The sequence below is a fragment of the Indicator indicator genome, chromosome 14, assembly GCF_027791375.1.
Source record: "Indicator indicator isolate 239-I01 chromosome 14, UM_Iind_1.1, whole genome shotgun sequence".
In the NCBI taxonomy this organism is placed as follows: Eukaryota; Metazoa; Chordata; class Aves; order Piciformes; family Indicatoridae; genus Indicator; species Indicator indicator.
The window spans coordinates 9,253,937-9,324,474 of NC_072023.1; the positions used below are offsets into that span (position 1 = coordinate 9,253,937).

The 70,538-nt window shown below is 41.2% G+C and overlaps 2 protein-coding genes across 2 annotated transcripts; both read right to left on the minus strand.

Moving 5' to 3' along the window:
- Positions 1 to 19,955: 19,955 nt before the first annotated feature.
- CSF2RB (colony stimulating factor 2 receptor subunit beta) lies at positions 19,956 to 32,948 on the minus strand. Its single transcript, XM_054386827.1, has 13 exons — positions 32,885 to 32,948; positions 31,399 to 31,528; positions 27,528 to 27,715; positions 27,058 to 27,206; positions 25,598 to 25,769; positions 25,369 to 25,501; positions 25,105 to 25,265; positions 24,083 to 24,228; positions 23,805 to 23,979; positions 22,717 to 22,807; positions 22,371 to 22,440; positions 21,437 to 21,540; positions 19,956 to 21,153 (listed from the first exon to the last, which is right to left on the minus strand). The coding sequence occupies exons 1-13, from the start codon at positions 32,946 to 32,948 to the stop codon at positions 19,956 to 19,958; spliced, it is 2,781 nt and encodes a 926-aa protein (XP_054242802.1).
- A 4,183-nt stretch (positions 32,949 to 37,131) lies between these two features.
- On the minus strand, positions 37,132 to 46,830 carry NCF4 (neutrophil cytosolic factor 4). The gene is made up of 10 exons (XM_054386906.1): positions 46,799 to 46,830; positions 44,941 to 45,025; positions 43,539 to 43,692; positions 43,137 to 43,207; positions 42,219 to 42,346; positions 41,218 to 41,275; positions 39,140 to 39,238; positions 38,281 to 38,411; positions 38,122 to 38,187; positions 37,132 to 37,342 (listed from the first exon to the last, which is right to left on the minus strand). The coding sequence occupies exons 1-10, from the start codon at positions 46,828 to 46,830 to the stop codon at positions 37,132 to 37,134; spliced, it is 1,035 nt and encodes a 344-aa protein (XP_054242881.1).
- Between the last annotated feature and the right edge of the window lie 23,708 nt (positions 46,831 to 70,538).

Genomic DNA, 70,538 nt, shown 5'->3' on the forward strand with positions numbered 1-70,538 from the left:
CCCCTTTCTAATGTTAAAAATGGGGATGCTTTCACCTTCCTCTCTAATAGAAGTCAGTGAGCTCATGTGAAGCATTTGGAAATGCTAGAAGATTCAGTTCTGCTGAATACAATCTTACTGGTGGTTACCATGACTGTGTTACAAGAGTCACCACAAAATCCTGTGTGCATGTAATGGGAACTTCTGGGCACAGATTTTTCATGAAGCATGAACCTTCTACTCTTCTCCTTGTTTGTTTTTTCAGTTACCAAGGCCCACCCTGATCTCTGCCATGCTGCTTCTTGTTACCATGGAGACCACAGCTTGTAGGTAGAGGAAGAGTTGTTCCCTTGCAGCTATCTCTGCATTTCAGCCTTCATCCCACTCTTATACCTAGACTTCAGCAGGACCTGCCTGCTTGTACAAATCACTGTGGCACCACATCAGGGATCATGGACCAGGTGAGGGGGAGGTAGTTGTGGAAGAGGCTTTGCCTCTTGGATCTTTTATTATTTTACTTTTTTTAACTCTCCTATTTTGGAGGCTTGGCCAGACACAGAAGGCATATGAGACCATTTTTTATCACATCTCGTGGCTGATGAGAGTGGCATACCAATTCCTACACCTGCCTAAGGACATTAATTTTCTGCCTGGGAAAAACAGCTCCATGGCTGCATATCAGGAGTATCAGGCTCTGCTAAACATAACATCTTTTGTGGGATTTTTTTTTTCATTCATTCTGAAAGATCAATTTTAATCAGTTTTAGCTTTTTGATCATCATAGGTCTTTTGTAATATGTTGTCTGTTGTTATTCACAGAGCTGGCATAGCAAAGAGCCATCATTCTGTGGCTTTTGTTATCCAGGATATGGTCAAATGGCCTTAAACTCCTTCTTGGCATCACAATGTAGGAGTCTCAGTGTGGTACTTTGACATTGGACCTTCCAGCTCAGAAGTAAAATGAACAACAAGATCATACACAGTTACAAACTAGGAGGTAGGAACAGTTGGCAGGCTTTAGTGTCACATTGTCCAGGAGGAACTGGGAAAATGGAAGTTATCAATGAATGGAGTCTGGGAAAGAAGCACATTGCATCATTACACAGAAATTCAGCTTCTTTGGAAGAAAGGAGAAATTTTTACATTGTCAGACTGGAAAGTTCTTGCCACTTGAATGTAGTAATCATAAGAACCAGGCATGTTGTTGGTTTAGGTAGGAGGTGGGAATTAACAGCAGTTTATGTAGCAGCAAAGAGTCCTGCACTTTGATCATGTGCATGTGTTTGGCTCTTCTTTAAAACGAATGCAAAGCAATACAGAATCTAAGAAACAGATTGTGCCAGACCTTGCACTTGGCTCTAGCTTCATGAGGTTGGCAGTGGCCCACCTCTCACGCCTGTCAAGGTCCCTCTGGATGGCAGCCCTTCTCTCCAGCATGTTGACTGTACCACACAACTAAGTGCTGTCAGCAAACTTGTTGAGAGTGCACTCAGTCCCACTGTCCATATTGTGAACAAAAATGTCAACCAGTACTGACCCCTCCAGAACATCACTTGCCACTTGTCTCCACCTAGACATCAAGCCATTGACTGTCACTCTTTGAATGCATTCATCAAGCCAATTCCTTATCTGCCACCTATCAAATCCATGTCTTTACAATTTAGAGACCAGAATATGGTGGGGGACAGTGACAAAAACTTTGCACAAGTCCAGGTAGACATCATCAGTTGCTCTTCCCTTGTCCATCAATGTTGTTACCCTGTCATAGAAGGCCACCAGGTTTGTCAGGTACAGTTTGCCCTTGGTGAAGGCATGTCACCTCCTACCAATCACCTCTTCATTTTTCATGTGCCTCAGCAGAGTTTCCAGGAGGATCTCTCCCATGATTTTGCAGGGTACAGGGATGAGACCAACTGACCTGTAATTCCCAGGGTCTGTTTTTTTCCCTTTTTGAAACTGAGTGTCCTGTTTCCCCTTTTCCAGTCGGTGGGAACTTCACCAGGTTGCTGTTACTCTTCACCAGATTGCCATGACTGTGCTGTGTCATAAGCTAATTGGACAAATGCAAGCATACATCTCTACATGATCTAGATCCCATTTGTCCTGCTGCTAGTGCCAGCAGGCTCTCAATGACCAGATGCACCACCATGGGCACTGCATTCAACTGTAACCCCTGATGGGTTTCACATAGGCTAAGCCTGTGGGGTCCTGCTGAGATGAAGAACACAGACTATCAGCAGGACATGACTGAGGGTTACACTGACATTCCCTCTGAAGGAAAGATAGGAGCTGCCTCCTCTTGCAGGAGGCACTTTGCAAAGGCTGAAAGCTTGTGATTGATGGATCAATCACATCAGCAGGACTAGGAAAGCAAAGCAGGGGTTAGTCTGTGCCAGAACTGAGGAAGAAACTCTGTGCCCAGCCTGTTTCTCTTCCTCTGCATAGCCAGCATTGCACAGGCATTTCGTTTATCACCTTCTCCCCGTTTTTTCTGGCCTTACACCAAACTATTGTACAGCACATGACAGGTCTGACATCTCTAGGTGCTCCAAAGTAAAAAAAAAATACTTTTTCATTGAGGTTTTTTCCCATTTTGGCTTGCGTCCGCTCCACTACCTGTGAAAACCTGCAGCTCAGTATTTCTCAGAGGCATAGGCTGGCCATGTCCTAGGCAGCCTGTTCCCTATCAACTGTTAATGTGAAATCCTGCAGGATTTCATGCTTTTTTTTAAACCTAAGAGGATCATCAGTTACAGGACCAACCATGCAGGCAGGCAAGGGAGAGCTCCATCTTGATCTGGGAAGGTGCAGAATACATTTGTGTGAGAATAATCTAATCTAAAGATTAGTAGGGCCACTGTTCCCTTCCTTCCCCTCCCTGGGCCTGACACAGCCTTTGTTTCTCTTCCAAGAGGATGCAAGATGTTCCAATTTCCCCTGCACCTGACATGGCACAAAGTGACTCTGTGCTGGCCAACGGTAGTTCAGGTAAACAAGATGGCAGAGGAGCTGTCCCTCCGTTCACTTCCTCCCTACATCATTCCCTCCCTCCCTTCATGGCTATAGCTCTGTGAGTGATCTGTGCTAACAGAAAATATCAATTTGCCAGTGCAGGTGAACCCACCAGTGATGAAGAGGTATTGGAGAAAGCTGTTTCATGTATCCTTTGCAGCAGGTTGAAGGGTAGTTCTATGGCATAGCAGGGGGCTGTGTGGGTGGGATATTAGCAGGATATTAGCAGTTTCTAGGAGATACATAGAGGGATGGATTTGGGCTTCACACTCCAGGACAGTGACACATTCCACAGACAGCCTTTCCCATGTCTTTTTTAAATTTGTTTTTCCATCCCCCTTAAATTTGTAAGGTTTCTATAGCCAGGCAGAGTCTCAACACAGCAAGGCAAAATAATGTGGTACCAGAACCAACATCATCACCCCTTTCTAATTCTCCACCTTTGGACCAGTCTTAGCTGTCCCATGCAATTACAATGCCTACAGAAGCCACTGAGGGAGACTCAAGGACAGACCCAGGTCCCAGGGGTTGGCCAGAGCTCACAAACCTGTGCTCCTAGGACTTTGCTGCACTTCAGGAACATGGACTGACAGTGGTTCCTTGATGTTTGTGTTTGCAGGAACAGCGAGCTCTGTGCAAGGCAGCAGTGCCCACAGGACAGAAAGGACTCACTGACAGTACTGAAATGTTAAAAACCTCCTCGAGCCCTACATTGCTTAATGATTACAATGAGCTTGGGTTTAACCTGAGATCAAATATCTTCCAAGGTGAGGGGACACAAATTCCTATTCCTGACCTCGAAACTGGTTCCATCTACACATTGCCTGGGCTCAGGGCAGCCATACTGCTTTGGGCAGAGATCTGGCTGTAGGTAACCCACACTGTTCCCTCTTCTATCCACAGTCACTGCTTTTCCAGACTCTGGTGCTTGAGGAAGCGAAAGCTAGAACCTCCCTTTTTATGTATTCTGTTCCTTTGGTTTTCAGTCTTTTTTTTTTTCTTCTTTTTTTTCCCAAGGTGTGAAAAGTGAAGGTGTATCATGCCCCCTGTCCTCCATGGTCAGAGCTGTCCAAATAGACATTATTTGCAATTCAGTGTCATCAGTTATCTCCAGTCCCAAGTCACCTCCACTCTTCAAGATTTTTGGAGATATGTCTTACCCCAAATCTGTTTCCAAGGTCCCCAGGGATCCCTCCATCTAAAAAAATACTGGAAACTCAGTATTCATCCCATTATTGTTACCATCATACCCAAGAAACTCTGAAATAATCATCTTTGATTCCAGCATGAGACTGGATCCTTTTCCTTGTACAGTACATTTCCATGACAAGACCTTGCTGGGTATTGAAGACTGCATTGTCCTGGGCTTGTGCAGGCACACAGAAAGGAAGGACATTATTCCCCAAGGAGCTCAGAATCATTATTATCAAAGAAAGGATACAATAAAAGGGAAAGTGAAGAGTACAGGGTGAGAGATTAAAATAAAGCCCCCTCAAATGGCTAGAAGTCAAGATGGGATAAAAAGAGAAAGCACAGCTGGGAACTATTTGTTAAGCATTGTGGTTGAAAAGGAGTTCAGGAAGGCCTGGAGTGGTAAGGTGGTGCTTTTTGTGGAGCTCTGCTGCTGAATAGGGAGTTACATGAATGAGGGACTTCAACAGGAGGCAAGTGGGTACTTGATTAAAGGGGCACTGGGATACAAATAAAGATGATAACTTGCAGCAGCTTCTATGTATACCTCATACTTGAGGATGAAAAGCAGGTAAGTTGGCAAGCACAAGGTCCCTCCTGGGTGATGGTGAAGCTATTATTCAGCTCTTAGCCACACACCTGATGTATTGCAGTCAACATATGCCTTTTCTTGAGCTCTTGAAGCTGCTGGTGTTGGTCCTCTGCTCAATTCCAGGACTGCAGCAAGGTGATTTCTACATCCAGTTGCTTATTTGCTGTTGCTTGCAGGTGGCCCACTGCAGAGCCGAAGCTTGGTGAAAGATTCCTACACACCTGATATAATTCAGAAGGCAACCAGAGATCCCAAGGACTGGCATGGAAGGAGGACTGATGAGCTAGGTATGGTTTCTGCCAGGAAAATTACTTTGCAGAATTCCTGAGATGAGTATTGCTTCTGCCAAAGACAATGGATGGGTTTGGGCAAAGGTATGAGGAAGTAGTACTTGGCATTTTCTCAAGAGAGGAGCTCTGCAGGTAGAAAAATCCTGGAGGGATGACAGCAATGGAAGGGAGATTGTAACTGAGCTGTGATTTGCCCTCTTTACAGGAAAATGGCATACGAAAAATGCTGCAGCTCTTAATGTGCAGAAAGCACTGAAGGACAAATATGGGAAGAAAACAGACAAGCCTTAGAAGAGAAAGGTTGAGAATTGGAGTGCCTTCAGCAAGGAATCTTTTTTCTCAGCTGTCTAATAAACCTCCATAGAGAGCACAAAGCTATTGCTTGCTAGTTGTCAACAGCAGATTTGTTGCTGGTGCTCTCTCTACCTTTCTGTTGGGGTGTCTCTGGGGAGAGCAATGCAAGATAAACCTGAATGCAAATACCAAAAAAATCCCTTTGTTGGTCACTGGTGAGGTGGTCCTGATTAGTGTGTGAGGAGGGAACCCTTGCAGAGGGATGTGGTGGTGAGAGGAGACGGTGTAGAAATTTATCATCTCAGCACATATGGTGCAGTAGAACCTGCAAGTGTTGTGAGAGGGAGATACCAGGTGGGGGGGGTGGAGGAGGTGTGAGTGAATGTGTGAGTATGTGAGTGTGTGTGAGTGCAAACTCGTAACTCTTCAACAGCTGCCAAAGCAGTCCAGAGAGTACAGAGGATGCCCTGGGAGTGAACCAGGTTTGCCCAAGAACTTGAGCGCTGCTTACTTCTCCCTGTTCTGAAGACTAAAACTTCCACAAAGAGAAGCTTCAGAGCTGTATGTACATAGCAGCTAGACGCACCCACCAAGGAACCAGCCCCTCTTTGGTGCTTCCAAGGTGAATTTCAGGCCCTGAATTTCAGGCACTTGCCAGAAGAACACCAAACAACAACCTGGGCACAACATTGTATGATGGGCACCAGATGCCTATGTGGAGGCTGTCCTCTGAGACCACCACAGGTCCTAATCCACAAAACATGGAGCTGAACAGAAACGTTCTTCTATCCCCTACCATTCTGTGATTCTGTAACATTATTTGGCATACTGGGAGCAGGCAGTTCAGGGCACAGCTAGCTAATACACAGAACATAATATGTGGGCTGAATCGAGACATAGATTTACAGATCTGTTTCTAATAGCCATTAAAAACAGACATTAGAGTTAGACATTAGGGCAGGCAGACTGCAGGACTATGCTACAGCTTGGAGCTAATGCCCTTTGTTACCCAGGAATGGTTTGTGAAGAGACTGGACCAGAAGGGAAACAGACTGAGAGATCTTCTTGGTGCACCACTATGCTCTGTCACAAACTGTGTGGTTTGCTTCCTGCAGTGGAGTAAAGTCACTTTCTATGCTCTGGGATCTCCAAGTAGTATGTCAGACACAGACAAGAACAGGGTTAAAATAAGTTCTCACTGCAGCTGCAATCTCTCTTCTACCCATTTCTCTGCTCTCAGCAGTTCATTCTTTCTTGCCTGTTTTGTGCTGGTGCAAACACTTCCCTGCCCTCCCTCTAAACTGATTCAACTTGATAAACCAGCAAAGAAAAATCAATACAGAAGCAAAAAGTGAACTTAACAGGTTAAATCAAATTTTCTAAGCAAAGGACCTTGTTGCAGGCAAGGCAATGAGTGATGGGGGGATGCAGATGTTGGGGGGAAAGAGTGGAAATGGGGTGGAGGGAGAAAGGATCCCTTACTGCTTTTTTTTACTCAGTGAACAATTAGTTGGCCTTTGCTAGATTTTATCCCTGAACTGAGCGTTTGCAACACCAGTAGTCGGTATTTAAGTGGTTTTACAAAGTCTGATCATTGGGTGGCAGCTCTGAGCCAACGCTTTTATTGATAGGGCAGACCCTGGGGGGAGGAGAGGGAAGAGACTTCCCTGTTTTAGCTAAACCAGTCACCAAAACAGCTATTTAAGAACTCTTTCAGCCATCTATAAACAGCTAATGCACTTGAAATATGCTATAGTGAAAAGACTGTTTGCATCCAAGCTTCTGCATCACCCTCCTCATACCTTCTAGGGTTTTTTGCAGCAATGGTTACTTCCCATTTTAGGCTTATGCATTCCTGCAGCTGAGGCACAGATCATTTTGCAGGTTACCAGTTTAATAAAGATTTCATGTTCTCCAGTCAGTCTTTTTTTTCAATTATTCTTTATCATTTCAGCCAAATTACCAATTTAACCCTCTGACTTCTGCATATCTCATGGTCTCCTGAATGATTCCAACCTTTAGTATCTCCACTGCAAAGTTTGGATGGCTTAGTAAAGAAATAGTAACAACTGTAAGAACAGGAGATAGCCTCTGCAAGAACTCTGATCAGAGTCTTCAGCCTGCTATAAGCTGTAAAGCTTTCAGTGAAATAAAAGCTAAATTCAGAGGTGCATCTATCCTGAATTAAGGCCAGTATTCCTGAAAGAATAGGGTACTTAGTGCTGATCCTGCCTATAAATGGATAAAAGAGAAATCCAGGGCTGCTTGAAGTGGCTCACAAGCTCAAAACAAAGAGGGAGAAAGTGAATTGACTTCACTGGATTTCACTCTTGGGCATTGGAGTTGAAATACAATTGTGTCTTAAGTTCAAAGGTATTTAAAATATTTATCCATCAAGAGAGAATGGTGTTTTGAGGTTTAGGAATTATCTGTGATGTTCCCCCTTGATAGTGTTAGAGCAAAGGAGCCGTGGAACAAGAAAGTAAAAACCAAACCAAACCAGAACAGAACAAAAAAAACCCAGGCTCTGTGTCCCTCAGGGTTCTCTTTGGATTTTGTTTGCCACTGGCTCTTTTCTGAAGATATGAAACACTGAGAGGACAGTGTGAGACTGCAGACAGAACCCAGGTCTTTGTGACAGCCTGAAGCTGCCAAGGGCAGTGACCTAGTATCAGAAGTGGAATCACTGGAGTTGTACACAGTAAGAGAGGTTAAGAGCAACATTTCCTTGCAGATGGACAACAGACTCAATCAGCTCTGGGCAAACCAGGAAAATGGGCTACATTTCCAAGAAACTCTCAGGTTTTATTGCTGATTTTAGTAAATGAGCCTACCAGTGTTTATACAGAGTTGCCATTTTATCCCTTTCTTTAAAACCCTTAAATTCATTGCTCTTCAGCAGGAAAACTGATTTTCCAAGCTCATTATGTGCCCAAGGAAAATTGTTTTCCTTTCCTACAGCCTGAGAAGTTTGAACTGAAATTGATTACCTATTTTTAGAAAGGAGCCCTAGCTAAATCTGAATTCTTCACCTGCCAGTCACACCTATCAAGGGAATGTGAGGTAAGCCTAGCTAAATGCAGGTGCATGGGCATTATGGTCCATCCCTTTTACCAAGCACATTAATGTAACTAAGAAAGGGGCAAGGCTGCTTGATATCTTTCCCCACACTGGACTAGAAGCTGGAGATGAGAGGTAACATTTGTGGAAAGAAAATAATGGTGTCATTTTTCAAATGTATGTCTTGGTTATCAAAGACCTCTCCAACTCCAGCAGGTTCTTCTGAATCTCAAAGCTGGCTACCTTCTTTTTCACAGCTTTCTTTAGTGTCCTGAAGATCTGATTGTCTCAATATTCTGTGCATTGTCTCCCCTGCCCCTGATGGATCCCCTATCAAATGCAGGCTATCAGATCATTTTAATGGATTTCAAAAACTTACCTACTTGGTGTGATGCATTGACCTTTCCTGGCAGCCAGGGTGCCCACCAAGCCACTCTATCACTCAGCTGCTCAGCTGGACAGGAGGAGAAAAAGAAGATCATAGAAGCATAGAATCATTTATGTTGGGAAGGACCTTCAAGACCATTGGGCCCAACTGTTAACCTCGCAAAGCTAAGTCCACTACTAAACCAGGTCCCTAAGCACCTACACATCTTTTCAATACTTCTAGGGATGGTGATTCAGCCACTTCCCTGGGCAGCCTGTTTCAATGCTTGACAACCCTTTAAGTGAAGAAATTTGTCCTAATATCCAATCTAAACATCCCCTGGCAACACTTGAGGTTCTTTCCTTTTGTGTAATTGCTTGTCAGGGAGAAGAGACTGACACCCACCTCACTACAACTTCTTTTTGGGTAATTGTAGACATCACCTGGCACACGTCATTCAGCAGAGGGGTTCTACCTCACCCAGTGCTCCAGGGGCCACTGCATAAACCCACAAGAGCTCCAGTGGCTTCTTGAGAAACCACATAGTGACACACTGCCACAAACACCTCTACTCTGCCCTGGCAAGGCCTCATCTGGAGTACTGTGTCCAGTTCTAGGCTCCCCAGTTCAAGAAGGAAAGGGAACTGCTTGAGAGGATACAGCAAAGGGCTACAGAGATGATTAGGGGACTAGAATGTTGCTCTTATAAAGAAAAGCTGAGAGGCTTGGGGCTTTTTAGCTTCAAGGAGAGAAGACTGAGGGAAGATCTTATCACTGCTTATGAATACTTAAAGGGTGGGTGTCAGGAGGATGGGGTTGGTCTGTTTTCAGTGGTGCCCAGTAACAGGACAAGAGGCAATGGGCACAAACTGAACACAGGACGTTCCATCTAAACATGAGGAGGAACTTCCTTCCATTGAGGGCAGAAGAGCACTGGAACAGGTTGCCCAAAGAGGTGATGGAGTCTCCATCTCTGGAGCCATTCAAAGTCCAGCTGGATACCATTCTGTGCAACCTGTTGTAGGTGAACCTGGTCTGGCAGAGGTTTTGGACTTGATGACCTCCAGAGGTCCCTTCCAACCCCTATCACTCTGTGATTCTCCCTAGCCTGGACATCACGCAGGTGTCTGCAAGCTGAATACCATCCTGGCTGCAAGCCCAGTCCACTGCCTTTTGCCTAGCTCCATCTCTTAGGTTCAGCATTCAAGCCCCTCTAGAGCCCTCACAAAACACCAGCCAGTCACTTACTTTTCACAGCAGTTGTTAAAGCTCAGTCACATTCACAAACTGATGAGCCTCTAAACACTCCATCCACGTGCAAGTTGTAAGAGATCTGTAGTCCTTGTATCACTGTGGGAGTCTGCATTGGGATGTTCTCTGAAAAGAATAAGACAGAGAAGTGAGCATCTGGGTGATGACATCTGCTGGGAATATCCCCAATGTTTTTCAGCTCATATTACATGGATTTCACAAATAAAATTTGGCCCTTCATGGGAAAGCAAGGAAGGTAAGAGGTGTCCAACAGCAGCTGCTGCTCTTAGAGCAGACTGGATTGTCCTTATGTTGCCATTTATCAGAATTTTACTGTGACTTTTAGGACTGAGAAAGCCTCTGTTTTTTACTCTAGTTGTTTATAAATCAAAATGATCATGCAAGAAAAGTCTGGTCTGCAATCTGTGAAGAAAAGCTGAAATTGTTCTGTAACAGGTAAAGTTATTTTTTGAGAAATATTCTAATTAAAAATGTAAGTCCAAAGCATTAAGCTTGGTGTTTTTAAGCCTCATTGGACTTCAAGCCTTTGAAGCAAAAGGCCCTCATAACAATAGCTAAAACCTCAAAAACGTCATCCCCTTTCTGTTCCTCACCCCCAGACAGAAATTGCAGCAAATTCTGATACAATGAACTATGATCAATGACTTCAGATTGCACCTCTGTCTCTCTTCCTGAACTGTAGAGGCCTGATGCTCCATGAAATTCCAGCATAGCTAGAAAGCTGGTGAAGCAAATGTAAAGAAACACAGAAAGTCTAAAAGAGAAGCCTGTTGTCTCCTATGAATGATCTTTTAGCATTCACAGTGGGAGGAAATGAGAGTACCAAGACCAACTGGGCAATGCTGAACAATGGCTTATATAGCTGAGCACTCACATCAGCATCAATGATGTCCTAGGATCAGCATAATTCTCAGTCCTGATCCATACAAAGTACATCCTGCTGTTCCATTGAGTCATGAACCTGTCCAAAAAGAAACACTTCCCTGCTTCTCTTGCCACTCCTACTCAAAAAAACGTTTTTCTGCTGAACTGAGACATCCAGCCCTCCTATTTCTGTCCTTGTGTTTTAGGAAGAGAGGGCTCCTTGCCAATTCCTTCCCCACAGTAACAACACATTTGCCTTACCCAAATGCTGAGTGGTCTTCAAGGCAGGTGGTTCACAGCAAGTGGTTATTTGACTTTCTCATCTATCACTCACATAGACTTGGTGCAAATGCAACTGCCAGTGGGACTCCCACCACTCTACCCCTTCAAATGAGCCTTTCAGTTGTGCTGTTGCAGTCTTTAGCACCAGAGGCATGTTTGATTTGTTCTCTCTGACCTTCCTGTTTATCGCATAGGTCCAGCATCTAGATTCCTGATCTGATGTCATACAATTATGAGGAAGAGCAAAGGGAGCTCTTTTCACCATTATATTTTGATTAAATAATTTCCAAGAAATTGCAACTCATTATTCCACAAATAAGATTTAATTACCTCTTAAAAGAGGCTGAACTTCACTGCTTGTTCTCTTTTTACTGTTGATCTGCACTCAAATACGTCCCTCAAATCATCATTCTCCTTGTGTACAAGGTTCTCTGAAAGAAAAATCCATTGTCATAAAGTTTAACTATCATTAAATAAAACATCAGCTTTGTCTTAAAGACACCTTGCTGCTGGTAAGCCTGACCTGTATAAAACTGTCCCCTTCCCAACAGTAGCACTAGAAGAGTGGATTCTGCTTAACCCAAACCCACACTGTTACAGGATTAAAACTGAAGCTATACTCTGATTACTAGTTTAATTTCAGTGATAGTATCCTTCTGCATCAGTAGAAGTGAGGCACATGCACTCAAATGGAGCCACTGTAATTTAAGATCTATTTAGATCTTCTTTTTAATCTTGGGGGGGGGAAAGGAGGAGAGTAGTGGCATCTAAAGAAGTGAGAGGTGGTGGTGTTTCTTGCTGCTTTCTCTAGCCTAGACTTCAGTCTCTGTAAAAATACTACTATAATTTTGGGAAATAGAATTATTCATTGAAAGTGCCAGGGCTCAAGCAACTTTGGATTGCATCCTCTGCAGCATACAGAGTCTCTTATGAAACAGTGGCAGCTGGAAGTGCATTAGAAAAAAAAATAAAATAAAATAAATGAAAGAAAAGCAGAGTAAGCCACAGACAAGAAGAAGAGAAAGCTACTTGGTAATAATTTTCAGGGTATGTGGTAAAAGTGAACATTGCACACATGGAAATGAAAGTGTATGGAAATGGGTTCAAGAATGGAGGCTTTTTGTTTTCTCAGTCCCTGAAGGGCACACATGCACTCTCCTCTTCTTGCTTCTTTCACAGCTAAAAGAGATGTAAGCTTATCCCTTCAGTTTCTTCCTAACAGGCAGAGGAGTTTTCCCACTTACATGCAGAGACCACAGTGGAGAAAAATCTGGATTGGCAGTGAATATCCATGCACTATGTCTCTTGAATATTCAGTCATTTGTAAGTAATTGCTATTTCTTCTCTTCATGCTTGTTAAGCACACTCACACTGTGTGTGATTCCAAGCAATACTTTGTTACTCCTCTCACTTAATTTACTCCAATTAGGTTTTGGCATCCCTGGACACAAAGGATCTACCTATTGGATGGAGTGCTTCTGCAATAGAGCAATGCTTGGTGAATGTAATATTAAAGCTCCCTTGTGTGGAACTGAGGTGTTCCTGTTCAGCAAAGCTGCTACAGTAACTTGGGCTGGGTTGTGACCAGATCAGTGGCAGGGAATTAATCATGCTAGTCTGATTGCAGAGTCTGACACCTCGGTAGTTTGCACAGAAATCACTGTGCCAAGACATACCTGTGCTACAAAGGGCTGAAGAGCTTTGGCTTGGGAAAGTTGAAAGGCAGCTTCCTCTATATGATCAGGCTCTGAAGTGGTGCATTTCTTTTTAAAGGCCTCTCCCAAAGGGAGTTAACTGGCATGTTAATTCCTGATGCCTTAAAGTGAAAAGCAGTAACAAACTGTAGAAATCACTCAGAGAAAGGGTCAAGAAAACGCTTCTGATACAAAGACCAGGTAGGAAAGATGAGTTTAAATCCTTGGGTTTGTCCTGCTCTGTTTGCTGAGCTCTGGTGAAAGCAGCTCTCATGGGTAGATACAAAAAGCAGTGAGCAAGTTGCCATGAATTCAAGGGTAATCTCTTCAGCACTACTGGGATGGGCTCTTTGACCAGGAAGACTTTAATTAATCCTTTCAGAAAGCAAGAACTGTGAACTGACAAATTCCATTTACCAAAAGGATATTTGTTAGTCAATTAAAATCTTTTATCCCTAAGTGATACATGACTTGACTGAATGGGTGGGAAGCGAATCAAGCTTCTCAGCTCCAAGTCAGGACATGAGGATGAAGCCAAATCATGCTTTAGACATTGTGTGGGTCTTGTCATATCTGTATAAGCCATACATAGGCTCTCTTGAACTCATTGGAAGCTCAGGCATGCGACACCACAGATCAATACCATAGTAGCCAGGCATCTCTGGGTGTGCTGAGTGTACCTCATCTGCTGAATCTGGTCTTTACTTCCACGAGGAGGTCATCTCCCTAAAACTGGTCCTGAGTGACATGAATTCCAGCCAACATCATGCCATGAGTTATTCGACAGGTACCATGTGCAGCAAAGGCTGGCAAGGCTCTTAAGCAGGATGGGCTCCCTTCAAGAGCAGGAAAAAAAAGGAAAATATCTCCTTCTTTTCTAAGCAAATAAAGATCACAACCAAGTAAGTAAGAACATGGACAAATATTTTACTGGAAAAGATGCATGCAGCTGAAAAGATGGCACATACCATGAGGAATCTAGATATTGTCTTATTAATTATTAAGGAAGACCCAATAGTTATGGCCCATACACACATAACCAACAAATAAACAGCAGGTGAGAGGTCCTGAAAGCACAGCTTAACCAGGAGACTAAAAATGTTCCACAGAGCAGCATTCTTCAATGCCCCTGGTTTTATACACTGTGACAGAGAACAGAGGCTCAGTGGATGATTGATTAAACTGTGTGAGGAAAAGGAGATTATATTTATTAGTATCTGGTAAATTTTTGAGGCAGATTAAGTTTATATAAAATGGGTTCCACCTAATCCAAACAGAATCAGTGCTGTTGACATTTAAGATTAAAAACACTGAGAGGCAATTTTAGAAATGAAAACCAAGGAAAGCAGACCAGATCTGGAAAGTAAATTATTAAGACTGATATATCTGTGTGGTCTTAAATCACAGAAGGCCTATAACACAGAAAGAATGAATAGAATAGAGAAGGTGAGTAAAAACAAAACCAAAACCAAACCACCACCACCAAGAGACACCCAGGAAAGGCAGAGCATATAAAACTATGCAACCAAATCAAGACAAATGCCCAAATATTTCTATACAACTAATTCCATTTAAAAATATGGTTTCAGTGACAGAACCATTTGTCAAATGCCTTTAAAAACAACAAAAAGTAATAGGCATTATGGAAGCTTGGTGAGAAGAAGATATTTGGCAGAACACTAATACATAAATTGTATACAAGGAGAGTAGTTTGCATTTATTAGTGCTAAAGAAAGTCTAGTGTTGAACACAGCATTGTGGCAATGAGTGTGTTGCACTAAGGAATTTCCATGGCTGCAGAATTTCCTTCCATGCTAAAAGGACCAATATGTTGTCCATCGCCTCAGCAATAGGAGGTGAGCAAAATGCTAGAGATGACCAGAGATGCAGAAGGACCAACATCCTGGCAGCCACTTGGAAGGACTTAAAAGGGCCAAACCAGGCATGAAGTCATTGTGCTACTCATTGCCCAAGTACAGAACATGACATGCGGGGTTTATTTATGTGGAAATTTCAGCTCTGTAGTGAGAGGAGAGGGAGCATGTAGGGAGTGAGGAAAAGAGGCAGAGAAATCATTAATCAGACTTGTATGGGAATTAGATTGTGTGCACAAATGTGTGTGAATGAGCAAGAAACTACAGAGGGAATGGTAGGATGGGTTAGGTTTGTTTTCCACTACCCTGCAAAGATGCAGGATTCTCAGAAATTTTCCAGCTATTATTCCTTGAGGTCTTGGAGAGCTTTCTGCTACTGCTTCCTTTTCTAACAAACCATTCCGCCTCATTTTCCTTCCTTACATAAAAGACAAGCCCCAGGCTAGCAAAAACAGAACAACAGACTAGTTCAGTATAGATCTTAATTAGAACTATTGAGGGCACAATATATTTACTACCCTAATCTTATGCAAATTCAGGTAATGTATTTCTGGCTGAGGAAGATTATGATAAGGGAATTATGAACTGATTACTTCAGAGCAATGAAGAGGAAAATGCCTGCTGTTAGAACACAGGCAGAATCTTTGATGTCTGAGCATACAGTAAGGAAAGGATTGCAATGATTTCATAGCTGTATATTCAGTGTAAAAGGAGAGTTGTAAAATGTGATTTACAGTATTAACTGAGATGCCTACCTCTCCTTTTTTGACTGTCTAGGAAACGTTGGTGACTCATCACTGAGATGTGCAGGCCGAGGGGCTGGAAATACTTACTAGGAAGCCCTACAGAGAGGCTGGCACCTAAGCAACACACAGCTACTCACTCACTTCCCCCTACTCAGTGAGATGGAGGACAGAATAAAAAACAAACAACAAAACAAACAAAAAACCAACCAACCAACCAACCAACCAAACAAACAAAAAAAAGGCAAAAAAACCCCCAAAAAACCCAACAAGGCAGAACTCATGAGTTGAGATAAAGACCGTTTAATAGGGCAGAAAAGGAAGAGAATAATTACAATAAAAAACACAACCACCATTTCTCAAATGCCAATGATAATAAAAATTAATTAGAATCTAGAAAACAAGTGACACACAATGCAATTGCTCAACACTCACCAAGTAATTCCTGAGCAGCTGCCCCCAGCGATCCTTTGTCCCAGTTCATATACTAGGCATCATATTGTACGGTATGGAATATTCCTTTGGGTGAACTGTCCTGGCTGTATCTCCTTCCAACTTCTTGTGTCCCTCCAGCCTTGGCAGAGCATGAGAAGCTGAAGAGTCTTTGACTTAGTATAAACACTGCTTAGCAACAGCTAAGATCATCACTGTGTTATCAACATTGTTCTCGTACTAAAACCTACCGCAACACTATACCACCTACTAGGAACATAAAATAACTCTATCCCAGTCAAAACTAGAACAGTATCCACCCTTTACTCAGTACCATTTACATCATGACCAGGTCCCACACTTCTCAATAAATCCCAACTAGCAACAGGTCCCCAGAGTAGAAACTTATTCTGCCCTAAAGCAATTATTAAAGTTGCAAAAAGAAATCATTGTTCAGCTTCCCTAGCCTGCCAATGGCTGGTTAATCAGCAAATTCCTGGCTCCTAAAGTGATCTTCAGATTATAATATCTGCCCTGTGGGGCCACATCAAATGTTCTACAAATTCTAGCTCCAAGAGAGACCTCTGTAAATGCCCAGAGCAGTGCAGAAGGACAGGAGGGACTCTTGGAGTACTGATCACTGTGTAAGTGGGCTTCAGCCAAAAGCCACTGAGCTAAATAAAATTTCTTCTACTCACTATTCCTGGTTATTAAAATCACAGCAATTCAAATCCCAGCAGGATTATGCACATCTAAGATGTGAATCCAGATACAAAATCTGCATATAAATTTGAATATCTCCTTTTAGTACATGCCTAGAGCATGATCACACTGCCTGGAAATTGTTTGCATTACTCATAAAAGGCTAAAGAAGAGACTAAAAAAAAAAACCTCTGTTGATTAGGAAAGGACTCCATTAAAAATCCCTTAAAGTCTTCAGGAATATTCTCTGTCAGAGGCTGCAGCTACCTGCCTTTTGCTGTCAAGAACATCAAACCAAATGTGCACACCTTTCAGGTTTAAAATGGCCTTAAAATTCTGAAAAAAAAAACCAAAACAACAACAATACTTTTTACTATTAATTCTGAATCAGCACTGTGCCATTAAGCCAGCAGTATGAATCAGCTGGCACAAACACAAAACTCCTTCTCATTATCTCTGTTCAATAATATAGCAGAAAACATCCTGGTTTACAGGCGACACAAATGAACCTACACAATTTTTTGAGGTCTGACCATATCAGCTAATATGGATGTTATTGTAACCACAATGCTCATTAAGGCACAAAAGACTTAGAAGAAGAGATAATATTAGTACAAATTTTATTAGTAAAAAATTTATTGGCACAATTTTTAAGTTATTTTTATTTTATTTTTAATTTAATTTAAATCTATTTTATTTTACTTTATTTTTGTTCTATTTTTTTATTTTATTTTATTTTTAATGCAAGCCCACCTTCAGGTCTAAAACCAAAGCCTTTTTCTGATCACAGAGCGGCAGCTCTGGACAAATGCTCTTACTTTGCACCATTTTCTTCATAGCTGAACTGGGGAAAAAAATGGCTCCTTTCCTCAACACAGTTTATTACTCACAAAAAAAAAAAAAAAGCTATGACTAAATCACACAGTAAAGATTAATTATATTATAAATATATAAACAGCCTATGAGCTTAGAAAAAAAACACACAGTATTTTAACACTTAGAAAAGGAAAAACTCCAGCAGATACAAGCTTTTGCACATTCACAACACTTATTGCCTGCCATTTTCTCTTGCCTACCCCACTCCCTTCTTCTCACTGCACATTACAAGTCCTTGGGTTTTCTTTCAGTAATGGCTCTTCTTCCCTGTGGTTCTCTACAGCCTACTTGTGTATCCCAGTAATGTTTCCTTCTTATCCTTAGACTACACTGTGATACACTGAACCTTAACATTAAGAAAGGTTTATAGAATCATAGAATGGTCCAGGCAGGAAGGGAACCTCCAAAGGTCATCCAGTCCAACCTCCCCACATTCAGCAGGGACATCCCCAACTAGATCAGGCTGCCCGGGGTCTCATCGAGCCTTACCTTGAATATCTCCAGGGAAGGGACCTCAACCACCTCCCTGGGCAACCTGTTCCAGTATTCCACCGCCCTCATAGTGAAGAACTTTTTTCTGATATCCAATCTAAATCTGCCCTTCTCTAGTTTGAAGCCATTGCCTCTCGTCCTGTCCCTGCAGGCATTTGCAAACAGTCTCTCCCCATCCTTCCTGCAGGCTCCCTTCAGGTACTGGAAGGTTGCTATCAGGTCTCCCCGGAGCCTCCTCTGATCCAGGCTGAACAACCCCAGATCCTGGAGTCCAATATTTTTTTCTCATTTTGTATTTTACCTTTCTATTTCTGTTCCTGGGTTGGGTTTGTTTTTTTTTTCACCTTAGACACTACCTGATTTACGGCATTAGCAGAAAAGTAGAGATCTGAAAGCTCTTTGGTAACTCTGTGTGTGTATTTTACACACACACAAAAAAAAGTTTAGTAAAATTGCTCTTAAGAATATAGTGTTTTCTTCTCACAGTTTCCAAGCTTGTCTTCTTCTGATAGTATTTCATGCACTTCAGTCTGCATTTCTTGCCATGAGTTTGCCTCAGGCCATTTGATATTCATAGATTAGATTCAAAGCATACCAGATTGGAAGGGACCTCAAGGATCACCTAGTCCAACCTTTCAGGGTAAGAATATAGTTTAAATGAGACAGCCCAGCACCCTGTCAAGCTGGGCCTTGAAACTGTCAAATGTATTATTGCAAGATGACCGTGATCTGTCACAGGATGGTGAAGAGGCTAAATGCTTCTTTGTGGATATTGACAAAAAGGTTGAAAACCAACAAACGGCATCCCACAGAGACACACAGGTGATTAGGGTACTTGAGCATCTCCCCTGTGAAGAGAGACTGAGATCCCTGGGGCTGTTTAAGCCTTGAGAAGAGAAGACTGAGAGGGGATCTGATCAACGTCTATAAGTATCTGAGGGGTGGGTGTCAAGTGGAGGGGGCCAGGCTCTTTTTGGTGGTTCACAGTGATAAGACAAAGAACAATGGGTTCAAACTTGAACATAGAAGATTTCACCTCAACATGAGGAGAAACTTCTTTCCAGTGAGGGTGACAGAGCACTGGAACAGGCTGCCCAGGGGGGTTGTGGAGTCTCCTTCTCTGGAGACTTTCAAAACTCACCTGGATGCATTCCTGTGCAGACTACCCCAAGTGATCCTGCTCTGGCAGGGGGGGTTGGACCTGTTGTGAATATTTTTACAATATTCATGGAGGAATATGTGATTTGTGCCAAGTAAAGAGTTAAGTTCAGGGAATTTCGTTTGGAAGATCGTTTTCAAGGGGCTCGATTTGACCTCTTATTACACAAACCATAGATAAAGGTGGCCTTGCCTGGCTCTGCCTTGGAATGTGTATGTCAGATAAGTATGTGGGAGTTCTGTGGCGTTCTGTGAGAAAGATGATTTTACTCTCTGATCCTTTTTTTTTCTCCTGAGCACTTCAGAACATTCTGGGGGCTCACTATCATGTCCTGCCTTCTATTTAACATAAGTCTATTTATGTAAACGAGATAGCCATATAAGAAGGAGAGAAAAACTATTGGTTTTGCTGTATTTTTGTCCCTTTTTCTCAGCCCAGCATGCTGTTTTCTTTGCTTGTGTCTTTATTCCCAATAAAATTTTGGAAAACATTTTTGTCTAGTTTGTTCACTACAGACCTGATGATCTCTTGAGGTCCCTTCCAACCTCTGATATACTGTGAGACTGTGATACTGTGATTGTCTTTCTTGTCAAATCTGTTACGGCCATTGAGAAGGATTTTGGACTACTTCAAATCTCTCAATACATTGGACTGGAAGCTGGAAAAGGGAATTGCCATTTATTTGTCTGAGGACTCCTAGTTTTGAGGGTTTATTTTGATCAGATAGTAGCAACCTCTTTCAGTTACCTGTAGCTTTGATATTCATTAATATTTGTCAATTTAACTAATTTCTGTGATCCTCAAAGATTGCTGCCAGGAAAAGTAATCATCTGATTTCAAGTTTTTGAAAAGCTGAATAGCCTGCATTTTTGATACATCTTTTTCCTTGCCAGTGATGGATTCATCATCAGATACAGGCTTCCCAGGTGTTGTCTTGCCTTCAGAAGGTTTCTTGTCTTGGTAGTCTTCCTGACTAACATCCATCCTTACACCAGATTTTAGGCTGCGGAAGCAATAGTCACCAACCTGGCGAAGGAAAACTGGCTCAGTGCTGTGGGGGTTTAAGACCACCAAGTCACCCTCTGACAAAGGTTGCTTTCTAGGCAGATTGTTTCCCTTCAGCAAGACAGGCAAGTAAGTCTTTGTGGGTTCTAAATGTCCATGGAGAGCTGAAGGGACAGTAAGATACTCTCCAAATGTATTCAGATGCAATTCAGAAGTGGTTAGTGCTCCACCTGAAGCTGGGACTGTGACACCAGTTTTCACAGGAGAAAACTCACAGGAAGAGTGGTCATTAGGGGGCTGGGGCTCCTCTGAGTCACAAGGTAACTCCCTGGCAGTGACAAGTGGTGGAGGGGGTGAGTCACTGGCAGATGGCAGTAGCAGGCTCTCTGTGGTGATGTACTCCAAGGGACATTCCTGAGAAGATGTAATACAGCTTAGAGTCTGTGGAGATTTCTGCTCTTCGGTTCTCATGATCATGACTTTCCCACAGGCTGGTGGGGCTGGTGAGGCTTCTTCCTCAATGTCTTGGTGCTGCATCATTTCCTTCTGATCTAAGAGCAGGAAGCATTGTGGAGGACCTACATCTGGCTGTTCTGGCTTCTTCTGTGGAGACTGGGGACAGTCTTGCTTTGGGAGGGTCACATACTGAATGGAAACAGATTTCTCACAGACTTCTGCTGGGTCCACTTCCGAGGTCTGATGTTCATCAGACTGGGAGGACATCACTGGGCTGTACAAGTATGGACCATTGAAAGCAAAGCAAGGGATTGCTGTCTGGGAAGCAACAAGTGCATCGGCACTGTGTTTCCTTGAAACAAGAATGGTATGACCAGCAATTTGACTTGAGCAGACAAGTGGGGCATGCTCTGGCTCATTTAAAGTGTGGTATGAGTTCTGTAGGTCCAGCGCAGTACGGGAAGCATCTGTCTGTTTGACCAGCCCTTCAGGGCACTCTCCCAAAGTATTCCTCTGCCTGAATGTAGGAAAGTTAAAAGTTGCCCATGAGAGATACTTTTTGTGGTAAACATTAAACATAAACCAAGCTTATTTGGAAACACACAAAGCTACACACAGGATTAGAAAAACTCTTTTTTGGAGAAGAAGGCTAACCCAGATAGGGAAAAATTTAATCCCTTCCTCAAAAGCCACTTGTCCAGGCATTTTAGTGACAGAATATTTCACCATACCCTGCTGTGACTTAGGGAGATCTTTGAGACTGTCACCCATGGTGTCACTGTAATGTGCTGTTCACTTACCTGTCCACTACTTGAAGGAAGCTAGCCTGTTCCATCTTCTCTGAAAGGTTGTATTTGTTGAAGTCCAACTGACTGCTTGATGACCAGTTTGCTAAATGCGCTTTCTGAAAATTAAAAACCACACATGACAAAAGATGTCTCACTGGCAGTAGAATCAAGAACTCCGCATCCCTTCTGGACAAGGAAAACAATCAGGAGAGCCTATAGCATCTGGCAATACGGATACAACTTCACTAATATGATTAGAAAGTGTGTTCTCCAGGAGATGGTTGCTTTAAATCCATATTGCCTTGCCACAGAACTAACTACAAGTTAGTTACCTGAGATATATCATGGTACCTCCTGTCTTGGCTACAGTGATCACAAAATGATTGAGTTTAACATTTTCAGAGAAATGAGAAAAAGTGACAGCAGAGTTGCTATCCTGGATTTCAAGAGAGCAAAACTGAAGCTATTCAGGGAGCTACTTAAGAGTGTCCCATGCTTTTGAGAGCCTAGGAGTCCCTGAGTGCAGGTCAGTTTTAAAGAACCACCTTTCAAAAGCACAGGAGAAGGCAATTCCAGTGTGTCATAAGTTAAGCAGGAGGGACAAGCAATCGGCTCAGGAGAGAACTCCTTGCAGAGCTCAACAAGAAAAAGAAATGTGTGATCTCTGGAAGCAAGGTCAGGCTTTGCAGGAAGGTTAAAGAGCTGTGGTTTGTATATGCATGGAGAAGACACAAAAGGCCAAAGCTAAGTTACAGTTGAAACTGGCCAGTGTTGTATCAGACATCAAGAAGGGCTTTTAAAAGTATGTTAATAGCAAGAGAAGGTCTAAAGAAAACATCATAACTGTTCACTGTGGACTAGGAGACCGGAAGAGCTCTCAAGATTGTTGGAAGTCATGAAGAAGAGTGAGAAATAATGAGCCCTTCAAAGTACAATTCCCTCTTACCCCCAGGTAGCTCTGGATCAGGATACTTTTGCTGGGATTTGGAATCTTTTCCTCCCACATTTTCTTTTTCCTGCAACAGCAACACAGAGTTCTCAAGATATGCTTCTCATGATGTACAACCAGGAAAGACCTCACCACACATACTGTGCTACTCAGCACAGCAAAGCACCACCAAGGCCCTGGCATGCCAGCTTCTACCCTCATGTATGTGCACAAGGCTGCCCATTGCACACCAAGGCTAATCTCCACATAGACCTCTCTTATGGGGGACAAAAAGTGCCACAGCCTTTATGCCACTTGTATGGCAAACATGCCACTAAATGTCCTAGTCATAATGCAAGCCTACCTGAGTAAGTACTTGGAGCTGCAATAAGCAGCTATTAGCAAAATGATGATGAGAGCAGGGAGCATCACTGGGAGAAGCAGTGGTGGCAGAACTGAAAAAGAGAAAAGAAAAAGAGGTTTCCACCTGCTGGGTGGCTGCTTTCCCTAACAGGTTTTTCACTCTTCATGTGGGCAGATGAGGGAAATGTTGGTGGCATGTCAAAGGATAGGATCATGAGGCTTTCAAATGTGACCTCAACAGCTTCCTGACCAAAGGAATTCATCATTTCCCTGATTCTTTTTTTTACTGACAGCAGAGTGAGCAATAGACACTAACACAACTGTGGTTAGATGCCTTGCTCCACCAGGAACAAAAGGAATGTCTTCAGGCATCTTAGTCTTACTCTATACTGTCCTGAAGACATGGGGTCTCAAAGAGTTTCTAATAAAGAGCTTCATCTGCTAATGGCCATAACGGATAATCAACAACACACTAATTGCTTCCTGAGTACACTCCTCAGAATTTGCTGTTTTGCCACTACAAACTTCCTCAGGACAAATGCTGTAAGATCATACTGCTTTGGGTACAAAACCATATGGTAGCAGACATTCTGCCTCTGTGTCCAGATCCAGCAAAACATGTAAAGGTTTTATCTCCAACAGACTCTACAGTGTGTTCTATGCAGCTCTACAGTCACTCTCCAAATGTTAAAGACTGATAGCTTCTATTTTGTCTTCTCACAATTTAGGGATCTTCAGCCACTGATAGCAGGATGAACCACTGAAACTGGGAAATGAAGATGATATTTTGTGTAGGACCTTTGTTTGATTCTCCACATGGAAAACTTTATAGTCAGTTGTACTCACCTTGTGAAGGGAAGTAGGAAAGAAGTTTAAAAGGTCATTCCTGCTCACCTTCGTGATTAGCATTGCTCCTGTATTGGAAAGGCAGCTGTACAGACAAGTGCAGCTACCTTGTTAAATAATGCTAGGTAGCTCGTGGCTGAACCTAACTTCAACCCCATCTGAGAGAATGTATTTCTCTCTAGAGGCATTTCAGCCATTAACAAGGCCACAAAACCTTACAGAGGTAGCCTACAGGATATGTACCATTCTCAGTCCTCCAGGTGAACTCCTCACTCCATTCACTCCAAGGCCCATCATAGGCTGGAGGTGTGTTCACCCTTGCACGCATTTTCCCCCTGTATTCTGTAGATGGTACCAGCATCTGCAGGGTGAAGATGAAGGGAGGTTCATCATTGCTGATATTTAACCTCTGGACAGTCTGGGGAGAAGAAAGAAGCACAAATGGCGGAGGTGAGAGGATATACCATTCCTATTTGCTCAGCAAAGAGAAATCCAGGACTCCTGCACTTTCTAGGGCTTACCTTTTCATATTGATTGTTTTTCCAGTACTCAACTTCATATCTCTGTTTTATGATGTTATAATTCAGAGTGTGTTTTATCCAGCTCAGTTCATACTCTTGGTTCTCCATCACTGTTACTGACACATTTGCAGGTGGCAGCACCTTAACTGGAACACATGGAAAGTCTCTGCTCATAAACATACTGGTCCAATACTCTCTTTCACCACTGTGAATAATTTCCAGACACCAAACCCAATGTCCTTTTATGCAATGGAAGAAATCTCAACTTTTTAACACTTCTTAATTCTCCTCATCTTAATTTTCCAGGCAAATGCAATAAACCAGTAGTCCATTAAATAACAGAAAGCCCATAGCCAATAATATTGACAGCACTCCCTGTGCTGCAGAACAGCAGCAAAGCTATATGTGAAACACCTGTGCTAGTCCACCACATCTTCAGAGATTTTCAGCTCTCCTGACATTTTCACCCACTGCAGGAGCTCTCCCAGCTTTAGTCTGTGAAAAGTAGCACCAGTACTTCTGGATACACAGAGACAGAGATGATTCACCTGGCACACCTCATTCAGCAGAGGAGTTCTACCTCATCCAGTGCTCCAGGGGCCAATGCACAAACCCACAAGAGCTCCAGTGGCTTCTTGAGAAATCACATAGTGACACACTGCCACAAACACCTCTCACCACAGCTCCCTGTCACCTGGCACACCCACGAAGATCAATCACAGAGAACTTTGTAGGGTGACATTCACTCACTGAGGAGCTCTGGGTCGCAATCTAAGTTTCTGCACATCAGTTTAACGCCACCTTCCTCAGAGTAACAAGTGCCACTGAGTATCTCCACATCTACAGTCCACCTCCCCAGACCTCTGACCTGACACAGCATGAAGTTCCTTTCTTCATCTGTTCCTGTCTCTTCCTCTTCCCACCCACTTTTTCTCTCCAACATTGTCCTCAGCCCCATTTGCCTAGCCAATCATCTGTCTGAGAAACAACCAGGAGAAGCAAGAAACAACACAGCAACTCACTGTTCTTGCAGGCTATAATCCTTTTCTCCTCTGTCTTGACTCGGACAGACACATGGTACTGGCTCTGACTGCTGGAGTTGTTAACAGGGATCTCACAACTCTGGATTACATATGGCACCTGGTGCAAAGTCTTCTCATGCACAGGTGAGCACTCCTCTTCTCTGAGGGGAACATAAAGAGGTTTTGCTGAGATCAGGGAGAATGGGACAGAGCAGAAACTCCATGGGAGAGGGACAGGTGTGCTGCCTTGGGCAAAGCTCATACACTGAAGCAGGAGTGGCCCTGAAGAACAAGCCAAAGAGGACTGAAGTGGTGATTGCTTTCTTCACTTCCCAGCTGCATGTTAATCGATCCACACCATTGAAGAGGCAGCGAAGGTTCCTGGGCTGAAGGCCACCTTCAGAGAAGATGAGAGCAAGCTAAGTGATAGGAAAGCTCTGTCTTCTTACCTAGTGCTTCCATCCCTGCACAGCCCTGGTTTGTCCCACGCTACCTTCAGGGGTCTCCCACGATGCCTCTGTGCTCCACTCGCTGAACTGCCCAGAGAAGCTGCTGGCCTGACCTGGTCTGGCTCTCACACGAGCAACATAGCTGCTCCCTGGCACAAGGTCCTCGTGGCTGAGATGGCAGTGTGTGGTGTTGGAGAGCAAGAGTGAGATGGCTTTCTGTTGTTGTGGAAAGGAGGGAGAGAGGAGAGGGAGGAAATTGGGGAGTTGGGGAATGGAGAAGAGGGGGTGGAGGGAAGACACATGAAGAGTGAGGGGAGGCGACTGACAGGCTGCATCTCCCAACAATCCCACACATAGTCGATGCACATGCTGCCATGCACATGCTTCAGTACAGCACAGGAAGGATGAGGCACAGGTCCTGTCAGACACATTATACAACAGCAGGTGAACCAGCTCTTGCAGCATGCAGAGCCCCAGTTGTCTTCAGCACCAGCTACACAAGTTCACAACACTGCTCAGTACAGAGTTTTGTGGGAACCTGGCAAGATCCTTCTCTAAAAAGCTAAAGACCAGGCTGACAAGTACAGAACAGAAACACATGCAGATCTTATCAATGCTTATAAATATCTAAAGGCTGTGTGTCAAGAGGATGGGGCTGGACTGGTTTCAATGGTGCTCAGTGATAGGACAATAGTGATAGGAGGAGGGAGTCAGAAACTTCTTGGTGATGCCCAATGACAGGACAAGGGGCAATGTGTGGAAGTTGAGGCATAGGAAGTTCCATGTAAACATGAGGAAAATTTTTTTCACTGTGAGAGTGACAGAACACTGGAACAGGCTGCCCAGGGAGGTTGTGGAGTCTCCCTGTCTGGAGATATTAAAAACCTGCCTAGATGTGTTCCTGTGTGATCTGGTATAGGTGATCCTATTCTGGCAGGGGGGTTGGGCTAGATGATCTTTCGAGGCCCCTTCCAGTCCCTAACATTCTGTGGTTCTTTGACAAGGGGTAACAGGAACAAACTAAAACAGAGGAAGTTCCACCTGAACATGAGGAAAAACTTTTTTACTTTGAGGCTGATGGAACACTGGAACAGGCTGCCCAGAGAGTGGAGTTGTAGAGTCTCCTTCTCCAGAGGCTTTCAAAACCCGCCTGGACATGTTCCTGTGAAGCCTGATCTAGATGAACTAAGCTGAGTGATTGGACTAGATCTCCAGAAGCCCCTTCCAGCCCCCACCATTCTTTGATTCTCTGATCTAGGGAAACAATTGGCACAGTGTTTTTTTTGTTTTTTTTTTCAGTGAAGAACAAATAGTATTTCACTGGGCAAGTCACTTGCAAGCAGAAAGAGATCCCCTTCCACCCAACCTGAAACAACATTTGTTGCATCTTCTTAGAATGCCTAAGAACGGAATGGCCATTCATGTGCACAACTTCAACCACAGGCTCTCAACCATCCAAAAGAGAGGGGCCCAAACCAGGACAGCTCAGCTCCTCTGCTCTTACCTCCCAGGACTCCCACTCCCGCTTGTAAGAGACTTCATAGTCGAGTGCATCGCCCAGCCCTTGGCTTCCATCAGATGTTTTCCATGTCAGCAAGAAGTCTCCTGATCTTGTTGAGCTGACTGAGAGGTTTTGAGGTGGGAGGGTCTGAACTGAAAGGTGAAGTTACATCCCATGAGATGGCACAGCAAGCACAGGGACATGAAAATGGGAAGCAAATGCCTAGGTAAGCTTCCCTATTTCCAGAGTACCTTATCACTGCCACACCAAGTAGCTCCTTCTTGAGTCCCCCTTCCAGGTCAAGCTGCTCCCAGAAACTTGCCCACTTCCCTCCCTGCTCCATCCTCTCAATGTGGAATGCTTTGGCAGTTTTCACAATGGAATTGGAAATCACTTCCTCACGGAATGGCAAATGCATTCTGAGAGCTCACCAGTGCTCAGTGGAAGACGAGAATTTTGCCTTTAGCCCTTACCGTTTTGGAAAGGCTTGACATTTAGTTCTGCTTGAAGCGTCTGGTTCGGTTTGAAGCTGTAAACATACTCTGTTGCTATTCCAAGAAAGCTTGTGCTGTTATGACAAATCCAGTGCACAAAGGATTCTGGAGCCTCCTGCAAGTCATTTTCTCGCTGGCGTTTGCAAAGCATCTTGTTGTATTCCTCCCTGTGTATAGAGAAACTGATCTATAAAGATCTGCAAAATTAAATGTCTGAAACCAGTTCCAACCCACTAGAGTCAGAGAATCAGAGAATGCAGTGGATGGGAAGGGACAATGTTACAGTTTGAAACTAAAATGTAGTTGTAAGCAGAATTTTCCTGAGGTTTTGGACAGTTTGAGAGGGGTGAACTCCTCAGAGTTTATATTATGATAATGATAAGTCCAGCTAATTCAATTGGCCTGAAGAATAATAACAATAGATAGGTCAAAATCATTCCATTGGAGGATGGAAAACCTTATATCTTGCAGCAGAGTTGGGTTGTACCTCTCTTGGCTCTAGGCTGCTTCACTTGTGGGATTCAGGCTGTGCTATCTTCTGTCTGACCTTGGGCCTTTTCTGTTTGGTTTCTGTAAGAGGTACAAGGGGAAGGGGGGAGGCCAAGCTTTCCTTGGGGCCCTTCGTCTCTAAGTGGGGCGGGGGGAGGCAAGGGGAACTATTGTTCTGCTGTGTATGTACATGTAAATTAATTTTGTACATGTTTATTGCATTTTATACTGTTGTATTTAGTTTCTTTTGTACACACTGTGCCATTTTTACTTCCAAATTCTGAGTGTGGTGGATTTGTTCTCTGGGGCAGATTTACTGAAAGATAAATGGTTGGGGGGATCTAATTCAACCCATAACATACCTCTAGAGGTCATCTAGTCCAACCTTCCTGCAGTAAGCAGAGACATCCCCAACTAGATCAGGTTGCTCAGAGCCTCATCAAGCACAAACTTAAATGTCTGCAGGGATGGGGACACCACTACCTCTCTGGGCAACCTGTTCCAGTGTTCCACCACCTCATTCTGTGGTAACTTACTCAGGCATTTGTATCTCCTTCTTAGTCTAGCATTTTAGTCCTGTTTTGCATCAGTTAATATGACAAACAAGGACTTTTGCAAATGCTTTAACCATGTCAAAGCTGTGCAGCAGAATATTATATTTTGGCACAAATCTATTTTAGTTTTTAGCCTCAGTGTAAGTAATCTCATCTTTTTTTCTTTTTTTTCCTTTTTTTTTAGGTGAGAAATAGTATGATGAAAAATAACATCACGGAAATGCACCTTTTACTTAGAGTGAAAGGCAGCAACGTTTCTGATGAGCCTTAGCTTCTTGAAGACACTCATTCAGCAGCCCCAAAAAGACACTTAAAAAATTCTCCACCAAAATGTACTTTTGTATCTTTGGTGGTTCAGTTCTGCCAAGGGACCTCACATATTCATTAAAAAATTTTATACAGAACGTTAATCACTCTTTGAGATAGCCTTTCTCCTGGCCAAGGAGCATCATGAAAATTAGAAACAATATTTCAAACTAGACAGGAGCAAATAAGCTTTGTGTGCTTCCAGTAGCCTGAGCTGCTGGAATGAGGTCTTGCTTCTTTTTGTACCCTCTGGAGTTGTGTTTGTGCTTATGGCTTCCTGCCTGGTGTATTATATTGTTCCACTTCAGAAGAGAAATAATAAGTTGTGAATATGTAAGCCCAAATACTGTCTTCCAGGATAGGATGGAATCTTCTAGCCAAATATATGTCAGCAGGCATTATTCAGCACTATTGCTATTTTTAAAAGTTAGGTATTAGCAACAGAGAGAGGAGAATTCCCCTTGCACTTCTACTCTGCCCTGGTGAGGCCACATCTGGAATATTGTGTCCAGTTCTGGGCTCCTCAGCTCAAGAAGGACAGGGAACTGCTTGAAAGAGTCCAGTACAGAGCCACAAAGATGATTAAGGGAGTGGAACGTTTCCCTCATGAGGAACAGGAGCTGAGTCTCTTTAGGTTGGAGAAGAGGAGACCTCATTAATGTTTATAAATATGTGAAGGGCAGGTGTCAGGAGGACAGAGCCAGGCTCTCCTCAGAGATGCCCAATGATAGGACAAGGGGCAACAGGTGCCAGCTGGAGCATAGAAGGTTCCATGTGAACATAAGGAAAATCCTTGTCATTGTGAGGGTGACAAAACAATGGAGCAGGCTGCCCCAAGAGGTTGTGAAGTCCTCTTCTCTGGAGGCATTCAAAACCCACATAGCTGCGTTCCTGTGTGACCTGCTCTAGGTGATCCTGCCCTGGCAGGGGGGATTGGACTTTATGATCTTTTGAGGTCCCTTGCCACCCATAATGTTCTGTGATTCTGTGAAACCAGGGATATTCCAGAAGCATGGATCTGACTGACCGGTATGTGTGCATACCCTTAAACAAAAGAGCCCAAGGGCTGTGAAGTCCTGAGGATATTTCTATGTGCTCACCAGCATTACCTTATAGTTTGGGTGGTAGTCAGCTGTTCCTCATCTGTAAGCTGACCTTGTTTAATCATTGGCCAGTTTGAATTCAACTGTGTGATTGTCCACACTTAATACCTTTTTGTCTAATTAGTTCACTTCAGTCATGCTTCCCATGTGATTCACACACTGCATCGTGTAACAGTGTTCCAGAGAATCCTCCAAAAGTCCCTGTAATGTTATATAATCTTTCCTCAGAGGTACTGGATTCAAGGACCTGTCCAAGGACCTTTCACTGATACCGGCTTCTATCAGGTCTATTAATTCTCTCTTCTTTACCATAAAATCAAGAGTCCTTCTCTTTCCTTTCTTTCCTGTATTTCTAGACTCTAATTCATTTTCTTCTTAGCTTTTCCACCTTCCTCTCTCCCTTCACTATTCCTCCCTCTCTGTCCTTTCTTAACCTCACAACTGATCCAGTCTGGTGATTCAGTTCCCTTTTTGTAAGGAAAGAGATGTTAGCAGAGAGATAGCACCATGAACAGACCAGTATCTCTGGGAGGAAAAGAGATAGCACAGATAAACTCACCAGTCTTCCCTATCTCACAAATGCAGAGTCTGTGCATGTGCCTCAGAACTGAACAAAAACATACTCTCAGTGATGCTCCTAAATGGGCAAATAACAGGGGGAATATCTCCTCCCTTTTAGGTCTATGAACAATACTCAAGCTCACACTGATTCTGACACCATCTTCTCCACCCCATTAATAGCCACCTCTCTGCCCCATCTTACTTCATATCTATGATCTCACAGTAGAATTATAGGCAAATAACTGTAAAGGCAATAAAAAAACTTCAGTAGCACACTTCACTCATAGAATCATAGATTCAGAATGCATCAGGTTGGAAGGGACCCTTGAAGGTCATCTTGTCCAACCCCCCTGCAGTGAGCAGGGTCATCTTTACCTAGATCAGGTTGCTCAGGACCCCATCAAGTTTGACCTTGAATGTCTCCAGGGATAGGGCCTCCACCACATCTCTGGGCAACTTGTTCCAGTATTCTACTACCCTCATTGTGAAGAGCTTCCTCCTAATGTCCAACTTTAATCTACTGTGCTCTAGTTTCAAACCACTGCCCCTCATCCTTCCACTATATGCCCTTCTAAACAGTCCCTCTCCAGCCTTCCTGTAGGTCCCCTTCAGATGTCAAAATGTCACTATAAGGTCTCTCCGGAGCCTGCTCTTCTCCAGGCTCATTCCTCTTTTCCTAGAAGAGGCCTCAGAAGCAGGCACAACCTTTACTTTAACCCAATGACAGAAAGAGTTTGCCATGTTTTCTGGAAACCTGACTGCTGGGCCCCAAGGTTTTAGGTTGTGACCAATTTCCCTTCAGACTTTGATTTGGCAAAGCACATTCCAGGTACTTACATTAGAATATTATCCTTTTGGTAAAGAATCATACCAACAAGGGCATGAGCCTCTGAATGCTCCATCCATGTGCAGGTCACCTGTGAGTTGTAGTCATTGTGGCAGCTCAAGCTCTTCATAGGGATACTCTCTGAGAGAGGAATTGAGGAAAAAAGAGAAAAAACAAGGGAAAAAAAATGGAGTGATTACAAATGTAAATAGTGAGAGAGAGCAGGAGGTACAGGGATTCTGCCAGCAGAATGGGGAAGTCACTGGTAACAGTACTCTCCTCATCGCACCAATTTGCTGGAACTAGATTTATGACACAGAAATGACCAGACCTCTCATCAGGGATAACATTTTTTTTAACCTCACAGCTGGAAAGTGTGAAAATACACACCACCCTTGGAATGTGCACTATGAAGCAAGCTGCTTTCTTCTCCTTTATTTTCTCTGAAAGTAATAGCTGTGCTGCACTCTTAGGATATGACCTTCAGATGACAGAGAAGGCAGTTATGAAAACATGGATGTGCACTCTCAAATAATTTTTCTTCATAAGAACCACTGCCAGATTGGTTGAGGGGCTTTTTACAGGAAAATAAAAACAAAATAGAAAAGTATGACGATGTCCTAACTAGCAGGCTTAAGAGGGACCTCACTTTGATCTTCTACTGAAAATCAGCACAAAGTAAATTCTACTGCATTCCTTGTATAAACAGAAAATGGAGCATCCTGCATAGAAAGGCATGGTCTGAATGTAAGGCTAAGGCTTGGAATGCCAAGAGAACAGTCTGACTTACACCGTGATAGAGTTTCCTGCAGAGACCTCAAAGGGAGATGCCCTGCAACTGGCACTGCACCAGGCAGCATAACTCCCCCAGCAATATCGGGATGTTGCTGTTGGTAGCCCCCACACATATCCCTGTCTTGTGTCTGTTCACTTATCTCTATTCCTGTACACTACCACATTTTTCTATCTATCTATCCCTTCATTTTTCTTTCTTTCTTTCTTTCTTTCTTTCTATCTATCCATCCATCCAACTATCCATCTATCCATCCATCTATCTGTCCACATATCATCTATCTGTCCACCTATCATCTATCTGTCCACCTATCATCTATCTGTCCACCTATCATCTATCCATCTATCATCTATCCATCCATCCATCCCTCCGTCTCTCCATCAGGGTCTATTTACTACCTATCAGGGTCTATTCCTTCTTCCTATTCATACTCATTAACTGGTTAGCTTGTTCATCTCATCCATTTGTGCAGTATTTCACCTGTTCATATCACCAACATAGACCTGATTTGTCTGCACATTTATCTGCTACACACTGGTTTTGATCAAAATGTCTGTTGTCCTACAGCTTAGAATACGGTGGAGGAAAAAAAAGCAGAAAAGCAGAAAATGAGGGAGAGCATTAGCTGAAAGAAGAAGATAGAGAATCATAATAAAACAATAATAATAAAACAGCAGCAATAATAATATCAATTTGAAACTCACCTCGAATGGCTTGGACACTGCAGACTAAATACAAATTCAACAGAAAGATGAAAATCTCTTCCATGTTCCTATGGTCCTTTGTACAGGCTTGATCCTAATTCAGAAGATAATTGAGTTCATTGCTCAGTACCTACTTTCTTGCTCTGCTTATTGTGGAGCTTCTTGTTTTCATTTCTTGTAAAGTGAAGTAAAATTAATTTAGGGAACTTCTTCAGGCTTTGTGTAAGAATGACATTCAGAAAGAGTTTCTACCAAGCGTGTATTGCAGAACAAAATCTATGTCGTCTTCTTGTGTCAGTTTGCAGCAAGAATGAAGAAGCAAATGCACATCTCCAAAGAAACAAAGGGATTCTTGCAGCTGAGTAGCAAGAAGGAAAAAGATCTGTGAAGAGAACTCAGCCTTCAAATTCATTCATCCTTCTGTGAAAGCTTCCCTAATGAACCACAATGGTGTGACGTTTTTTACCTTTCCTTAAAACTATGATCCCCAATCACATAATGCCTGGGAACTGTAGGGATTGAGTTTCCGTATTTCTTCACTTCCAGATCTTGATTCAGCATGCTACTTATCATAGAATGGTTTGGGTTGGAAGGGACCTTAAAGATCAGGTTGCTCAAGGCCTCATCTGACCTGGCCTTGAACACCTCCAGGGAGGACGCATGCATGACCTCCCTGGGCAACCTGTTCCAACGTCTCACCACCCCTACTGTAAAGAATTTCTTCCCTATATGCAGTCCAGTATCTATTGCAAGTCTGCTTGTCCAGCAGCTCCCCAAACAAGTTGCAAATTGTAGAAATAATACCACAGAAACTTTTTTTTTTTAATGATTACTGAGAATAGATAGAGTGATTCAAAGATCATGAACCACATTGCTCAGTATTGGAATTCAAGTAATTTTGGCTGTGTCTCATTGCTCTCTCAAAAGTATAATAAACTCACCTACTGAAGTACATTACAGAGATGAAACTCTTTTTTACTTTGAGCATGGAAGAAACTCCTTTAAAACTCCTATTGACTTTGAGATGCCTGAATATCACTTCCTTTCACCAGAAACAGCTGGCTGAGATCTGGAATAAACATTAAAGCCAAGCAATCCCTTAATAACTCCCAAACCCTTGTATGAGACCAGACTGCCTGTCGTTTTGCTCTCCCAAGAGAGAACACAGGAACCTTACCTGATCTGGATACGGAGCTGGATGTGAGGCAGATGATTCAACCTGATGAGTGACTCTCCCTTTCTAGCCTTACCCACATCATCAGAATCCTTTGATGCAGAAGCTAGCAAAACCACACTTCCCTAGAACTGGAGACAGAAAGTTGAAAGCAACCACAGGATTTTCTGGGCACGTAAGCATCCAAAATAACTGCTCTATTCTTCTAGGCACCTTAAATGTCACTTTAAAAGATGAGGACCACGCCCTTTCAAGGAAAGGCTGTGCAATTGCCTGTAAAATAGGAAGTCTGTACTTCCTATTTCAGCTGCTAAAGTGCTTACTTAGATTGGACTGTTAACTGGAAAGAGAGGGGAAGGAAGTTTGTCATTGTCAGTCTGCATGTCAACAATTACCAGATCATGGGACTAATGAATTTTCAGATGAAAAAAGAGGACTGACTTCAACAGAAGTGAGAAATACTAAGATAGAATTCTCTGGGTTTTGCTCTAGTGTTGTTTCTTGCTAGACAATCTTCAAGGCAAGGATCATTGTGTACATTACTTGTACATATATATTGAGGGGGAGAACCACCTTTGTCTCTGTAACTGTTTAATTTGAGTAATGTTTTTAAAATTAATTTTTATCTATTTGTATAATAAATAATAAATTTAAAACAATATAGTACCTAGAAGAAACAAAACAAACAAACAAAACTATAAGAGGAGTTGATCTGAAGTTATTCTAAATCTAAGGGAGCTATACTATTTTAAATACAGCTTTAAGACTTACTCCTTCAGTAATAAGGACACTGAGTTGCTGGAGCATATGTAGAGAAGGGCAACAAAGTTGGTGAAGGGTCTGGAGAACAGGTCTTACAAGGAGCATCTGACCAGCACTGAACCAGCTTCTCTACCTTCAAACAGACTTGCTGATTTGCCAGTTACACCTCAAACTTGCTCTGTCAGTGAAAGTCTTCAGCTGTTATTTGCTCTGTTGAACTCCAGTTAACAAGTGACCCTGAACAGCAGATTTGCAGGCCATGCATGCTAATTAGGATTCAAACTTACAATGCATTATCTTGTGTATCAGAAGGTGTAAGGTTTCTAACATTGTAATTGCATGTTGCTTCATCTCTTTCCTAAAGCACATTGTTACCATGCCTTTGTCATGGGAAAGTTTATCAATATTGTTAAAATGATGTCAACTAAAACCTTCCATCGCTGGGAAAAAAGGAAGGCGTAATTTGTGGCTCTTCTGAATATATATTCTATACCTCTGAAATTTAATGTGCATGGATTCTCCAGGTGGTACCTCTCAACCTGGACAGCAGATATGGCCTGCAGCACACTTTGCAAGTCTTTGGAGAGTGCATTTTCTTATACAAGTCTGTACAGTATTGGTATACTACTAGAACTATACACTTAATAAAGTGGTAAGTAAGAAATGATTTATAGATTTCAATATAGCAAACAATCTACTTATCTTTAAAGATAGCAAACAATCTGCTTATCTTTAAATATAAACTCTTCCCTTTATTTCCAATACACTTACATGCATAAATGCAAGGCTACTAATAATAGAATATTAACAGAATAACAAAGCTTATGCATATAAGCTTTACATGTATTTTAAAACTTTATGTATATACATCAGGAAATAAAAAACAACAACAGAAAACCAACAACCAAGTTTGAAGTAGAAGTCACTCTAAATATTTTTTTGTTGTTGAAGATCTTGTTACCTCACAGCACAAGAAAAAGAGAAAATATTTTTTTGCCAGTTTGGGGAGGGGCAGCTTAGTTATTCACAGATTGTTAGTTGACTGTTTCTTAGTACCTTCAGATAGCTGTCAAACTTCTCTTTTGTCTGTACAAATTTTAGCTGCAGGTCAAGGACAAAGATATTTTTTTAAACGAGGCACTGTAGTTTAATGCCACAGAAACTAACAGCTGAATCCCAAGCACAGTGTTTGAAAACTCTTTTAACCTCTAAGATTTTATGTGATTATATTTATACTCAGTGGGAACTTTTTAACACCATAACTACACAGTGGTTTTAAGATACAGTATTAAGTATTCAAATAATTTATGTAAAATATATATGAGTTGTGTTTCTTACAAGCAGCAGTAAATTCATTCAAGAACAAAATATTTTAATTGCATGATCATTCAAGAGATTATTGCAAGTTCTGTTTTGTTTTTTTTTTCAATAATGAACTCCTCATTAAGGGAAGCTGAATAGGGAACACTCAAAACTCCTCTTCAAAACTGTCTCTCTTGCAAGCAAAATAGAAACTGGTGAAATAAACTTGTGTGTAACTTTATTTGTTGGAAGAATCTGATACAGTGTTTTCCTGTTAGTTTTACTTTGCAATGAGGTGTCAGGAAGCAGAAGACAGAAGAAATTGCTATTTGAATAGGCATCAGGCAAATTTTTTCCCAGAATGTAGAAAAAAAATCATCCGTACAATTACAAAAAGATCTATGAGAAACACCACAGGAGTGCTAAGTTTGATTCACAGAAATCAAAATATTGGTCAGTGCAAAGAACAAAGCAAAGGTGGGCTGCAGCTTCTTCACTGACATATTAAAAGGTTTTCTTGATGCTTCCAGAACCAACTCTGACTGCCCAGTTAGACTGCCACGTGACAGAAATAATTACACCTTTATAAGCATGGGCGCACAAACCTTCGTATCAGCAAGTGGAGAGAAATTTATGGCAGTCTAGAAAAACACGTTTATGAAGATATTCTGGACAAATAATTAGCCCTGGGAGCAAGAACAGAGATTAGGGCAGATCTTGGGCTAAGCAGTATAAACTGCTATTGTAGGTTAGCACTGACTTGCTCTGTGAGTATGGACATTGACTTTTCTGGCCACTGTGTAGATGCCTCTATTGCAGAGGAGTGTTAAAAACTGATGAAGCTAAGTAAGTACAGATTATACATTGAAAAGTAAGATATTACCAGAAAGTACTGTTTCCAAGATCACTTGAAGGGTTTGTTAAAGGAAACTGCAGAAAGGAATTATGGAGGGACTGTACAAATAACTAGTGGAATATTTCTATATAGGATTTACTTTGCTCTTAGTGTTTAGGTAGCACCTACTCCTGGACTAGTGTTGTAGACGCTCAAGTCATCTTTGTGGGTGATGTGCAATTTCCATGGGAAGAAATGCTTCTCAGAGGGCCTTCTCCTGCTCTGAGACACCATGAGTTCAACATCCTGATCAGAGAGCAACCGGATCAGATCACCATCAAGGTCCCGGTAATTCAAAACAAGGTCATCTTGGCTGAACTCCCGCCTGGTAAAAAAGAAATGAATTGATTCCCAGAAACCAAGGAATGCCTGGGAGATGCTGCATGATGAACAACATACTGGCCATCTAATTCATTCTGCTAAAAGCCACATAAACCCTTGGCTGTCTTGGCATTCTTGGTACAGCTAATAATAGAAGTCATGCAGCAACACGCATGCTGTGTTGTGTTTAAGCTAAGAAGTCTGTCAGAACCAAGAACCATTTGCAACAGCAGCACATGCACGGCACAGTTTGTCTGTGTGTTTGATAAAATACCCACACATAACAGCTGACTGCAGTTGTTAACCACTTTTGCCTACTTAGGATCACTTTTTTTGAGGAGAAGACAGGTTAAGGAATGGAAGAATATTAGCACAGGTGTTCCGTTACTAATATTTGATGTTCAGTCCTAGATTAATCTAGTTTAATATTAGTTTGACAGAGGTTAGAAGGTGGTGTCCTGCATCCTGAAGAAGTATATTAGACAAAAGATCCTTGCCTGAGGGTATGGCTCTGATCTTAGAACAAGAAATAGAAACTTCTCCCCAGCATAACTGAGTTAGAAGCATGTGGCATTCCATACTCAGTTAAAATCTCCAGGCAGAATAGTGTCTGCACAGATGGCCTTGGGCCAAATCAAAGTACAACTTCTTCAGGACACTTGAAAAGTATTTCACATCCAAAACATGGTGATGACCAAATAGAATGTGGAAAGTGCAGGACTGGAAGGAACTTGACAAATGCTTCCATTATACTAAACATACATCTAACTGCTTGCACTGTACCTCATCAATTCCATGAGATCCTTCAGTGACGGAATGGTGCTCAGATCCTCTTCTACTGCGATATCCCTGTAACAAGAATAAATCTAATCATTACATATCATGAAAAGAGAAATGTCAGCAGTTCTTCAGCAGTAAACTGGGTGCCTATCTTCTTATTACCTGATAGTGCTCACAGTCTCATCATAGTAGTAACAGCGAACTTTATTAATGGCATCTTCTTGCTGTGGTAAATCTTTTATGATCTTCACAAAAGCACATGGGAAAATCCCAGTGGCATCCTCAGCTGTTCCCTGGAATGATAGGAAGTGTTAGAATGAGGAAAACCAGCCTATTTTGGCCACATGCAATGGGTTATAAAATTCAATTAATTTTCATGGAAACGATTGTTAAGAATTTTTCCACTCTGTTTAAGAAAAGAAAGGCTATGGAAGGGACCTTATGGCACCCCTGCAGAAAGATTATACAATTGCATAGTCAAACACAAGGCAGGGGAGTGAAACAGTGTATAAAAATGGAAGTCAGATGGTTACCAAGAGAGGCTGTGGTGTTTGGGCAAGTAGATATGTCATATCAGCAAACACACAGTATGTTCTCCTCATCTTTTTTCAGAACACTGCTACATTGCCCAAGTTCTCTCTAATCAAGCTGACGTGTGTTGTGGTATGAAGCATGAAGTATAGAGCAACTCCCCCTGAGGCAAGAAACCAATTATCGCTGAAATGGAGTTTCCATCTCTTTTCTGTGGCCTTTTTGTGTTCTAATCACTTCCAAAGAATTTATAAACATTTCAGCAGAAGCAAATGCAAATGAAAACAGAGGGCAGAAGATTTGTAAGCTAAAAACCATCAAGAAAAGAAACTTTCGAATTTGGAGTCAAGTATTTATTCTTGACAGCAAGACCTGATTATGATACAACTTCTCCTTGAAAGGAAGAGACAGGTCCCATGGACTAGAAGAGCCCTTTCTACTCATATATTTCAATGTATGCTAATAATTCAGTATCCTCTTGAAGCCTTACCTCCAACCAGTCTTTGTTTACTCTGCTGAGTAGATAGATCAAGTCTCCCTTCTTGAAGCTGAGCTCCAGTTTATTGGTTCCAGAAAAGTCAAACAGTGCCTATTGAAAGTCATAACACTGAAATTATGTATTCACAGATTTACAGTAGAGAATCTTTCAGTTCTGTTCATAGAGTGAGAGTACAAAGCAGAATGATAGCATGCACTTGTCACTACAGATGTATTTTTGAGGTAAGGTCATAGGTATGATCATAATCTGCAGTTCTCACAGTTTCTTCTCCTACTCAGCATGCACAAAATTGCTTTGAAGAAGTACTGAAGGCACTAGGATAAACATGACTCTGAGAGAACTGCATGCTAGGATTGTGAAAGTGGCAGGACACTGAGCACTGGAGAAATAAATATAGAGAAGTTGAAAACACCTAAGATCAAGTAAATCAACAGAGGTGAAGACAATCGAAATCTTGAAAATTTGAAAACTTGAAAATTTAAAAAATATGTCTTATTTCTAGCTGCAGTTTTTCAGCTTTTAGCTTTGTTGCAAAATATCACAAAGAGCCTTAAAATTTTGCAGAAGTGTCCCCTAATTTAAGGGTAACTAACTGTTGTTTTTACCTTTAGCTTTCAGGCCTTCGTGCAGAACTGAGATATTTGGGGAAGTCTGGGGAATTAACATGTTGTTAAAATAGAACTTAGATGTCCCTTTCAGGGAAAAAATAGAAAAGAGGAGAAGGAGGAGAAGGAGGAGAAGGAGGAGAAGGAGGAGAAGGAGGAGAAGGAGGAGAAGGAGGAGAAGGAGGAGAAGGAGGAGAAGGAGGAGGAGGAGAAGGACGAGAAGGAGGAGGAGGAGAAGGAGGAGGAGGAGAAGGAGGTGGAGGAGGAGGAGAAGGAGGAGATGAGAAGGAGGAGAGGAGGAGGAGGAGAAGGAGGAGGAGGAGGAGGAGAAGGAGGAGGAGAAGGAGGAGAAGGAGGAGGAGAAGGAGGAGAAGGAGGAGAAGGAGGAGGAGGAGGAGAAGGAGGAGAAGGAGGAGGAGGAGAGGAGGAGGTGGAGGAGGAGAAAGAGGAGGAGGAGGAGGAGAAGGAGGAGAAGGAGGAGAAGGAGAGTGAAGAGGAGGTAACTACATGCTACCACCCTAACAAGCTGTTCTTGAGTAATCAAAATATTGAGGTTATGAAAAATGCACATCTCTGCCATTGTCTTTAGAGAATGTGGCAGCCATTTACAAGCTCTTAGAGGAGCAAAAATTGAAAGTTGTTCATTATTCTGTGTTGAGGTGGTTCTTTTGATTTTGTTCGTGCCAAGACTTCTCCTGGTAAGAAAGGACAATGGCTAATCTTGTGCTAGTATTTCACATGTTTGCTTAATAGCTCTTTCAAAAACCTATTTTCATCTGTTGAAAAGTTTTGGTGGGTATACTCAATATTAACAAATTAATAGATAAAGAGATATGACTGATCCATATGACCGATCAAGAGATATGGATGATCCAAGACCCTGTGACTGATCCAAGACCTGTGACACTCAGGAAAGGAAAACAACAAACCTCAAAGCTCATGGCAAAGTAAGTGGATATTCCAGTAAACAAGACCATGTTCAGGCAAATACTAATTACAAAGCAGTTCCATGTGCTTGATACCAAGATAATAACAGAAGACAAATGTCTTTTCAGCAGAAGGCTTATGTTACAGAAAGTACTAAGATGCCTCAGGTACAAAAGCTTTTAAATGTATTTTAAAGTCAATGAGACTGAAGCTCATGCTTGTTTTACATTTACAGGTATCACTATGTAAATGTGGACCATTTGACAGTAAGCTGCACATCTCTCTTAGTTTTGATCCTCCTGTCATAATGGCTCCACAATGAATCCTCTTTTTACTTCCTTTTTAAGGAGGAACAGAGCACTTTTTCCCCATCTTTTGTTTCATTCCCTGTTGTTAAAATCAATTGCTTTCCTGTGTCGTTTTCACTTTCCCTTCTTTCCTCGAGCTCTAATTGGGAAAGGCAACTTGATCAATGAGATAGCAAAGTCAAACAGAGTTTAATCTCCTATGCTGTGACAGATTGTGCAGAGCACTCACCTCTGCCCGTGGAGCTGCCGTGCGGTCAAAAATAGGCCCTTGAGGGGGAACGCTTTTACTGTAAAGAAAGGAGACACTGGGGAGGTGAATGTCCCTTTCTAGTCATCAAAAATACTACACAATGAGTAGCATGGTGTCTGCATTTTTATTAGTCAAGAGGCAGGCAAGTCATAGATCACTGGAGAAACTGCACAGGAATCTGTGTGCAGCACTGAAGTAAACAAATATGGATGCAACAACATTGTCCTGGTTCTCTCAGTTTGTGTGCAGAGCAGGAGTTATCTGATGATGTTCACTGCTGAGAACAGATGGAATTTTCAATACAGTCAGTATCCTGGGCCTCTCTTCCACAGCACTGCTCAACCCTTATACTCTGCCTTCTGGGCATTCCTGTTTCTAGTATTTATGACATTCAGTTTAAACCTCCACCATGCACACATCCAGGCACGCGTACACATGCAGGTTTTGCACTGTTTAAGGTAAGTGAAAAGGAAATAGGTCCATCCTCGCTTTGTTGAAAGGAGAATTAATTTGTCTGAGGGGTAATGAAGTATGACATCTACTTACAGCAGTTCTCCAAGGGGGTGTCAATGCTTCTATGTAGGACAGGCCCCAGTTTACACAAAGGACAAGAACAAACAAACATTCAGTTTCATTTAGTGTCTGAATCACATCTCATTGATTTTAGTGGCACAAGCTTATGTCCCTAAGCTTGGCCTGTACATTCTGTGATTCTGCACATTATAGTGCAGTTGGTCTTCGAAAGCAAGCTGTACACTTCCTTTGGAAGTTTCCTTTAATGCAAGTACCCTGAGATCACTGCAAACAAGAAATACCCTGTGATCACTCTGCCACAAAGTTCCTCATATTAGGACTTCATGGATGCATTTGGAAAACACAGTGGTGATCCTGATTTCTCCACCTCCCTCCCCAAACTGGACAGCATCTCTTACATCAAGCAATGCTGAACACACACACACACACACACATCAATCTCTTACATTCGACGTGTCCGTGGGCGAAGCCGTCTCAGCCTGTGAGGCACCTGTTCACAATCAAAGGTTGAGTGATAGAAGAACAGCCTCACCTCTTCATCCATCAACACCCAAACGGGTAGGCAGAGTAGGTTCTGTGCCAAGAGCAAGTAGGAAGCAGAGTGTAACAGTGGGAGAGAACAATTTGCTATTTATTTACATCTAGCAAATATGCCTCTCTGACCTACAGGATCATGAAGGATATTAATTACTGCCAGAAATCTCCCTCCTCTCCCTTCTCACTCAGCAGGACATAGCTGAACAGCTGACAGTTTCTCCTGTTTACTCCTGGAGCTGGCCAATGTATTGCTTCACTCCTTTTGTGCTTGATTTACTGCAGGAGGATTAAATTGCTCTTTGTGTTTCCCTTCAGAATGTGCATGGCTATGGAAAGAAGACAATCTTAAGTACTGGAAGTCTTGCTTAGTGCTTCAGACTTTTATTAATTTAAAGTCAGGTCTTCAGTTAACCTGTACACAAAGAATTTCTCTCCTTGATGTGTCTTCACTGCAGAAGTGGGTACACTCTGAAGCCCACTTCATTGTCCTTGTCCCTTAGGTGCATACACCAACTCCTATTCACGCAGCACCTGGAGGTTCACCCTCTCCTCACACATCTTGGGGATGTTTGTAAGGATGTCTTTTCATATATGAAAGTAGGGAGTAAGCCTCTGTGAACTGAATACTCCAGGACATCCTAGAGTCTGACAGTCTGGGGAATAGGACTGCAGCTTTTACCACAGTGTGGACATCATGTCTTCAGGAAAAACAATACAGACAGAAGCAGATACCTAGGACTACATCAATACCTAGGACTACATTAGCTCTTAGCTAATTTCTTGGGATAAGTGCTTGGTGCAATCTCTACCTTAAAAATAAGTTTTACCTTCATGTAGATATTTAGGATAGGAATCCTGTTCTCAGCAATTTCCCTTTTGGCCCCAACATAAACTTTACCTGTGAGAGTTATCAAAGGAAAAAATAAAACAGGGGGAAAAAATTAAAAGGAGGGAAAAAACCCCACCAACAACAAAAGAGGCTGTCATAGAATCAAAGCAATCAGGAAAAAATAGAATCTGCAAGAACACAGGTATTTTCTAAAGGACTTCATGTTTCTGAATGAACTTTACCACAAGTGAAGGGATTGCCAATGGAAGTTGACATCTGTCCATGAACAGCTTGGAGTTAGTTCCCTGTTACAACTACTTCTCTAAGATGCACTTATCTTTAGAAGTAGTGAGGCTGAGAAAGCTGCTAACCATGCAGAGACTTGGTGCTGTCAGCTTACCTGGCAATATGGGGAGTGTGCAGGTAAAAGGGCTGGTTTTGCTCTCTGCCCCATATCTCTCCTCTAGTTTGGTGTGGAGATCATAGAACTGACGATAGCGTCGGAAAATCAAGTATCTGCCACCACCCTTGAGCTTTACTTCAATGACAAACATCTGAAACAGAGAGGAGGAAATTCAGGCTGATGTTCGTACTTATAAATAGTTATCAAATGAAAGTGAAGCATGCAATAGGAACATGAGATCAGTGCTCTGGTAGTGGGAATATTGTCCTAAGAGCAGAATGGAAATCAAGCCCTCAGTTAATCATCTGCAAACCCAAGTGCTAGAAAATAACAAGTTAGCACCAGGCAGTGGGAGGCATGTGTGGGTCCAGCTTTCCTGTGGATCATGTCCCTTCAGCTGCTTTCTATTACACAATCTTAAAAGGAAATCTGTAATCACCAGATGCTACTTTATGATACACACCTTCCTTCAGTGACAAGCAAAACATATTGGGGAGGTAAATACAAATATTTTACAGTTGCATGCTTTGGACATATAAATTTACAGACAGACAACTAAATGAATTTATTTTCAGGGTTGAAGGCATTCATACTTCTTTTTGACTTCAAAAGACACAATTTCTGAAATTATGGTCTGACCTCCTCCAGCCACTCTCTTATTTCTTATCTCTTGCCAAAATTGCTTTGCTCTGAAAGAACCTGCAATTTCCATGCACTGACCTCCAAGTCACATTGCAGCCAGATCCTTCAGAAAACATAAAGGCAGAGCAGACAAACATCACTACATTCCAGAGTAAAACCTGCATATTGCAGTGGGAAGGTTTTATGAGTGTCATATCCAGCAAAACCAGCTTAACCTGCAGAAGTCAGACTGAGCAGGTCCTACCCTAAACCACTCTTTACAAAATCTCATGGTGCTTTTCCCTACTATTTGCTTCCTGTATGCTCCTTCATGGCTAATTAATGTGTTACCTTCTGTAGAGATGAAAGCATCCTTACTTGCCAGTACCATGGAATAATAAAGCCAAGACCTTGCCCTTCCTACCCTCTTTGAATTCCTTTAGCAATATCTTCACCAAAGGTACAATACTTTATACCTTTGTACCTTTCTGAGCATTAATCAGAATTTAGGTAAAATGATCAGAAATTAGGTAAAAAATTAGAGAACAAGCAATATTAGAGGACATCTCTGCCACATTCCCCCCTAACAATTAGGTTTTTTAGACTAAATCTATGATAGACTAACCAGCATTCCAGAATAAAGAAGCACTGAAAAGTCCTCCACACAAAACTATTCATGCCGTGAAGCAACTACACCAGACTAACTTCATTTTGCTCCCCACAACCAAATCAGTCACAGGTGAGGGCGTATAGAGACAGGGTAAATCTGCCTTCTTACATAATAATTAGTAAAGCCTTTCTTCTCTTCAATATCTGCAATGTTAGCTGAAACAGGTACATCATCTGGAAGCTGGTCAAAATCACTGTGAAGCAAGAACAAAAGATTGAGGTTACTCATACTGGTATTAGCCTTTGGAGGTCACCATGCCATGCAGAACAAAGATCACATTATCTAGTGTCAAAACCAAGAAGTCAGAAACTTGTGGTGTCATTCTCTTCCTCTGAAGTTCTGATCTTGAGATGTCAAGTTCCTGTAAGTTCAGCACAAGTCAGTAACCATTGGAAGATTCATCAAACCTGAAAAGCATCCCTGTCAATCCTAGGCTTGCTGGAGAAGGACTACAAAAGGAACACTTGAGCTGGTAAGCTTCTCCTGAGAAATGTGGTCAGCTGTGGATGCATTCTTAATCCTTCCTTCAGCATCTAACAGACTTAAAATAATAACTCTGCAGCAGCATCTCTTATTCTAAGGAGATCATTATTTACTGTGATTTATGGTGTTATTATTACTGCATTACTGCATGCAATAGGAAACAGTTCCGAGAAAAGAGTTTCTTGTGCTAAGTGCTGGAGAAACAAGCACAAGCCTAATTCCTAAAAACCTTACACTCTCTGTGTAGCTACATACAGTGTACCTTACACATATAAAAAATGACAGAAGAAGCACAAAAAAAAAGACAAAAAAAGACAAAGAAACAATGGCATAGTATTCTTCAAGATGATAACTAGTGAAGCTTGCATCAGCTGTCAAAATGTTGTCACATTTTCTTGTAAGCACCACAGTAAAGCAGACTCTTATAGAGGCTTTGAGAAAAGAACAAGTAGCCTAGTAAATATTTGCAGGGAGATCTCTTAGTTATAGCAGATAACCTGAAGCAAGCAAGTAAATATACTTGTTTGGAAATGTCAAAATGTGTGGAGGAACACATAAGAGTGGGCAAGATTAGAATAAGCTTTGCAGCTCCTACAATGTATTGGATTTGAAGCAAAAGAGAAGGAAGAATCCCTACAAGGTCACCTAAAAAGCAGCCATCAGACCACACTCTCATGTTTCTTGTCTATATTGTCAACACAAGAAAACAGCATGGATTGGCAGGTCCTTTTGCTTCTGGGTTCTTCCCTTTAGTACAACACCTTTGACAAGCAGAAGACAAATTCACCTTTGCTTCAATCTCACAACTTGATGTTGTTAGAGTGGTATTTATATTAACGCTTCAGTAAAAAGGATCAAGAACAAGGAAGAAAAGTTAACAAATGAGGAAGAGAGAAAGAGAAACTTTAAAAAAGGACCACCTGAGAAATGGCAAGCTGATGTAATGTTAAAAATTCTGATAATAATTAAAAAAAAAAAAATGGCAGTTGGCTCAGTTTATTCTGCTAGAAGAATATCCCAAGCAGGGGCTTCCACGATGCGTATTCCATCTGGAAGGCTGACGTAAGGATGCAAAGTCTTGCAGCAGCTCGTTGTATGATGAGAAAGACATGAATCAGCACCACCCACAACACTATCAATACTGCCACTTACTGAGAAGAGGGATGTGGTTATGGAGATCAGGAGATATAATTAGTCATATCACAAACACTCATATCACAAACCCCCAGTAAAAGGGAAATTGTTTGCAGCTGTTAAGAGGACAATGACCCACTGTTGTCCTAGGTGGTAATTATTCCCCACAAAAAAAGAAGAAAGTCCACTCCAGCTTAAGGAATGGTCTGCTCCACACTGAGCAGCCTAATAGTTTGGAAGTTAGGATAACAAGTCTTTTAGAATCACCAAAGCAGCTTGCATCCAAATTAAATGGACAGATCACAGCAGTTACATGGAGGCTTGCGGGGAGGAGGGAGAGACACAGTACCTCTTTTCTCGCAGCTGTCGGGGAAGAGACATGGTTTTCAGTGTCTTAAATCCAGATGGCTAAGCTCTATTCCTCCACTTCTTGGGCAGTTCCTGGTTGAACAGGATGAACACAGCCAAAACAACTCTCTTTGTGTGAATCAAAACTCCTTTGCAAGGCCTCAGAGATCTTTTTTTATGTTTCAGTGTGAGACGATTTCTTCTGTATTTCCCCACCCCTATGAGATTGAGGAAGTCCTAGAGAAAAAACAGCCATAAAGACCGACTGGTTTGTGAGGTCTCTCATGTATCGAAACTGCCACAGTTGAGAAACAAAAAGCTTAACAAAAAAAAACAGAAACCAAGAGCCACATACTCCACTGTCCACCTCTTCACTGAAACTTGCCCCTGTGGAAAGCCAATATGAGTGAGCTCAACAAATTCTGGTTTGCCCCAGCTAAAACGTCCCCACATATATATCTCTACACTAATGTTTGTCAACTAGGATGAATACTTCTGATCTCTTCTTGAGGCTCTGTGATTGCCAATACTCCTTTACATGGACCAAGAGCCAGGAGGTGGAGCTAAAGAGTAAATTTTCAAGTGGGAGCACAAAGTATGGTCAGGAGATTAGGAAATCAGCTTTGATCAATGCAAGTAAGAGTAGGAGCCCTTGAAAGAGCAGAGATCTTCCCAGCTTCGTGTGCTCAAAACAATCCACATTTGCCATCTGCAAAGAGAATCCTGACTGCCCTGCCTTGTATACAAAGTGCAGTGGTATAACATTTGTACAACAGCAGAAGACAATTTTTCAAGAAGAAAATAATAGGAAGAGTAGTGAGGAAACCATCATTTCCTAACACTGCAGATAAGTTGCAGCATAGCTTATCTGCCTTAGTCCAAAGCTGTCATGTAGTATCTTTGCCTCCCCATTTCAGTCTTTAACTCCCTTCCATTTTCATATTCAATATATACTTGCTTTCTTCTCCTTCTGCAGTCAAGCAAAAAAAATATTGTATGAATGGAGCAAAATCCATCCAGAAGCCATCAAAATCAATATTCACAACTGTAAGCAACAGCCTTAAGAGAAAACTGCATTTTAATGAAGTAAATTCTCCACTCACCTCTTTCATCACCCATCTCTTTCTTCACCCATCTCTTTCCTGTGGGTAACTGAAGGCAGCTGTAGAATTTGAAAGGGGATATAGTGTCTCTTGATCAGAAGGAACCAGGAGAACTGTATTTTCTGAGTGATCTGCTGCCCACACAGACTTAGCAGAGCTGTTTTAAGTGTTAATGTTGGATGTATTTCCCCAGACCTTCACACTCTGCTGTGTATTCCAGTTTCTTGATTAGGCCTGGTAAATGTGCAGTCCTCATGTCACCTGAAGTCAGGCTTACTATTCCTTTCCCTTTGCCTCCAATAAGAGACACAATAATCAAGTTTTGCAGCTGCAATATTCTTGCTTTCTCCTGACATTCATAAGGAAATAGGAGCAGATCACCTTGACCAGAACTCTTAATCACAAGATCAATATATATGTGTCCAGGTTTGAGTTAAGTCTCTTCTAATCAACGTTCTGAAGTTAATGGAGTATTTTCACAGCCAGTGTCTGCTTCTAGAAGTGATGATAATGCTTGATGTCTATAGTTACTGCCAATGACTGGTATGCAGAAAGGCTCTTGCTTGTATTTGCTCCTATGGAAACCAAGGTCACTCCTAAACCTTGTGTGCCACATTGGTGGTGCAGAAAGCAAAAATCCACATCAGTGGGGAGGAACAGACAGAACAGGTGACCCTCAGCTGACCAACAAGGTATTCCATTCCAAATATGTCATACTCAGTATAAAGGTGAGGGATCACAAGGGTTCTGTTCCCTTCTTCAATGGCCACCATGCAAGGGCTCTGTCCATTCTGCTTGCAATCAAGATCTGTGTGTTCCTGAGTCCAGTTCCCATCTGCCTAGTCCAGCCTAGGGCTTCTCCAGTGCCTGTCCACAGCAGTGACATAATTGCCATCAAGGGGATTGGGATTGACATTCTTTTTTTATATATTTGTGTATTATTGTTGTTGTTGTTACTATTATTATTGTTATTACTATTATTACTAGTATTATTGTTACTGATGTTATTAAATAATAGTAAATATTATTATTATTACTATTATTTTCATTATATCCTTTTTTTTTCTTCTTCTTTTTATAAGTTTCTCTCCTTTATTTCCTTTCTCTTTCCCTTCTGGAAATGGAGAGGGGTTAATAGAGAGCATCTGTCACTTGTTTAGTGGCCAGCCCAGCCCTAACTCTTGACAGTATGAACTCAAGAAAATCCAGAGGGGACTTCCCAACAGAGGCAAAAAGATTGTGGAAAGCACAAGAACAGTGCCAAATTTAACAGAAGTGAAAAAGAAAGGTTATAGAGGTGCTTTTGAAAAAGAAAGGTTATAGAGGTGCTTTTAAGGTAACTGTTTATATTTGATGCATATTGTGGGTTTGACAAGAAAATCATAAAAAGGATATTCCAATCTTTTCAAAGCTCTTGGAAGATACTAATCTGGACATAATGGAGATATACATCTTTTAAGAGATGTGTATGTATATGGTGGATAAGACACAAAACAAAAAATACTTGCTGTTTACCTGCAGACACAGCTTTTCAAGAACAGGTCGACAGACAACCTGACAAACTGTCAACTGCTTTGCTGTAAAATGTGTGAAACAAACTCAGAGCAGCTCCTCGATTCTGCCACTCCCTACTGGAGATTACAGCCAGTAATAATGCTTATCTAACAGGATAATGCTAAACCTGCTTAGAAAGTTCCTGATTCTGCAGTATTTTCTTGTTCTGAACTAAACCAAACCTAAGACCTTCTTTTCTGATGAAAAGGCAGATTCCTGCCTAAGAGTGGATAGCTGATTGCTCAGAGGGCTCACCAAGGCTTGTGAGAGACTAAAATTTGAAACATTGCTTTGTCATGATCTTCTGTGCCAAATCAGTGCCTCTACTACCAGGTATTTTCTACCCATTTTCACTATTTGGACTGAAGAAACAGGCTGGGTCTAATCAAACCCCCACTCTCTTTCTGATCAAATAAGTACTTTATTATTGGTGAATGAAATAAATGTCCATTACAAAACTGACACCGTAATGACAGTACCCATGTCAAGAGATATGTCTGCACTAGGAAAGTGTCTGTTTTCATCAGCTGACATGGTCAGCTCTCACTGTTGAGAACAACCATAGGCAGCACAGTCATTATGGCCCCATGCAACCACCCTTATCCATATGCAAGAGAAAGCAGGCATCCAGGTGCAAGAAATGCTAACAAATTAGTTAATTAAAGAAGACTACGAAGAAAACCCTCAGGAGACTGAATCATGACCATATGCTGACACCAGCACATACCTTTTCACAGTTCAGCACCTACTACATTATTTTGGCCATGTATGCCTGCAAGCTGTGAAATTGTGGCCTTCTGTCTAATGCACTTGTTGCTAGAAAATGCTTGTAACAAGGATACACAACACCTTGGAAATTTGACAGTGTTGCCTACAACCAAACAGCCAGAGCAAGCACAGAATTTTAATGGAAAATGGGAACATAGTCCCAAATCACCAAAGATACATGAAGCACTAATAAAAGATAAATCAAAGGAACGTATCAGAACCACCCAGCTGAATCCATTCTGATGACAACACTACTGCCTACTGGGGCAGCAGATACTGTAGCTTTTTGGCTGTGCATGTCTGTACAAGTTAGAATGACAACTTCTTTCTGATGCACCTGATGTTAGAAAAGTCCTGCATAGTTATGTTCAGTCATCAGCCACAGAATGCATTTATTAAATGGCAGAATTCAGTGAAGAAGAACAATATTCTTAAAAGATGTCTGGTCTCATCACAGCTTAATCTATAAAGCAAACAACATTTTAACAATCACTGCAAAGAGGCTGAACATCAAACAGAAATGGAGCAGGGGTGGCTTGCAGTATACTTTCCTTCAGCCAAGTATTTTCAAAGAATATGTGGAATATTTGTTTCTGTAGCATGCAAATTATTAGCAGTTGAATGTCTTTTGTGGTTGCTTGAGACTGAGCTGCAACTGATAATAGTGATTTGAGAATACTGACTTGTGAGTATATTCCATTTTCCATTCACATTACATATTTGCACTGATTTTGCTTTTATGGTTACCATAGCTTTACAGACACTTTAGTGCACTTTTACAAGATTTACATTTAAATGCAGTCATGTTTAAACTCCTTATCATTACTACAGTAACATAGAAATAATGGATTACAGCTCTGCAAAATTTCTGAACAAAAGTTACAAAAGATAAATTACTCATATCTGTCCTATAATCTTCAGTGCTCTTTTGCAGGTAGTGCTATATAATCCCTAGAAGGCAGCTGATGCAATGGCAGGTAATGAGACCTTCTTAATTTGATAAAATTCTTTCAGGACAGCTGAAAACAAACCCATCATAAAACAGAAATATTGTTGATGTGATCCTGTCCTTTTGAACTTCAGAAAACAAACAAAACCCCAACAATAACAACAACAAAAAGAGAGGAGGTAAGTTTTGCTGATTGGTTTTATATTCTTCATTAGATAATGACTTGATCCATACTGGCTGAGCACACAGATACTCACCCTGTCATGCAATGTGTTGGGAGGAAAAATGGCACAGGAGTATAGATGAGCAGGACTTTGGAAATTTGCTTTCATTTAGATCTGGACACTTCTTGTTTAAGGTGAAAAGTGAATAGCAACCATTTGCAGCAAAGAGCTATGCCCAGGGAAGGGGGATTGGAACTAGGTGATTTTTTAGGTCCCTTCCAACCCAAACCATTCTATGATTCTATGATCATGCTCTACTGAGATAAGCAGAACTAAACAATCCATAGTAAGATAAAGAAATGTAAAGGTCAGCATCTCCCACTCTTCCTAACAGCGAATTTAGTGGTGTCACTCCTTGAATAAATTACTACTCAACATGAAGAGGCTATATAGAGCCAAATATTAAAGAAACAGCAGCTTTTTTTTCTTTTTAATGATGTCTTTTCTTGGAACATCATAACTGAATCTTGGCTTTTGCACATTAATTGCTTGAGTAAAACAAGGAATAAGTGTTGCAAGGGAAAAAGAATACCTCAGAAAGCGAAGTTCTTCTTTAGTCATTATCAGCTGTTTTGGAAATATGCATTAAAAGGCATCATTCTGGGTTTTGTTACTTCATGATGCCATAGCCTGATCTTGCCAGCTTTTCTTATGCAGAGAAATCACAAGCAGGATCATGATCTTCTCTCTGTGGAAAGCAATTCTTGCTTTCCAATTAACCCACTTCCTTTAAAAAATCTTTTAGAAAGAAAGAGGATTTGCCTCTGATATAGTAGGAACACTTCAGATTGGAAGAGTTAGGGAAAGCTTACTAGAATAGTGCTAACTTTCTCCTTGATGAGCAATGGAGCTTTTTGTTCTTGAAGAGATCAAAGTGATGTTGGTGCCCAAGAACAGGCCAAGTGAGAAGAAAGGAAGCTCAGAAACAGCAGTGGAACATTTCTTCATCTGGATAGCAAATCACTTCCAGACAAGGGAAGAAATAAGGCAGAGATGCCACTGGTACTGTGTATGAAGATGTGGGCTGCAGGTGGACCTGCATGCTCTAACCAATTGCCAGTGTCAAAACCTGGTAACTGGCCACTGTAGACAGGGAAGTAGGATGATAGCTCCATCCACTCCTGAGAGTGCTGTGCCTACACTCATTCCCTCAAAAGCTTAAACCCTAATTTTGAGTGCATAGCAGTGATGACCCTTTGTGGCAGGAGAGTCTGTGTGTTTGTCTCCTAATCATCTTGAGAGTCAACAACTTGTCAGAGTTCTTACTAATCAAGACAAGGAAAATCCTGCTTCACCTGTTTCACAAGTTCAAAAGACCTGTCAAAATTACTCAGGAAAAAAAAATTATATTCACTAAACTTTCACAAGTCTCAAAATAGGGTTGGGATTTGCTAAAATTTGTGCAGTGCTGCACTCAAACCATCCTACACTGTTCCCAATAGCTTGGTTGCCCTATCCATTTGTTGAAACCCCGTGATCAAATTCCTTTTACTTAACGTAGAAACTTTAGACTAGTGCCTTTAGCTATGTGGAAGTTCTCTGAACACAGAGTGAAGACTGGTACTGCGGCCAGTAAATCAGACATCAAGTGGGACAACTCCCCCTCTGAAGGTTTTCTCTTGTCTCCTTGGAATATACATGAATTATAGAGTAACTATATTCCCAGGTTTGTCACCTCAGGTTCCTAAAGTTAAGGAAATATATCTGTGCCTTACTGTGGACCTAGTTATTACTGGTATAAAGGTACATTCCCATTTGGGACGCAGCTATATTTGGATATGCACTTTTACACTGGTATAATTGTCTTTACCCTAGGGGAGTTGTACTACTTATGCCACACTGATATAGTCAAAGAAGCACAATTTTCTGGTGCAGGTATGTCTACTCAGTTCATTATGGAGAGTTTAAGGCTCAGCTTCTAGTGGTTCATAAAGCAGGACAATATTCCCTAACAAAACCAGGGGACAAAGGGCCTAGAGATTAGGATATGGAGGCAAGTGGCAACTATGGAGGCAATAAGTTTCAAGATCCTGTAATTTTCTGTGTCAGGATTTCTGACAGCATATACTTCTAGCCTGGCTCACCTGCTGCCTCACCTACTGGCCTTTTAATTTCAGCCTCTATTCCTTGAAAGATAAACTTTTGGATGTGCACACCAATTACTGTGCCAATAAGCAACCTGATCCCAAGGCAGCTGCCAGTCTGTCCATTTCAAGTGTGGATGGTTGGAATTTGTATCTCCCATACCTCAGCAGGCAGAGGGCTGCCTTGCTGTGTGAGGCCAAGTCTCACTCAGAGACCTCTCAGTTAACTGCATTCAGCTTATCCACTGACTCAGTTTTGCCACCTGTTACATGGGGCTGACAGCAATGTTTCTCTCATGGCGGAGGAGGAAAAACGCTCAACAGAGCTATAATCCTTTAGGAAAGCTACATGAAAAGTGAGAAAAATATAACCATTATTCTTAACAACCCACTTGTACTCAAAATCACCTACAGTGTAAACTGAAAACAGTATAAAAAATGTAGCTCTTTAAAAATGTGCCAATAATGCTCTGATGCTTGGCCTCAGAACTGATTCCCAAACCCTCAGAAATTAAGGTAGTTGCTGACTTACCACATATGTGAAAGAGCAGCAGCCAATGAGCCTGCCTAGCTATGGAAAAGAACAAGGAAATTAAATGAAGAAGAACTTTCTGCCCCAGAGCACTATCTAATGTGGGCATACATCATCCTGCTTGCAGGTTGCTTCAATAATCTGAGCCAAGCAAAGGTAATGGGGAATTTTGAAGCTCTGATTTCAAGAAAGTTCATGGTGCTAGTATCAGCTTAGGAAATCCCCTATCCTCACATACTTTGGCTTTTTTCTGCCCCACAGGATAGCACATCTGAGGCTGTGCTGCAGAATATATCAGCTAAATCATCCAGCTGTGAAAACACATTTTTTAAAAACCATGGATCAATTTCCCAGCTCAGGTCACAGCACAGACAACAATATGGAGAACAAATGGGGAGCAACACATTAAACTGGCGTAGCTGCCTGATACCTTTGCCTCACAAAAACATGCTGAGAACACAGTGAGCATAGGAGTGTGCATCTACATGCCCAAACAATTCAGATAAATGCATGTTCTTGTCTCTTGGCAATCCAGCCCCACATAGAGATGCCAATCAACCTCTCATGCGCATGCTTCAGGGCAATCTAACACTGCCATGACAAGGATTTCTCCACTTTTATGATGTAAGGAAGGAGTCAAATTACACCCTCCAAACCATGACCTTTTCTGCAATAGTTTTTCTGAATGAGATAGCTGCTGAGATAGTATCTGAAGAATCCAGTCCTTGAATAGCTGCTTCACCCTGCTTTAATGCCTTCGCCCTGTTTGCCAGCACTCCCTTTAGTTTTCCAGATTTCACTGCATACAACTTGTATAAGCTGTTGCACAATCTAGGTGTAGTGCCAGTGCAGTGGTTTTCTCACCAGGAATCAGACCACAGGAAGGTGGAAAGGAACAGCAGAAAACTGTATTTTGACAACACTTCTTCAGAAGTGAAAAGCAATTCCTTGTGAAAAGACAAAAAGTAAAAAATCTTCACAATAAAGGAAAAAGAGCAAGTGAAGGGGAAGGAATAAAAAAAATTTAAAAAATAAGAAAAATCAGGCAATCCTGTTATTAATACATACAATAAAATCTATTCACTAGTCAAAGAATCTTGGCTCCACACTCTGAGATAGGTCTGCTGCAAGGTAGTAAAAGGTAGAGAGGGGACTGATGTCCCGTTCCAGTTCTTTCTGTTCCACCTCTTGCCTCTGAGTTCTGCTGAATGTGACATTTTTCCCTGGCGCCTAATACACAGAACTTTGCTGCTAATTTTATGCACAGAGTTCTCATGCTGTGTAATTTGAGGCCAGAGACTCCTCCAACAGCCTGCCAGACAGAATACACACCCTTCAACACTGCTTCTGCTGCAGTGAAATGGGGGAAAGGATAAGGAAATGAGCCAAACAAGAAACAAGCTTCCAAACATGTCCAAAATGTTTAGCTGATTTTTGGCTTCAGATCCATGAGGGATCCATCTCGAGCTCTCCCTGTCCTGTTTGTCAACAGACCAGTTCATTTGCTAGCAATTACAAGGTCTCAGTCAAGGTAAGGTGCTCACTTTTCCCTCTTTCTTCCATTATTAGATTTTATTTGGCTGCACTAATACTAAATCAGACTGCTGGCCACAATTCTGATTTAATACCACCCTGAAACAAAACTTAAAAAAAAAAAAAATTTCTGCCAGCTAATACTTGAGGATTTAAAAGATAATCTGGCATCTCTTTCTCCCCACCTTGGTTAACATCTCTGCATCTCACAGAACCAGTCTGTACTGTAATACACTCCTCTAAAACAAGAACAGACAAGTAACCTTCAAAACCTGTCCTGATTGAACTCAAGTGGGGATTAAACTGGATGCATCCCCATTACCTGACTAGCAAAGCCTGCATGCCAGACACCCCTCTTTGCTTCCAGCTAACTGGATCGATTCTTGCTGAAGACTTTAGTGGAATTACCACTTTCCACAGCAGAGGAAGTATTGAATAAGACCCATTTTTCATACTCCTTACTTCCACCCTGGCACTGATAATGCCACAAGGAGAATACACCATACCATTGTCTACTCCCAACACCAACTTTTTGTTCTCTTGATGGTATCAAACAATAGACAGTGAAGAAACTATAGGTTAAAAAAGAAAAAAAGAAAAAAAAAAGAAAAATAATTATATCAATAGCTTCTCCTATTGCAAGGACTTTATGCCAGACAAAAAAAAAAAATAAACTGCCCTGCCTAAAGACTTCTTTGGATGGTACAGCATCCTTCTCACTAATGCTTTTTCTCCTGTAGTTGTGTTGACCAGGGTTGTTGTGGACCAGGATAGTTGTGTTGACCAAGTCAAGTACAGACCTGGCCTTAACAAAATAAGAATAATAAAAGTATCTCAGGCCTTGCTTTGCAGCAAGTGCTGCTATAGCCCACAGACCTATCTGAGACTAAATAAAACCTTTCTTGAGGATTTGAGAAGAGATGAGACTTTTACTGCTGTTCAGCTGCCACACAACATGAGCTTTGACATCCACAGAGCTTTCTTTGCAGTTCATTAAATATGTGCCTAAGCAGAGAGAACCAGGGAAGCAAGATGGGAAGAGGAAAATAGTCCTTTATTCTACCTCTGGGGTGGGGGAAAAACAAAAGATTAGGCATAAAAGTCAGGTACTAATCTGGTACAGCCATCAACATGCTTTGCTGTAAAGAAGGAGGAGCATGCAAGGAAAAACAGAGGCAATGCACAGCTAACAGATAAAGGAACATAAAAGGAAAAACAGGGATGTGTGAAAACAATAAGATGTAAAGAAGGATTGGGAAGAATCTATCCCTCCTATGAAGACATGCATTGCATTTCCAAACTTGACCCACTTGTGTCTGGCTATCCAATTTATGAGAGACATGAAGCTGACCAGACAGCAGGCTGGCCATAAATTATCTTTTCGATAAGCCAAGATGATTTACATCAGGAGAGAGGAAAGGAAAACTAACTAATAAGATCCTTGCCCTCCAGGACACTGTCTGGGCACTCATTTGGCACCTAAAAATCTGCAGGTGTCCTGAGGTGGCAATATTCCTTGCCAAGACCTCTTCACTATAAAAGCTAATAGATCAGAGTCTTCTTTCCACTGCCTGACAGCACAGCTGCCTAGCCCATCTACACTTTCAGATCCATGGTACTTGGAATGTTGCTGACTAAGGTTTGCTCTGATCCTTGCCTTTTCCTCTTCTTTTATATATCTTAATGGTTTATCCTCTTCATTTCTTTCTTCTTTCTTTTCTTGTTTGTATTTTTTTTTCATTAGCAAACCAGTAGCCAGTAAGTCAAGAGATTTTATTTTTCTTTTCTACTAAACACACTTATAAGGCTGCATCTGCAATGCTATCACTGGTTATGGAGCCCACAAAACAAGAGACATATTGACAACCTGAACAGTGCTCAACAGAGGACAAAAAAGGCTGGAGCATATGATATACAAGGAAAGGCTGAAGTGAATGTGTTTGTTTAGCTTGGAGAAGGCTGAGAGGGAGATCTAATTACTAATCCAACTAAATGAAGTGGAATTAAAGTGGAGATAGCTAGACTCTTCTCCTAGGTGGACAATGGAAAGACAGGAGACAATTAGGAGATGTAACAAGGGAAAGATCTCATTAGAGATAACAAAACATAATTCAGGCTGACACTGGAACAAGGGCCCAGAAAGGCTATGGGATCCCCATCCAGGGACATTTGCAAACTTTGACTAGACAAGCCTTAGCTATCTTTATTCTTAGCCCAGCTTTAAGCAAGGCATTGAATAGATGACATCCCGTGGCCCCTTCTATTCTTATTTATTTTATGTTCAGCTACTAAATGCTACCTTCAGCTAACTGAAGTCTCCATTAGAGTTACCTTATCCAAGACAATCTGCTTGACCTAAATTAAAATTTCACATGCATTTGGCAACTGTAAACAGTTCACTGTCTATGATACAGTGCTATAAAATTCAATTTTCTGTATAAAAGAAAAATAAAAGAAAAAAAGAATGAGAGGAAACAAATCTCCTAAAAACAAGACTTCTAAAAACATTTCCTATAATAACTTCATAGAAAAACATATTGATGGATATTCTGGTATTGGATTGCCAGTAGGAAGCAATTAACTGAACTCTGTTAATTGCTTATACTATCTGCCTCATGCATCTACAAATCCTTTTCTCCTTGAACACCAGCTTTTTCCCTCCTATGTGGCACTCATCCCTCTCCAAGCCAATCTTCCTCATCAACAGACTTTCCACCTTTTTTTTCAGTCTTTTTTTATTTTCCATCCCTATCACACTCTTCATTATTCTAGTCCTAAATCTCTGATCTTGAGTTGGAAATGAATTCACGACACCTCTCATAAAGAGCAGCTAATTATTTGGCTTTAGGCCTGCTCCTGCTTTGTCAGCTCTGTCTTGTCAACAGGTCTGTCAAGTGTGTGGGCAAGCTTTGAAATGACCAAGAGACCCATAAATTGAACTGGTTATTCTGGTTATTCTGCACCAATGATTCTTGTAAAACAAATAAGAGAGTTTGATGCCTAAAGTACTTTAAGCAGCTTTCAAATGTGTCCTGAAATAAAGCATTTGGAGCTTGAAATGGGAGGGAAGGAAGTGAATATGGCTATCACGAAAATAAATAGAGATATTAAACTTCTGCACTACTGTCCTGAGTTAACAGGAGTAAGACTCTTGATTGTCTAAACGCCACAAGCACTAAGAAGAATAAAGACACTGAGGGTAACAGGAGCCAAGCTACTACAGTTAAAAAAAATCCTGAAGAATAATATTTGTTGCTAATAAAATTAGAGTGGGCCTAGCGCTTGTGTAGCTGTCATGGACTATATGTCTGACACAGTGAAAAAACCCAGGGTGAATATGAATGTACACTACTTTAAATTAGACTCTTTAAAACCTAACTAGTGAGCAAGCAGAAAGCCTGCAGTTTCACAAACATACCTGCTTCTGAGAACAAGAATCACAGAAGTTAACACTTTCACCACCTAAGTGCTTAAGTGCAGCTGGTATTTCAGAGAGAGAATTTGAAACTCCAGCGCAATTTTGCTCTCACTTACAGAACAGTCATTCACTGTTCATGTACATTTGAATGTCAGACATAATACTCACTAATCCATCCCTGATTCATCAGAGCAGACCTGTATTCCTACTCTGAATACTTTATTTTCCGTAATTCTTTATCCCTTGTCTTGCAGGGAAAAAAAAATAATCTGAATACAAAACATGTTTTCTTGCCTTGGCAATTTAGTTCACATTCTTACTCCTACTGATGACTGCCTTATGCTTTCAAAGACTATCAGATTGACCTAGGCTAACAGCAGATACTCTCCTTTTACATATAATCCTTACTCAAATCTCAATAAACTCTTTTGCTGAAATAATAGTCATCCAGCTGCTAAATCCACAAGATAATTAAACACTGTGTGAAAGGACATTTCTTTTTAAGCAGATTTAAATTTTATCAAATGATTATTCCATCCTAATTTGAATAGTAATTATTCAAACACTTTTTTTCCTTTTTAACCTTTTTTCACCTAAGTCCTTTCTTGGGTCTTTAGGCAATAGAAAAACTAAAAATGTTAACTACGGGATGGCAGAACAAGATGTGAAAATGGGGGGGGGGGGAGAAAAAAGGTCATGAAATAGTTACTGGATTCTCATTTAGACTTCAAATCTGGCTTCAGAGGAACTATTCATAGTTTAAAAGTTAAGCATAAAGCAGAAGGCTGTGCAAGATCACAAGGCCTTTGGCACAAGAACTGTTTCTCACTATGAGGTATATAAGTAAAACAATTGTGAAAGGCCCTAGTTAACAGCTGAATCTACAAAACTTTGTGCAGTATAAAAACAAGTAAGAAAGAAGCATCTAGGAATAAAAACCTCTAGTAATTTCTAATAAGTTGACATCCAAACAGTTACCTGAGTTTTCTTGTATTGGTTTGGTTTAAGTCTCCTTTCTTTTGTCTGCGCATGTGAAGTACTCTTCCACACATCTACTTTACTATCCACAGACAGCATTAAGAAGAGGCAGTGGCCACATATTCCTAAGAATTCATGCTAGAATTCATGCTGCCACAGAAGTGCAAAGGTTATCTAAACATGACAGTCTATAAAAAAGATGTAATGAGGAAAAGGAGTTAACAATAGCTATGTTTTTATAGGCTAACAAACTATCTAGTACTACAACAGGTGTTTGCTATATGTTATCTATCCCAACCAGGATATCCCTTTCCTACTCTTTGTAAAGGAAACAACTCTCTTTAAACACTCACACATTTTGTCATGTTTCTCCAAGTGTCTATATATATCTATTTTCTATATATATATGAAAATCCATTTTCATCTGAAAACAACCTATTTATTTCTCTGAGCTATGACTGTATGGTGTGCCCCCATTCTAAGGGAGACTTTGGCAGACGTTTTTATTTTGCTGTCTCATCTTCAGGCTCCTTTTAAGGAGCTATTAGTCTTTAAGGTTCCCTAATCCCCCAACTAAATTTATCAGCAGTAGATTGCAGCCAAGAGTTAAGCTAAATTAAACTCTGAAATCCCCATAGAGTGTATCAGATGCACTTCTGGCAGGGGAGGTGGAGCAGAAAGCTCCAAATGTTCCACTTACAAAGAGGTAGCAGAAGGATGCTTTTCTCTGTATGTTTCTAAACATTTGTCAAGATCACCACAATTTCCCTGATTTTAGAAAAGCAAGAGATCAACTACTGAAACAACTTGTTATATAACTCCTTATCAGGTGTGTGCATGTATACATGTGCAGAAATTTGCACGCAGGTACACACTTCCCTCTACAAGTATTTATATTATACATGTGTGATGGTTTGAAACTGTCTTTTTAATTTTTCCTTGCAAAGTTCAAAACAGAGAAAGAGTGTAAGTAAGTCACTATTGGGTGTAAGAAAGCAAAATACTGATTGTTCTAAACACTTCCATTGGATAGATAGAAATGTTTAAGAACTATTACCCAAAACAAAGTAGGCACTCTGCACATTCTGCGTTCTGCAGTGGGGGCAGTTGCTGGGCTGTCTGGCTGCTGTCTTCTTCTTCTTCTCTTCTGGCTGAAGATAACACATACTGACCTTGGCAGCTAAGTTAACAACTTTCTGCTTAACTAACTCTGCTTCTCTGTCCAGGGGGGTCTGGGGGGAAGCTCCTGGGAGAGGGAGGTCCCTTTGGGAGGGTCCCCTTGGGGGGAAAGCAAAGGGAGATCGGTTGTGCTTTTCTGTTGATTGTATATATATTGTAAATGTTGTGAATGTTGTATATTTGTACATATTCATTGCATTTCATCGTAGATTTTAGACTCTGCTTGTAAATACAGCTTTTCATTTGCTTCCAGACTGAGCTAGCCTGGTTATTGTCAGTGGGGGGGGAATTTCAGCTCACACTGACACAACATGGAGGAGATTTGTATACATACACACTTAGGTTAAGGTTGCTTGAGACAACTGTTCCAACTGGCACTTGGTGAAAAGGTATTAAGCTACATATAAATATCCATCTCATATGCATATATGGGTGGGGATGGGGGTGTATCTGTACCCAGGTCTTTGTGCTCACACAATCACCTCCTTGTTTCCTTGCTCACTCACACTCAGAAGTCATTATCAGAAGAGACGTACCTGTGGCTCTCACTCCTGCTCTTAGTGAGTAGTAAAATACACAGTGACTTATATAATTTACATGTCAACATCAATAGCTGGTTAGTTGTGATGGCAATATATGATAATCCTTTAACATTCCAGAGCTGTGAATTTCTGTGGTACTTTCACGTCAGAAAAAGGACAATTATCTATCTACATACACACACACGTTAAAAAAAACCAACCAACAGCAAAACCAAACCCAAACCAAATGACTCCACACAAAACAAAGCATTAAAAGGGCCAATCCAGTATGTACTCTTTCTTACAACAAAACAAAAAACCAAGGCACCTATAAAAAACATGGATGCTTAAGAGGAAATCCCAGAAGATACAGATGATTTCCCTTGTGGACCAGCAATTGCAATCTAAACCATCTAAATTTCAGTTTTCAGGAATCACTGACATCTAACAAGTGATCAGTACCCACTTAGATTCATGGTATCAATCAATTCCTAACAGATTGGCCTTCTCACTACAAAGTAATTATTCTGTGTGTGGTAGTTTGAGCTTTGAGTTTAGGAGCTCAAATTATGATAGATATAAATTCCTCCCCCTGCCCCTCTCCCTTTTTCCTCGACAGGGTGGATAGAGAGAAGAAAGGAAAAAAAAGGGGGTAGGGGAAAAGAAAAAAAAAATTCGTGAAAGAAATATTCTGAAGTCTGTTTGGAAGTAGGAGGAGTAAATTTTTTTCTGTTTTCACAAAAGGGAAAGGAAAAAATTTAATTTTTTACATACATATATATATATATATATATCAGTAACGGGGGGGGTTCACAGAGGTGAAGGATGAGGGTAAGTGGGAAAAAAAATATATATATAAACCAAGCCTGGATGGCCTTGTGTTCCCCTGGATGTCGGTGGATTCAGCTGAGAGAGAGAAAGGGCCCCCCTTTTTATAGGCTTGCTGGACAGGAAGGGGAAGTGGAATAGACCACCTCTGAGTCAGGGGACCACCTTCTCCCAGCAGGGTAGGGGCCAAGCCCTCCCCAGATTAAATTTCTTTCGTCCACCTGGGGCTGGGTTCTTCTCAGCCCCATCCAGGATGGGTGTGCCCCAGCACACTGTGATACTAATTGATCCCCACCTCTCTGCATTTTCTGTTAAAAGCTCTAGAAGCACCAGAAAGAGTCCAAATGACAATTGTATAAGATGGTTCAGGTGCTAAAAAGACAGCTGAGTTAAGACTACATCTTTCTGGATATAAAAGCAATTCTTGCAAAGCAGGTGACAGTAAGCTAGTAAAATAAAACAAACTTCCTCTCCAAAGACTTTATAGTATTTATTCTGAGGACACTTCAAAGATCTGTTTCTGAAATCATTTGTCTATCATTTTCACCAGTTTTGGTTTTTTTTCAGGAGAGAAAGTGTGTGTGACAAGTGTGATTTCTGCTGTCTGAATCCCCATGGCTACTAGAAACAGCTAGAAAGGGAATTGGGCACATCACAGCAGACAAAATGTCAGGTGAACAAATTCCAACAAAACAGCTCAGAGAAACAGACACTTGCTTTCTCCCACCTTCCTCCCCCCATATCACACTAAAAGAAGTGGTACCAAAATAACGATCAACAACAGAAAACTAGCCAAAGCCATGTAAGGTGATCAAAGATGTCCTTCAGAAACGCAAACTTCTCTAAAAATAGGATGAAAGGCTCAGTAAGTCACTTGCTTTTATGCATAGCATAACAAAGGGTCCTTGTAAGGGATTCACACAAGTTCTGTGCTGTTAAAGTAGCATCTGCCTCCTCATTGCTGGAGAGATGGTAAAGAGGATTTAGAGCGTGTGTAACCTGAGAGGGAAATCATCTGTCATTCCCTCACAGGGCATTAGCAAACTTTGCCTCTCTGGGGAGAAGGAAGAGCCATTCTCTTTCCATTGCCTCTTGTGATTACAGCTTTAAGCATTATTGCAATAGACATGTTTATGACTAACATTAATAATTATAAAAACATCCATCTCTATTATGAAAGGGCAAGAGAAGCCCAATTGGAAAGAGACAACATTCTGTGCAATATGTAGAGTGAGTCTGGTAGCAAAGAAAAGGTCAAGTAACAAACAGAATCTTTCTGTGAAAGGGATGATCCCTTTGCTCCACTCAAGTGAAACTGCTATCACAAGCTATAATTCTCATAATCAAGATCTAGAGCATAAAAAACAAAAGGATGGTCCATTATGGATGATATTATCCCAGGACAGAATGCATTATGTCATTCCTTGTGCCACTGTTTCGTGTGGTCTCAGGCAAATAGTTCATTTGCTGCTGTTTCATTTGTCTGCCCTTTAACAGGAGAAACTGTCGTTGGAAAAATAAATCCCAAGTCATACAATAGTAATGGAAGACACAGAGGTACATGCCTCAGAGGTCTACAAGTTTTTATGATGTCCTGTTTTTATTTTCCCAAACTGGAGGGTGAATTGTTAACAGGAGTGCAGAAAAATAACAGAGATTGCGTATTTCAGAGAGGCAAAATGCTGCCAATCAGCACATCACCTCTATCTTGCTTCATCCAAAAAGCAAGCTACTAACAATCAATTTACTGAAATATCTCATTCTTCCTCATGATAGCAGCTTCTGTATTCCACTGAGATAAAACTTCAAAGGGCCCGGGAGCTGCTGCCTCTTACTAATAACTGTCAAAATATCATAGCAGGAGCTAAAAGTGCTGCTGCATATCATGCAGATCTGTATTATGTGCTGAACTGAAGCTCCACTTCTAGATTACAAGATTTCTTTTACCTACACAAGAAATATTTACAAAATTTTGAAAGGAGGAATGCAAAAAGGCTCTGCAGTAATGTGACTTATGTAAGACATGGCCACCATGAACATTTCTAGGAAGGAGAAACAACACAAACATCCAAGAAAAGAGAAGTATGCCCACAATGTGCATCAATTCAGATTTGCCAAGTATAACAAAAACATGATGTAAGTTTCTATAAAATGGGTTAGTCCAATAAAACTTTTTTTTTAATACAAATGATATTTTAAATTGTAGGAACACATTTTTCATATTGCCTAGGGAAAAAAAAAACACAAAAAACCTCATACATAAGATTATGAACAAAGTGACAAAATTATTATCTGAAGGGATACGTAAAAGAGAATTGTAAGAAGTAGTTGTGGGACACTGGTAATGGCAGAGAAAAATCTAGTTCCCTTAGGAATATGCCTGTGAGTCTGTCTTTAATAAAATTGTCTGCAGAAGAATGAGGAGAAGGATGTTACAAAAGATGAACTCAAATTTTCAGTTTGATATTTACCTGGGGGAATCCCAGATGTAGCAAAAGTGCATGTTGCTGGACAAGCTAATACTTGAATGCCCATCTACTCTCTTAAGAAGTTTAGCACAGCTAACGAGAGTACAACAGAGATTTCCTTCCCGCAGTCCTCCCTTTATGCAATCAAAAGAGAGGAAGACAAGAAAGTAAGGAGAATTCAGTGTTTGAGTCTGCTTTACACCATGAACTACATGGAGATACCCTTTCAGATCAAGTAAGTCTCTTTTCTGTGCATCTATTTATTACTAACTGGACTGGGGCTGTACATTTCATCAGGGTGACTGAAAAAGTTCTCTAGAATAATGACTTGTATTTGCTAATATCCTCTTTGGATGGATTCAAATCAAGAACTATCTTCTCAGGTTTAGGTCCTTTATCAGTTGTGTAAGTGGAGGAGTTGTTTTCTAATGAAATGCTGACAACAAATAAACAGCTGACACAACTTGACTCTGTCTTTGTTGCTAGTTAGACACTTTCTTAGCCAGCAATTTCCATTTGGGACACTGGCAGGAAAAGCCTCAACTTGCTATTTGGGCATCGCTGCTGTAAAATTCTTTCCACTCTCTGTTCACCCAGAAAGATGTTACAAACCTCTGACTTTTGAATCCATCTTGCTGTGCACTAACAGCTCTGAAACAAATGATAAGTAAGTAGAAAAATAAAAGAAGGGGGGGAAAAATAACAATAATAAAACCACCATTAAATAATAATGATCAAAATTTGGGTTACCACAGGATTCCAACCACTAAAAGTGAAGTCAAATTTATCCAAAACCTGGTTACCCTAATTTGACTGCTCTCCTATCATCAGCCTAGTATAAATGAGAATAAGCAATGAAGATAACTTTCTGCTGTGCTAGTTTTTCCAGAATATAACCCCTGTGGTAGTAATTACATGGGCTTAGCCATCCCAGTGTGAACAGCATTGAAGTGTCAATTATGACAAATGTCTGATACCCACAAGTGTCTGCTGCAAAGAAAACCAACTGTTTCCATTCTCTTAACCTTGAGGTCAGGATTTCCCACTGGGACTAACAGCTTTTTTCCCTGCTCTAAGCATCCATTTGAGACCTGCTAGGAGGTGTTATGATACACAGACCTACTCTTTCAGCACTAGGGTGTTTTTTTTTTTTTTTCTAGTTTGGTAATCTAAGCCTAAGTCTCACCAGGGATTTACACACAAACACCTATTGCTGGTTTTCATTTGTATTATCTCCTTTGGGTGTTACTGTTCAAGACATTTCACTTTCTTTTTCACACCATCTGCAATACAAGCTGGAGAGTCCCCAAAGCCCACTGGCAGCATGGAATATTAGTGACCTACGTTTAGCCTCTGGGGTACCTCTTGTAGCTATTTCCTATTTCCAGCTTTTGAGCCAATTATCAGAAGAGTCTTATGTAAAACAAAAAAAGTGGAACCACCAAGCTTGGATCCTAGGAATACACACTTCTCTCAGGCAGACCAAAGAATTACATGGACTGTGAAGAAGTAATGAAACCTAAAAAGCCTGAACCAGTCTGATAAACTCCATCTGGCAGTAGGAAATTTTGGCATACACAAAACAAGTGGCATTTTCAGTCACAGGGAAGTAATGTATAACATATATGTGTATGCATGAACAAATATGCTCATATGCAGCCTAAAGAGGGCATGTAAGTAGAGTGACAGTAAACATGAAGTTTCCTGGTTTATATTATCAAAGATTTTTTTTTTCCAGTGGGTACCATGAGTCAATCTTTTAACTGATTTATTTCTCATATACATTCTGTCCACCTGATCCTTCCACTTTTCACACATGTGGTATTATAAACTGCATTGAGGAATATAAGTTAAAGAGCTAGATGAAAATAAGTTTCCTCTAGTCCCCTAACCCAGCATTCTGTCCCCAAAAGTGGGCAGAGACAGAAGCCCTTGGAGGAATGTAAGCACAAGGCGATCACATTATTACACTTTTCCCTAATCCTATCCCAAATCCCAACCACTTTAGCTCAGGAACTTCACAGGTTGGATGTAGCATGTGTAAATCTGGTAGCCTTCAATGGATCTCTCTGCCATGAATTTGCCCATTCTTTCCAACACACAAAAACTCTCAACATCACAGCATCCTTAGCAGACTAAATTTAACAGGTGCTAAGTTCTTTGTGATGTAAGTGTATCTTCTGAGAAAGCTACTACTTGCACTCACCAACACGAAAGGTTTAGTGGTACTTTTTGCCGGAAGAGCTTTGTCCTAAAATTCTGGACAAGTTCTAAAGGTGAGTATTGAAATTTCATCTTTCTAATCATTTCCAATGGTGTTATATTAATTAAACCTCATATTTATTCCTACTTCTCCAAAAGACATTTGGTACAGGGTTTCTGGAATCCTGGTATACGGTTACACAGAATCATAGCATGGTCTGGGTTGGAAGGGACCTCTGGAGGTCATCTAGTCCAACTCCCCCTGCAGTCACAGCAGGGACATGCTCAACTATATCAGGTTGCCCAGAGCCCTCTTGAGCCTCACCTTGGACATCTCCAGGGATGGGGCCCCAACTACCTCCCTGGGCAACCTGTTCCAGTGTTCCACCACCCTCATAGTAAAGAACCTGTTCCTAACATCCAATCTAAATCTGCTCCTCTCTAGTTTGAAGCCATTGCCTCTTGTCCTATCACCACAGTCTCTCCCCATCCTTCTTGTAGCCCCCTTCAGGTACTGGAAGGCTGCTATTAGGTCTCCCCAGAGCCTCCTCTTCTCCAGGCTGAACACCCCCAGCTCCCTCAGCCTGTCCTTGTAGGAACACCTAGGGCATCACATGTCAGCTAAGAAAGAGAGCAATATGGTATTTCTTCTTTTTCTTGCAAGGACCCTGGGACTTACCTAGGACATTGTGAGAAGGGGCAAGTTTGATAGCAGGAACAAGAAGAAGAAACACACACTTAATGTCATAACTTGAAGGGAAAATAACAAAGGAACTATCGACATTGTAAGGATTCCTATCCTGCCTCTAAACACAGCTGAGATCAGCACTGACCTTAGCCTCAGAAAAATTAAGGACTTCCTATATAATAAATGTAGGCTATAAAATGCTTCCAAATGTTTCAAACCAAAATATGCTGCAGGCACACAAAACATTTTAAATAAGATCTTAAATTGCTGCATTAATTCTTTTAAAACCTAAATGCAATGTGGATGGGTAAGATATTGTATATGTCTTGGATTCAGCTATTCAGCCTGATTTATCATTTTTGTTCCATATAACAGGTTGGAGACTCTAGCAGATACTTTACAATACTCTACAGACTCAGACAGCAAAGTAACTCCATGTTTTGCTGGGCACCACAATACCAAGAAAATGCCAACAAAATATGAGCAACACAAAAATCAAGTAAGAAAAAAAAATTTACAGGACTAGGGAGGCTGATTCATGATAAAAAATGCAAAATAAGTATTTCCCTATATTGTAACTATATGCCCAATGACAGGACAAGGGGCAATGACTGGAAGTTGAGGCATAGGAAGTTCCATGGAAACAGGAGGAAGAATTATTTCACTGTGAGGGTGACAGAACACTGGAACAGGCTGCCCAGGGGGGTTGTGGAGTCCCCCTCTCTGGAGATGTTCAAGACCCACCTGGATGAGATCCTGTGTAACCTGGTATAGGTGATCCTGCTTTGGCAGGAGGGGTGGAGTAGATGATTTCTCGAGGTCCCTTCCAGCCCCTAACATTCTGTGAAAAATCAAATGAAAGGCATAAGTATCAAGAAGACAGTGGAAAAAAAACCCAGGTTGATCCAGAGGCTTATATGAGATATTGATGAAATAAAAATATATAAGAGAAATTTAAACTGACAACCAAGAAACATTTCTAATCAAGGAATCCTCTACATTTTAGAATATTCCTTTCAAGCAAAGAAAGTCATATGGCTTCTTTAACAAACAAGTAGCAAAAGAAATGCAGGCCAGGAGAAAGATGGCTGACTTGTGTCCCTGAAGACTGAAGTTGCTTGTCACAACACACTTACTAGACACAGGAAGCAGCAGCAGGACGAGCCCCATTTGCTGATGTGGACCTGGAGCACCTTATTATGCAGACTACAATTATTTATGTGTGGTAGGAAGCAGAAAATGGAATAATAATGTATGAGTGTCCCAATTAACTGTGCAGCATACATGTATCCTAAAAGGGAAGCCCAGTCTTAATCTTCCCCTGAATGAGCCTGAGTGATGAGATAGTAAGTGTGAAACCACGTTACTGAAAGTGATGAGTACAGTAACAAAGTCTTCCTCCCTAAATTCTATGCACACAGGTGAATTCCCAGTGATCCTGCTGCCACAACACTCAATATCTTTCAGCTCCAAGCAGATTTGTACAAATAACCTAGAAGTGTCAGATTTTTGTTGCATTCTTCTTACCACAAAACAAACAAAAACCACAACAAAAGCCCTTTTAATTAATTAAATACTTGACATGTAACAAAGACCTCACTGTAAGCCTGATGAAGTCATAAATCTGCCTCTCTCTTTGTAAGTAAGCCTTAGTAGGAACGAACTAAAAGGATAAGAAAGGATTTCCACTAATCAGGATTGCTTTCACATGGCTGAATTATAGAGAGGAATCACAACAACTGGCCCTGCATTTTCTCTTCTTTCACCAGCAGACAAACGCATTCATTGCAGTGGAGCAGACAGAAATTGAAGTCACACTCCAGCAGCCAAAAAAACAATGCTACAATCTTTATCCTCTCTAAGCTCCCAAAAGAAGATAATAAAGTTTTTCTGCCAGCTGCCAAATAGAACTAGAGTATCCGGCTAACAACCGTAAGATATTGGTATCTCTCAATCAGAATCTAATCTTGGTGCTACATCAAGGGAATATAATATGTGAAAGTGTAATGCAAACCCCACATCACTGAATTTAGCCAACAGCATACTACCAATCATACTGCTCCAAAGGAAGCAGCACACCAGTTGGTTGAAACATTTGGACCCACAAGTCTCAGCTATCTCACATTGTAATTAAATACAAAGTCTCACCTGCTCTGAGTTATGGCACAGACACACTGTGGGAAATAAGGAAGGCTACCTGAAAAGTAGTAATATGTCCCCTACTACTGTAGATACTGAAAGCTCAAAAATGCCAACAGGAAGTGTTTAAAAAATAAATTAGTAAGTGAGAAATTAAACCAACACAATTAACCTTTGTCACTTTTGATTCAATAAAGCTTCCTCTTTAGAAATTATCTTAAGCTGCTGGAGAATTTCCAATTTATCAAAGAATTCAACATCAAAATTATGCTGGCAGTTGAGAAAGATTCTTAAATATTCTTATCCCATACATAGCTTAATTATCTTTCCTCTCTTCTAGGATCAATTAATCAAGCTAGGAAAATCAAATCTCACTTTTGCAGCACCTGCCTTTCCCAAAAGATATTTTCAGTGGTATCACAACAGGCTTGGTTGCTTTTCAACTAAGAACTGTTGGGTTTGAGACAGAAAACAGAAAACATTTTTTAAAACTCATAAATGTACTCCAGCTAAATGTGATTTGTAGTCTTTTATAAAATGTTTCCTCTTGCCAGAAAAGAAAATGACAGCAAA

Coding starts and splice junctions, on each gene's coding strand:
- CSF2RB (XM_054386827.1), bottom strand. CDS start 32,948: ATGGAAGAGATTTTCATCTTTCTGTTGAATTTGTATTTAGTCTGCAGT. Junction 25,502..25,597: donor ATCGTGGGAGACCCCTGAAG/GTAGCGTGGGAC, acceptor TCTTCTCTGAAG/GTGGCCTTCAGCCCAGGAAC. Junction 21,541..22,370: donor TGATCCAGAGCTACCTGGGG/GTAAGAGGGAAT, acceptor TTTAATTTTCAG/AAAGCGCATTTAGCAAACTG.
- NCF4 (XM_054386906.1), bottom strand. CDS start 46,830: ATGTCTCTTCCCCGACAGCTGCGAGAAAAGAG. Junction 39,239..41,217: donor CGGCAGCTCCACGGGCAGAG/GTGAGTGCTCTG, acceptor GACTTTCAATAG/GCACTGTTTGACTTTTCTGG. Junction 37,343..38,121: donor GATCTCATGGAATTGATGAG/GTACAGTGCAAG, acceptor CTTTTTTACCAG/GCGGGAGTTCAGCCAAGATG.